The following is a 72,089-nucleotide window of genomic DNA, read 5'->3' as shown; positions in this document are numbered from 1 at the left end:
CCTCTTCCTCCGCCTCCTCCTTCGCCTCTTCCTGCCTCCTCCCGGCTTCCGCCGCCGATCCAGCCGCTTCCCAACCCCGGGGCGAAGCGTCTCCTTATTTCCGTTTTCTCGCCACTACCGCCTCCTGACACGGTGATCCGGGCGGGCCCCGCAGGAATTTTATCCCCTCACCGGCCTCACATTAGTATCGCATGTCCACTATCCAGAACCTCCAATCTTTCGGTAAGAGCGGGTCGCCCCACCGCCCCTCCCGTCCCCCCACGTCCCCTGCGCGCCTCTCGGCCGGTAGGCCACCGCTGCCCGCCCTCGCCGGGGCCGCTCGCCGGACCCCCGCCCCAAAAGGCCCCCGGCCGCCCTCCCCGCACCCCGAGTGGGGCTTTGTCTCGGTGCCCGGAAGATGGCGACCGGGCCCCTGGCGACCCCCTCTCCGAGGGCGGCCCCCGGAGCCCCGGCCGCGGGCCTTGTGCCGCCCCCTGCCCGCTCCTGGACCCTCCTGCTGCTCGCTTCTGCTCCCTGCCACCTCTGCGATCCTGTTCCGCCCCCAGACTTGCCCTGCTGATCGCCGGGGGGGACGCCGGCTCGGGCTGGGGCATCGGCGTCCATTAGCGGTCGGGATGGTTCGTGGCTGCTCTCGGGCGCATTTAGTAAAAGATGCTGCGGATCAGGCCTCTGATCTGTTACAGGGCAGTGGGCCAGTCTTCTCTACTTGCGTAGTAATACGTAAAATTACTCTTGATATACATATATAGATCTTTTTTCGAGGCAGAGTTAGGGTTAAATTATTGGGGTGGCATTTGTGAATGTTTCTGTTGTCATCAGAATGTAATCGAGATGACGCACATTTTTATAGTGGCTCTAAAATTAAGGTCTTAAAATCTCTTTTCTCTCATTAGAGGATTATGTTCAACGATAACATCTAAAACAACGTTTTTCTGTTCCGGTATCAGTGGACATACCTGTTTAAAATCTCTTTTTGTGAAAGTACCTTGTAGGTTTTATTAATACTCTACCCTTATCACTCCCCCACATCCGCACCTGCAGAAAGAAAGCAGAAGCACTAGAACCTTCTTTGCTGAGTTTCTAGATTGTAGCGTAGCTGTATCTGGAAATTACTGACTAAAAGATATTTTCCTGCTTTGGATTTTTTTGTATCCCTTTGCAGACCCCTTTGCTGATGCAACTAAGGGTGACGACTTACTCCCGGCAGGGACTGAGGATTACATTCATATAAGAATCCAGCAACGGAACGGCAGAAAGACACTGACTACTGTTCAGGGCATTGCAGATGATTATGACAAGAAGAAACTTGTGAAAGCTTTCAAAAAGGTAAAGGTGTTAGGGAGAAGAGATTAAAATATAGTTATTGACACACACGTCTAAATAGGATTACGGTTCACACCTTTTACTTCACGTTAAAGTGGGTTAAAATGATTGGACCCAAGGAAACTGTGTTCATACTCTTAATTAACATCCAGATAATCTTAGGGTGAAAGTAAAATATCATTGTATTTGACTCAGTTATGCTGAATCTACTTCTTCAGAAATTTGCCTGTAATGGTACTGTGATTGAACATCCTGAATACGGAGAGGTTATTCAGCTTCAAGGTGACCAAAGAAAAAACATTTGCCAGTTTCTCTTGGAGGTGAGTGATTGGGTGCTTTATGTACAACCTTGAGATTGCTTCTAAAATTGTATTTAAGGGCAATGTGAATTATTACCTACTTAGTAAAAAAATCTTGTGAATGAAGCACATTAGTTGTACTTATTTGGGCAGGAGTACCAGTTTATTTTGTCATTAGAATGACCTGATCATTCCTTTGTCCATTTAGGATGTTTTGTGGAATGTCAGGATATTCAAATATGTGTTGAGTTTTTGTTATTAACAGTTTATGCCACAGATACAGTGTTGCAGTAACCTATTAACAATGATTCTTTTTAATGACTGCTCTGTCTTCTTAGGAATGAATTTATGTGTTACCCAGAGTGATTCTGCTAAATTAAATTTTATTTTGCAGGTTGGCATTGTCAAGGAGGAACAGCTTAAGGTTCATGGATTCTAAAATGAACCTAAATACGTGGAGAATTTCTTGAATAATTTTGTTCTCTAAACCAAGTTTGGCTGCCTTGTGAAATGATTCTCTGCAGTAAACGGACTTTTCATTTATTTAATCATTCAAACTTTCATTCACATCTGCATGATTACAGAAAACATGGGGTATGTAGGCTAGTAACACATAAGAAAATTGCAGTAAGATGGTAATGAAACCCCGTATTCATCTTAACATGTTTCCAATGGAAAATATTTTGTTTTGAGTGTTTATTTGTTTATTGTTCAGTTTATTACTTTTCACTTGATTAAATTTTTTTGTTGTATTAAACCATGTATGTTGCAGCTTAACAATAAAAAAAAAAATCTATGAATCCTTTTGTGAGCAGTTAGGCTCCCAAATCTAAGCAAGTAATATACACATATAGTTTGTTTTTCATAATTGTCTCATTCTGTGTATTCTTTCCAGTTGATTTCAGATGCTGTGAAGAGCTAGAGGAGAACCTTTGTTATATATGTAATTTTGTTCTTTACTTACTTAAAAATGAGTAGAAACAGTATAAACTCAGAGCCAAGAATTTGCCAGAATGTACTGTTAAATTTTTGAAAAGAAAATGAAGCATAGTTTAAACTTACGTATTGGCACAGAGAATTATTTTATTTATTTTTATTGGTTATGTTAGTGGGGAGCCAACACAAGTCTATCCCTAAGTGACAGACAGTAAGTAAAGTAGGTTCCTGACATAAAATAAATTTAGTCACAGGCAGTGCCCTGCAAGTGTGGGTGGAAGGCATTGGGGTTAGGGTTAGGGTTAACTTCCTAGAGTGCTAGAAAGTGACAGAGTTGGGGTGCCAGCCAAGGGCTTCCAGCCAGAAAAGCCATGTTCTTTCACTAAGTCACGGTTTGGTATTCACCAGAGGAAGTAAGAGCCAAGGGCAGTGGTGCATGGGTGTTGAGGGTAGGGTGAGAAATAAAAGAATTCACAGTTCTTAATTACGAGATTTCTGCAGCTCATCCTCTTCTGTTCCAGACTTCTGCTTTTTATTGAGCTGTGATTATCTGCTCAGTTACACAAGCTGTATCATTAAAACCATTTAGCCAAGGCAGAGAAATACATCTACAGTAGTCACCTCTTTATCCAAAGGGGATACATTCCAAGACCCCCAATGGATGTCTGAAACTGCAGATAGTATCAAACCCTATATATATTATGTTTCTTCCTATACTAAGCGGCAGATAGCATATACAGTGTGGATACGCTGGAGAAAGGGATGAATCACGTCTCGCCCAGATGGAGCAGAATGGTGCAAGATTCCATCTCCTCACGCTACCCAGAATAGTGCCCAATATAAAACCTATGAATTATCCCTAGAATTTTCCATCTAATATTTTTGTTTTGGACCATGGGTAACTGAAACTGCAGAAAGTGAAATCTTGGATAAGAAGCGATCTATTGTGTAGATGTGTGCTTTTTAGCTTAATGCAGTGGGATAATGGTGTGAAAAACGTCACTGCATTCTGTACCGGCTTAACCTTTCCTCCTGCTTTGATGGTGCTGCTTTTGGAAAAACAAAATTAGCCCCCACAGAGTTTACCGCTGAAGGATACTTAAGTAATAGGTTTTGTTACATTCTCACCCCATCATACCTCTAATCAAGAAAGACTGGGAATATTGAGAAGTGAGTACACCAGAATATAGTGCCAAATTTGGTAAGCTGATTTCTGGAAAACAGCAGTATAATACGACCAAGAAGATCAAGCGGCATGGGAGAGTTTTCCAACTTAATTGAGAAATCCTCACTTTCTACCTGTAACATCTTGTAATGATTCCACCTCACATTGAGAGGTGCTGTGGAAATCGTTATGAAAATGATAAAGCAGAAATTTACATTAACACGCACATTCAAGTGTTCATCTATGGAGATCTGAGGTAATGCCCAGAAAAGAATTGACTGTTGAGATTGATTGAACAAGAGGTGGACAGGACAAGGGAAACCTCGTTAGATGGAAAGAAAAAGGCCCCTCCTCTTGGCCCCCACAGATAAGCTCTTGGCCATCACTTTATGTGTCAGGCCACTCCCACTAGATAGGATCAAAAGCCTTGAGTAATACTTCACTCTGGATTTTGTGAGGAGCACCTCTTTCTGATCCCTCAATCTGAGCCCCAGATACCTGATAGGACTTGTCACCTGTAGGGCAGTCCCCATCTGATCCCTCAATCTGTGAGCCCCAGATACCTGATTGGACTTGTCACCTGTAGGGCAGTCCCCATCCTTGGAGCGAGAACAGTATCGTGCACCCTTGTCTTTGAGCAGTGCAATGGAAATAGCTACAGATTGCAATTTTACTGAAACCAGTCAAAGTCAAATCCCCTGTCTGGGAGCCTCAGAGATACCTAAGGACATAGCTTAAAGTTCTTGTCCACTTCAGGGACTGCAACACTCTTGTCTGCAAAAAGGACTAGTTGGCATTGTGTAACAGGAGGGAGAATATGCCCTACAAATGCAGTTAAAATAACCAGCCAAACGGTATCTCCTTGTGTCTCCTGTGTGGGGAGACTGTGATCTGCAGTTTTTTTAGTGGTCTGTACTTTGACGGTGCGAAACAAAAACTACCGAGTAGAGATTGTCCCTAGACCTCTAGGTTCAGCTGAGGCCTTGGTGAAGCCAGTAGGAGACTAACCTTTGGTTGACTGAGGCACAGCCGAGTAAACTGCTGCTATAGCAACGATGTCCTCTGCCCTCAATCTTGTCCCCACAAGATCTGGGCCCCACACAAGGCAGAGGAAAGCCTGGGGGTGCAGCCTGCTCTTCCTGTTCAGGAGCTCAAGTAAGAGCTGTTCTCTGAACCACCCTAGAAAGGGGGCAGCTCTGATCTTATGGAAGGAATAGTTCTAGTTCCAATCAGGATGCAGTTAACCAAAATAACTTGAGACAAACAGAATGGTAACAGACTTCTGTGTGCCTCCTGTCACCAGCTGGGCTGCAGCTAAAGGAATGGGCAGTTAGAACTCAGGAAAAATCAAGCTCATTAGATTGCCCACACAAACTTGTTCCACTGGGCCTGTGAGGTTTCCCCACACCAAGCCAGAATTCCATGTGGGAAGGAAATGAGGCAGGCGTGGCCCTGCCGTATCTAAAAACAAAGAATTCTCACTTGCGGTGGACAGCAACCAGCTGGCCTCGCTTGACAGGCGATAGCCAGGCAACGCTGTGCTTGTCTGGGATCAAGGGGCCAAGTGCATCAGCCAGAATTAAGCAGGAACAAAACCATGTAAGGCGCCTTCAGCATTGACAGCTCCTTTCACAAGGTTATGCGGGCCTTTAACTCCCTTTTCATCTGGATAGTGGAAGCTTGGAAAAAGAAAGGTCATAAACCAGAGGAATGGCTATTTCTTCACTCCTGGAAAACCATTCAGGGTAGAACTACTGCCAGTAGAGGAGGGAATACCAAGCTGTCCTTGGATGTTCCTAATCCAGCCATTGTTGTGTCAGATGACATGCGGCCTGTGGGGATTCTCTGGCCTATATGGGGAACTTAAAGGGCAATTTAAACTCAGCATTGGCAGTGAGGATGCCAGTGTGAAGGGGATGGCTCACCCATTAGCTCATAAGTCTGATTTTGAACCTAGCAGGAGAAACAATAGATCTGCCCATGAACTGAGGGCATGATCTGAATCGTGGTGCCTTCATCTCAAACCAGTGAACAACCTACAAACTACTTTTCATGCAGAAAGCAATTACATAGAGATAAGCACCATTCATTCAATGCACAAAGGGGACTGAAGTTCAAATCCCCTGATGGGAATTTAAGTGATCTTGACCCCCAAGCTGAGCTACTGCTGCAGCCCTCTGCTCTATCCTGAAGGGTCTCTGAGCCTATAGAATGGTCCAGAAGGAAACTAGCTGTAACCCCCAGGTTTGTCTCCATGTGTCTTTCATCCATTATCAGGACCCCAGGCCCACCTCCTCAGTCACTGGGCAAGGAACAACATAAAGGAGAGCGGAGATAAAATCAGAAAGTACTTTAATCCATGTCGATCATGACAAATTCCATGGGGAAAACATCACCAAGGATTTAGAGAGCAGTATACTTCCTTGAAGTAGGAAAAAGGCCCATCTACTCCCTGGTCACAAACATCCACACTGAGTGCCTAACTGCCATTAACTTGCTAAAAACTCAGGAAACATTAGCCTGATATTCAGATTAAACTATGAGAATCAGTAGCAACCTACTCGATAAACTAAGATTGTTGAAATGAAACAACATTGGGTATATATGGGATGATTCTTCAAGTAAGAACTAGAAAGGGTGGGAAGAGGGAGGGGATGATTAGAGCAAGTATGTAGTCCTTTAACACCCCCTTGTGGCCATTTTAAAAACTTGATTGCTCTTGGCAGTTCTCAGTAAATTACAGGAGGTTTAGGTTGTTGCAGGCATCATTAAAGCACTAGCTGACAGGTTTAATTTTGTCATCCCTCAAATGTTATGCAGAAATTGATCTAGCCAATGCCTTATTACTGCGATCCATAGAAATCTATTGCAATTTGCTTTTACCTGAGAGAGAGAAGAAAATGCTTTCATGGTCTTGCCCTGTGGATGTATAAAGCCATCTCACCTACTATCTAGCACAGTGTTATTAGAAGGAATTTAATTCAAGTGTAAACAGAGACATCTGTTTATGGCCTCTAGAGAATGGATGATTAAGTTAGAAAACAATCGAGGCTCCTGCTAAATTGTCACCTGTTGAGGAACACAATCTGGAGTTTTACACACACACACACACACACACACACACACACACACACCCCGTAAATGCATGGCGCTCTCAATTTAAACCTCTGTCTTAGACCAATACACAGGTAAGTGTGCCTTTTTGGCTACTGGAGTCACACCCACTTAGAGGATCACTTGAACATTAGCAACTTTTGCCTGGGAAAAGCAGTGACTGGACTCCCTTAAAGACCTAACGTCCACAATGATGCCACTGCATTAGGCCTAAACAACCCAGAACAGGACTCACTTGGCAGATTAATCATTAGTAATATACTTAGTTGGAGAGCCTCTGGCAGATCTCACCTTCACAAGTGAGGGAAGCCTAACGGAAGCTCAGTGGCAACCTGGGAATTGTACTTTAGGGATTTGATTCTACATGAATCAAGGACAGCATCACAAGATGGGCATCTGACCAGGGAATCCCCCCAGGGAGATACTGGGAGGTATTACATCAGAAAATGTATTATCTCTAACGATAAATCCTTTGACCCTTCCACATTTTTACCAAGCATTGTCCCTCATTTTCTCACTTCCCTTGCAATAAAAGTAAAAATGGCTAACCTCTTTTTAGCATTTGTAACACAGAGTTCTGAATAACTTACATATATCGGCTCATGCAGTTCTCAAAGACTTCATGACCCAGCACAGCTCCCTTGGCTTACCATCATAATTACCTCCTTGCAAATACCCTCATCTCCTTTGATCTTGCCTCCTTCCTTTATACTCATTTGTCAAAACCGCAACCCTTGTTAAACTCAACCACTGGCTCAATACCTGCACGGGACAGCTGATGGCTGCTGAAGGAAAACAATCGTTGTTTTCCCTCTCCCTTCACCCCCATCCTCCATCATACACAGCTGAAGGCTTTGCCTCATCCATCGTTGACATATTTGAAATTGCTTCATTTTTCCATCTCTAAATCTTCTCATCTAGGCAACTGTGCACACTGTCTTCTTTCCTGCTTATAATGGATGAAGGGTACTTGCTCCCATTAAAACCAACCCCTCAAATTTGTATCCTGAGCATGGTCCCCTCTTCTCCATGAATTATCACTGTAATTACCCTCCTTTTTCTGAATCATCAATTTTTTTCCTCCCTACTGAATCCTTTTCATCACATAGAAATATCCCCTAATATTTCCCATCTTTCAAATACAGGCATACCTCGGAGACATTGTGGTTCTTTCCAGCCCACTACAATAAAGTGAATATTGTAATAAAGAGAGTACCACCATGCAGCCACTATGAAAAACAATATGGAGGTTCCTGAAAGAACTAAAAATAGAGTTGACATATGATCCAGCGATCCCACTCCTGGGCTATATCCAGACGAAACTAATTCAAAAAGATGCATGCACCCCAATGTTCATAGCAGCACTATTTACAATAGCCAAGACATGGAAACAACCTAAATGTCCATCGGCAAATTAACAGATAAAGAAGATCCGGTATATATACACAATGGAATATTACTCAGCCATAAAAAAGAATGAAATAATGCCATCTGCAGCAATGTGGATGGACCTAGAGATTATCATACCAAGTGAAGTCAGAAAGACAAACACCATATGATATCACTTATATGTGGAATCTAAAATATGACACAAAATATGACAGAGATATGTTATGAACATATCTATGAAACAGAAACAGACTCACAGACATAGAGAACAGACTTGTGGTTGCCAAGAGGGAGGGGAGGTGGAGGAGGAATGGAGTGGGAGTTTGGGATTAGCAGATGTAAACTATTATATACAGGATGGATAAACAACAAGGTCCTACTGTAAAGCACAGGGAACTATATTCAATATCCTGTGATAAACCATAATGGAAAAGAATATAAAAAAGAATATATATGTATAACTGAATCACTTTGCTGTACAGTAGCAATTAACACAACATTGTAAATCAACTATACTTCAATAAAGTTAAAAAAACACTAGAATCTTAACAAATATTTAAAAAAAGAGAGTACCATGAACTTTTTGGTTTTCCAATATGTAGAAAAGTTATACCTACACTATACTGTAGTCTATTAGGAGTGCAATAGTATTATGCCTAAAAAACTATGTATATACCTTATTTTAAAATACTTTATTGCTAAAAAGTGTTAACCATCAACTAAGCCTTCAGTGAGTCATAATCTTTTTCCAATAGTAACATCAATCACTGATCACAGATCACCATAACATATATAATAATAATGAAAAAGTTTGAAATATTGTGAGAACTACCAAACAGTGACACAGAGACACAAAGTGAGCAAATGCTGTTGGAAAAATGGCTCCAATAGACTCTCACCAAAGTGAGTACAGAGGGAACACACCTCAACACAACAAAGGTCATTCATGGCAAATCCACAGCTAACATCATACTCAACAGTGAAAAGCTGAAATCTTTTCCTTTAGAATTAGTAACAAGACAAGGATGCCCACTCTTACCACTTCTGTTCAACATAGTATTAGAAGTCCTAGCCACAGCAATCAGACAAGAGAAAAATAAATAAAAGGCATCAAAATTGGAGAGGAAGAAGTAAAACTGCTACTGTTTGCAGATGACATGATACTATATATAGAAAACATTAAAGATGCCATCAAAAAACTATTAGAACTAATAAGTGAATTCAGTAATGTCGTAGAATACAAAATTAATATATGGAAATCTGTTAATTTCTATATACCAATAACATACTATCAGAAAGTGAAATCAAGAAAACAATCCTATTTACAATCATGTCAAAAAGAATAAAATACCTGAAAATAAATTTAACCAAGGAGGTGAAAGACCTATGCTCTGAAAACTGTAAGACACTGATGAAAGAAATTGAAGATGACACAATAAATGGAAAGGTATACTGTGCTCGTGGAGCAGAAGAATTAATATTGTTAAAATGTCCATACTACGCAAAGCAATCTACAGATTCAGTGCAAGCCCTATCAGAATACCCATGGCATTTTTCAGGAACTCAACTAAATTATCCTATAATTTATATAGAACCACAAAAGACACTGATTAGCCAAAGCAATCCTGAGAAAGAAGAACAAAAATGGAGGCATCATAATCCCTGACTTCAAACTATACTACAAAGCTATACTAATCAAAGCAGTAAGATACAGACACATCGATCAAGGGAACAGAATAGAGAGCCCAGAAATAAACCCCCACACATATAGTCAGTCAACGACAAAGGAGGCAAGAATATACAATGGGGGAAAGACAGTCTCTTCAATAAGTGGTGTTGGGAAAACTGGACAGCTACAAGTAAAAGAATGAAACTAGATTTTTTTTTAAATTTTATTTATTTATTTATTTATTTATTTTTTTGGCTGTGTTGTGTCTTTGTTGCTGTGCATGGGCTTTCTCTAGTTGCGTCGAGCAGGGGCTACTCTTCGTTGCAGTGCACAGGCTTCTCGTTGGGGTGGCTTTTCTTGTTGCAGAGCACGGGCTCTAGGCACGCAGGCTCAGTAGTTGTGGCATGCAGGCTCAGTAGTTGTGACTTGTGGGCTCTAGAGCGCAGGCTCAGTAGTTGTGGCACACGGGCTTAGCTGCTTCGCGGCATGTGGGATCTTCCCGGACCAGGGCTCAAACCCGTGTCCCCTGTATTGGCAGGCAGATTCTTAACAACTGCGCCACCAGGGAAGCCCAAACTAGACCATTTTTGCACATCATACACAAAACTAAATTTAAATGAATTAAAGAATTAAATGTAAGACCTGAAATTATAAAAAATCCTAAAAGAAAACATAGGTGGTAAGCTCTTTGACTTTTGTCTTGGTGTGGAATTTTTGAATCTGTTCCCAAAAGTGAAGGCAACAAAAGCAAAAATAAACAACTGGGACTACACTAAACTAAAAAGCTTCTGCACAGAAAAGAAAACCATCTACAAAATCAAAAGGCAACCTACTGAATGGGAGAAGATATTTGCAAATCCTATATCCAATAAAGGGTTAATATCCAAAATATATTAAGAATTCAAACAACTTAATATCAAAAACAAACAAACAATCCAATTTTAAAACTGGGCAGAGTATTGAGACATTTTTCCAAAGGCACAGAGATGGTCAACAGGCACATGCAAAGATGTTCAACATCACTAATTATCAGGGAAATGCAAATCAAAACCACAGGGCTTCCCTGGTGGCACAGTGGATGAGCGTCCACCTGCTGATGCAGGGGACACAGGTTCGTGCCCCACTCCGGGAAGATCCCACATGCAGCGGAGAGGCTAGTGCGTGAGCCATGGCCGCTACGCCTGTGCGTCCGGAGCCTGTGCTCCGCAACGGGAGAGGCCACAACAGTGAGAGGCCCGCGTACCGCAAAAAAAAAAAAAAAAAAAAAACACAACGAGATATCACCTCACACCTGTTAGAATAGAAAGAGTGTGGAGAAAAGGGAACCCTCATACACTGTTAGTGGGCATGTAAATTGGTGCAGCCACTACGCAAAACAATATGGAGGTTCCTCAAAAAAAATTAAAAATAGAGCTACCGTACAATCCAGCAATTCCATTCCTGGGTATTTATCCAAAGAAAATGAAAACACAATTTGAAAAGACATATGCATACCTATGTTCATTGCAACATAGTTTACTACAGCCAAGATATTTCCATATCCTGTCCATATTGATGGACAACCTAAGTGTCCATCAATAGATGAATGGATAAAGAAGAGGTGATATGTATATATACAATGGCACCCTCCTCAAGCTGGATTATCTTCACTGCATCTGTCACTCTCCTCAACCAGTGTATTTGGAGATATCAGGTGTTAACGTAGTTCTTTGAAGATAGTGCTTCTTTTTCACTTTCTAATTCCCTTTGTTGCTTCTCTTTGTTATAGTGTGGCAGGGATATCTTTTGTAAATTTACTAAGTTGAAAAAAAAATAGTAGCTGCAGTACCAGCACATGGCCAATAGCTAATGCTACTGACCTGCTTAAAGCCAGCCCTTATATTTCCTACATAGTCATCTAGTTTGTTTGCTTGCATTTGAGTTTGTTTTAGAGAAAAGACCTAAAAATGAGAAGAGAAGGGGAGGTTCTACGATACTGGCTAAACTCTCAAGTGCTCCAGGCACTCAGGAAAAGAACATAATAAAAAATTTAGTTTAAAGGGAGAAGACTCAAATCAATAGAATTAGAAATGAAAAAGGAGAAGTAACAACTGACACTGCAGAAATACAAAAGATCATGAGAGATTACTACAAGCAACTCTATGCCAATAAAATGGACAACCTGGAAGAAATGGACAAATTCTTAGAAATGCACAACCTGCCAAGACTGAATCAGGAAGAAATAGAAAATATGAACAGACCAATCACAAGCACTGAAATTGAAACTGTGATTTAAAATCTTCCAACAAACAAAAGCCCAGGACCAGATGGCTTCACAGGCGAATTCCATCAAACATTTAGAGAAGAGCTAACACCTATCCTTCGCAAACTCTTCCAAAACATAGCAGAGGGAGGAACAATCCCAAATTCATTCTACGAGGCCACCATCACCTTGATACCAAAACCAGACAAGGATGTCACAAAGACAGAAAACTACAGGCCAATATCACTGATGAACATAGATGCAAAAATCCTCAACAAAATACTAGCAAACAGAATCCAACAGCACATTAAAAGGATCATACACCATGATCAAGTGGGGTTTATTCCAGGAATGCAAGGATTCTTCAATATATGCAAAACAATCAATGTGATAAACCATATTAACAAATTGAAGGAGAAAAACCATATGATAATCTCAATAGATGCAGAGAAAGCTTTTGACAAAATTCAACACCCATTTATGATAAAAACCCTGCAGAAAGGCATAGAGGGAACTTTCCTCAACATAATAAAGGCCATATATGACAAACCCACAGCCAACATCGTCCTCAATGGTGAAAAACTCAAAGCATTTCCACTAAGATCAGGAACAAGACAAGGTTGCCCACTCTCACCACTCTTATTCAACATAGTTATGGAAGTTTGAGCCACAGCAATCAGAGAAGAAAAGGAAATAAAAGGAATCCAAATAGGAAGAGAAGAAGCAAAGCTGTCACTGTTTGCAGATCACATGATACTATACATAGAGAATCCTAAAGATGCTACCAGAAAACTACTAGAGCTAATCAATGAATTTGGTAAAGTTGCAGGATACAAAATTAATGCACAGAAATCTCTGGCATTCCTATACACTAATGATGAAATATCTGAAAGTGAAATCAAGAAAACACTCCCATTTACCATTGCAACAAAAAGAATAAAATATCTAGGAATAAACCTACCTAAGGAGACAAAAGACCTGTATGCAGAAAATTATAAAACACTGATGAAATAAATTAAAGATGATACAAATAGATGGAGAGATATACCATGTTCTTGGATTGGAAGAATCAACATTGTGAAAATGACTCTACTACCCAAAGCAATCTACAGATTCAACGCAATCCCTATCAAACTACCCCTGGCATTTTTCACAGAACTAGAACAAAAAATTTCACAATTTGTATGGAAACACAAAAGACCCCGAATAACCAAAACAATCTTGAGAACGAAAAATGGAGCTGGAGGAATCAGGCTCCCTGACTTCAGACTATACTACAAAGCTACAGTAATCAAGACAGTATGGTACTGGCACAAAAACAGAAAGATAGATCAATGGAACAGGATAGAAAGCTCAGAGATAAACCCACGCACATATGGTCACCTTATCTTTGATAAAGGAGGCAGGAATGTACAGTGGAGAAAGGACAGCCCCTTCAATAAGTGGTGCTGGGAAAACTGGACCGGTACATGTAAAAGTATGAGATTAGATCACTCCCTTACACCATTATACAAAAATAAGCTCAAAATGGATTAAAGACCTAAATGTAAGGCCAGAAACTATCAAACTCTTAGAGGAAAACATAGGCAGAACACTCTATGACATAAATCACAGCAAGATCCTTTTTGACCCACCTCCTAGAGAAATGGAAATAAAAACAAAAATAAACAAATGGGACCTAATGAAACTACAAAGCTTTTGCACAGCAAAGGAAACCATAAACAAGACCAAAAGACAACCCTCAGAATGGGAGAATATATTTGCAAATCAAGCAACTGACAAAGGATTAATTTCCAAAATTTACAAGCAGCTCAATAACAAAAAAACAAACAACCCAATCCAAAAATGGGCAGAAGATCTAAATAGACATTTCTCCAAAGAAGATATACAGACTGCCAACAAACACATGAAAGAATGCTCAACGTCATTAATCATTAGAGAAATGCAAATCAAAACTACAATGAGATATCATCTCACACCAGTCAGAATGGCCATCATCAAAAAATCTAGAAACAATAAATGCTGGAGAGGGTGTGGAGAAAAGGGAACACTCTTGCACTGCTGGTGGGAATGTGAATTGGTACAGCCACTATGGAGAACAGTATGGAGGTTCCTTAAAAGCTACAAATAGAACTACCATATGACCCAGCAATCCCACTACTGGGCATATACCCTGAGAAAACCATAATTCAAAAAGAGTCATGTACCAAAATGTTCATTGCAGCTCTATTTACAATAGCCCGGAGATGGAAACAACCTAAGTGCCCATCATTGGATGAATGGATAAAGAAGGTGTGGCACATATATACAATGGAATATTACTCAGCCATAAAAAGAAACGAAATTGAGCTATTTGTAATGAGGTGGATAGACCTAGAGTCTGTCATACAGAGTGAAGTAAGTCAGAAAGGGAAAGACAAATACCGTATGCTAACAAATATATATGGAATTTAAGGAAAAAAATGTCATGAAGAACCTAGGGGTAAGACAGGAATAAAGACACAGACCTACTAGAGAATGGACTTGAGGATTTGGGGAGGGGGAAGGGTGAGCTGTGACAAAGCGAGAGAGGAGCATGGACATAGATACACTACCAAACGTAAGGTAGATAGCTAGTGGGAAGCAGCCGCATAGCACAGGGAGATCAGCTCGGTGCTTTGTGACCGCCTGGAGGGGTGGGATATGGAGGGTGGGAGGGAGGGAGACGCAAGAGGGAAGAGATATGGGAACATATGTATATGTATAACTGATTCACTTTGTTATAAAGCAGAAACTAACACACCATTGTAAAGCAATTATACCCCAATAAAGATGTTAAAAAAAAAAGAAAAAAAAAAGAAAAAAAAAAGAAAAAGTGGTACACACATATAAAGGAATGTCATTGAGCCTTAGAAAAGAAGGAAATCATGACATTTGTGACATCATGGATGAACCTGGAGACATCACCCTAAGTGAAATAAGCCAGACACAGAATGACAATTACTACATGACACTACCCATATAAGGCATCTGAAATAGTCAAACTTATGGAATCAGAGAACAGAATGATGATTGCCAGGGCCAGGGGAGGTATTAGTAAAAACATACAAAGTTTTAGTTATGCAAGATGAATAAACCCTAGAGTCTACTACATAGCACATCACCTATAGTTAATAATACTATGTGGTACAGTTAAAATTTGTTAAGAGAGTAGATTTTATATTATGTGTTCTTATAATCCACCCTCAAATAATAATAAATAAAGAGGGTGGGAGGAAATTTTGGTGATGAATATGTTTATGGAATAGATTGTGGTGAGAGTTTCATGATGTATATCTCCAAACTCATCAAGTTGTATACATAAAATATGTACAGCTTTTTGTATGTCAATCATACCTCATGAAAGGAGTTTAAAAAGAGATTCTTTTTTAAAGACAATACAAAACAGCAAAATATCTGATTTTAAATAATTTTACCTTATTATATATTGAAATAATATTTTGGTTTATTGGGTCAATAAGATATATTATTAAAAGAATGTCAACTGTTAAAAAAAAATGCAGAAAAATGTCCCTCTGGGGACTTATTCCAGAGGTCCAGGACCCCAGGAGGATGAAGCATTTGCTACCCTGTTGTGGCGCACAGGCTTAGTTGCCCCGGGGCATGTGGGATCTTTGTTCCCTGACCAGGGATTGAACCCACGTCCCCTGCATTGGAAGGCAGATTCTTTACCACTGTACCACCAGGGAAGTCCCTTTTGACAGTTTTTTGTTTTTCCTTTTTTAACATCCTTATTGGAGTATAATTGCTTTACAATGTTGTGTTAGTTTCTGCTGTATAACAAAGTGATTCAGCTATATGTATACATATATCCGCATATCCCCTCCCTCTTGTGTCTCCCTCCCACCCTCCCTATCCCACCCCTCTAGGTGGTCACCAAGCACCAAGCTGATCTCCCTGTGCTATGTGGCTGCTTCCCACTACCTATCTATTTTACATTTGGTAGTGTATATATGCCACTCTCTCACTTCATCCCAGCTTACCCTTCCCCTCCCCGTGTCCTCAAGTCCATTCTCTAAGTCTGCGTCTTTATTCCTGCCCTTTTGACAATTTTAAGAAGGTGATTTGGCCATGGGCCCATGAGCCCCATAAGTACCCCAAATTTGTCGATCTAGCCATTTCTTATACCCATGAGATCCCTGAGGGAGCCGTGTACATAAGGAACAAGGGATATGTAGGACACAAAATTACTGCTTGGTCACTATGCACCTTGTGCCTGCACCTCGCTCTGCAGGTCTTCAGGGAGTCTTGCTCTTAGTTCCTGGCCCCAGTTTCCTTCTCCCAAGTCCAGCTTGTGAATGAAGAACAGAGGGACACATGAGACGGAGAGATGGCCAGGTTACCCCCAAGACCAGGTTTCCCTGAGTGGTTGAGAGGAGACCACTGCAGAGAGAGGCTGTGCTCAAAGGCACCAACTTTTACCAGCCATGCTTGTTCCCATGGAATGTCACCCTCCACCCCAACCACCAAAAAAATCTCATTGTTAGACTAGAGCTGACTCACCCTGAAATACATGCACTGAAGCTTCAGGGCCCTCACCTGAAGAGGCCTCCTCCAGGTTCCCGAGCCCAGATTTGCATTCATATGTTTTATTTTTCCTTTCTTAAAGAATGTCTCTATAACTGTATAAGCAACAGGTCCCTGCAGATCGGGGATGTTCCTGCTCTCAGAAATTTGAGTTGGGAAACTGGGAAATAATCAAGCAGTGAGTAGCAGGCACTGGGGCTTTCTGAAGGGAGTCATGCTAGAAGTCCTGAGGGGAGCAGGAGCAGTGGGCAAGCCAAAGCTTTGCCTAAGCTGGAATGATGAGGCCTCAGTAGGTGGGGAGGGCTACAATGAAGGTGAAAGTGCCTCCCAGGTGGCACTTGGGGTGGGGGAGTAAATGAGTAAATGAGATGATGTGTATAAAGGTCTGAGCATGTGCTCTACAGAGTCAATGCTTGCTAAACTTTATTATTATCACTATTACTATGATTATTATTATTTGCATTGTTACCATGTTACTGCGAAGATCTGCAACGTCCATTTGCTGAGGTCCCTGGAGCTTCCGTGGACCCAGTTTCAGTCACTTCTAAGGCCTGGCACAACTAAGGTTTCTTTTGCTAATTTCCATGAAAGTCTGTCTCCTTGTATTCTTGTGATAAACTCCCATCTTGCAGTGGATAAGGTCTAACTCTGGCAGGCACCATCTCACTGGCACCTCTGGCAAAGTAAGGCAGGTGACCTAAGCCCCATTTCACAGGTGAGGAGACTGTGGCTCCAGGAGCTTCTGGGCCTCACAGAAAGTTCCAGAGCCAGAGTGTGATGAGGCCAACACTTGACCTAGATAGAAGGTGCTTCTTCTGATCGTCCAGTGACCTCTCTGAGCAGTTAGGTCAGCTTGGCAGTGGCTGTAAAAACCACCCAGCGGTTTGGACAGTCATCTCCGTGGCACCTTCCTTGCTTGGGTTCCATGTACATATCAAAGTGCCTTTACTTCTTTCTTAATTTTGTTTCCCAAGTAAGTAGCCCCTCCCATTGGTCCTCTTATTCAGTCGGCTTTAGGTGGTTTGTGAGAGTGTGGGCAGCATGGACCAGTCCACCCTGGCTCTGCTCTGGATGGAAATCCAAAGCCGCAGAACTGAGTGCACCCCCTCCACTCCACGCCCACACCCACAGCAGGTCATCAGGCTAAGTGCTCCTTGACACCCATCAGAGTCAGGTCTGTCCCCAAGAAACCTTTTCCACCTGGTCTTTTAAAAATGGCTGCTTGAGGGGCCCAGGATGGGGAGACTGCAAGGCTTGGGGACCAATCTGATTATTAACCTGAGAAACCACTCTGCATTTGCTACCCCAGACTCTCCCCACACTGGTTCTCTGTGTTTTCATTACCATATCCTTCAACATCTTTTTATCCCCTTTTCAAGAGAAAAAGAAAGGTGTCCCACAAAATTGCCAGGGGAACTGATTACACACAAGCCCGGGAGGGAGGTTCACTGTTACCAGGAGTCCTTGTGCTGCCCTTTCGAAGGCTCACCTGCACTAACGACCCAAGAGGAAACAGGCAGCCCCATCTACAGTAGAGTTTCACCTTTAATTAAACTTTAATTCATTCATGCCTTGTCCCTGGGGCCACATGCTGCTGGGAATCAGCGCCAAGTAACCTAGACTCAGGCCAGGGCCTCAGAGAAAACGCAGAGGCATCACTGAGTAAAACTAGCTTTTCCTGACTATTAAATCCAATGATCTACTCAGGGGGTCAAAGGAATCCCCTGGAGTTGCCTATGGGCAAAGAAGACAGATGCTTTTATAAACGCCCCCACACCACCACACACACACTTGAACAAATTGTGATTATACAGTTATCCATTTAAATTCATCTCATTTCCGGTGGCAGCCGCTGTTAATACTTTGCATCTATACAGTTTTCCTTCAAAGTGGGATTATACCGGGGCTTCCCTGGTGGCGCAGTGGTTGAGAGTCCGCCTGCCGATGCAGGGGACATGGGTTTGTGCCCCGGTCCGGGAAGATCCCACGTGCCGTGGAGCGGCTGGGCCCGTGAGCCATGACCGCTGAGCCTGTGCATCCGGAGCCTGTGCTCCGCAACGGGAGAGGCCACAACAATGAGAGGCCCGCATACAGCAAAAAAAAAAAAAAAAAAAAAGTGGGATTATACCATACGTATTGTCTTGTAATCTGATTTTTTTTAACTTCATAATATATCATGAGCATTTTCCCATGCCATTAGACATTGATTTGACTAGTTACAGTCACACTGTATTTTCCATAGATGCTAGCACCAGCATATTATAATCCCATCCCACATGCTCTTCCTGCAATGTGACATTGACACGCCTCCATCGAGAGGTGGCATTTTTGTTTCCTTCCTTTCAGCCCAGCCAGACTTTTGTAACTATCACAATAAGTAGAATGTGGCATAGGCGATGTCGTGTGACTTCCACAGCAGGTCATAAAAGGCAAGATGGCTTCTGCCTGGCTCTCCTTTCTTTTCAATCTTGGAACCAAGCCACCACATGGTGAGAAGTCCAAGCTACATGGAAAGGCCACATGTGATTGTTCCAGCAGACACACCCAGTTGGGTCTCTAGCTGATTATCAGTGTCTGCCCATATGAAAGCAAACAAGCCTTCAGATCATGCCAGCCTTTAAGTTCTCCAGCTGAGGCCCCAGATAACACAGAGCAGAGATAAGCCATCTCCACTCTGTCTACAGAAACCATGAGTGATAATAAAGGATATGGTTAGATAACTAAACAGTGTTGCATTGCATGAATATATAATAATTCCCCTTTCTTGGGCTCCAGATTGTCTCCATTTTTTTGTTATTATAAATAACACTGAAATGGGCCTCCAGATAGCTGATTCTTTGCCTAATTAATCAACTATATCTTAAGAATAAATTTAAAGAAGTGCAATATCTAGGTCAAAGGCTATGATCATTTTACCAGGAAGCAATGATTGAGTCAATTTACATCCCCACCAGTAGTGTATGAGAGAATGTGAAAGCATCCAGTGTGTTATTCTTAGTCACCATCCTCTGGCAACTTCACATTTCTTTTCCTCAAACTGTCATCATCACCTCTGTTGACCACCTTTTCAAGTATACAGCTCTGGGGTTCAGAAACAAATTAGTGGATGCCATGTTGGGAGTTACTCAAGGCCAGGAGTGGATGGGAGCTGCTGGTGGTGTGACCATGGAGCCCAGCAGAATTGCTGAGAACAAGGGGTCCTAGGGGCTGCCAAGGCTGATCACACTACAGACCAGAGGCTTCTCCTGCCCTGATGAAGCATGAATTGTACAGCGGAATTAGTCTCAGCCTGAGGCAAGAGGGCTGACCTTTTATACCCCATGTCAGTCACTCATTGACTGTGGGCTGCCCTGGGTGGACTGGGGGTGTGTAATATTCCAGGCCAGACGGCTCCTGGTTGCCAGAGCAACTCTCTGAAGCGAGCAGTTGTGAATAATTAATCACCAGCACTCCCAGCGGCTGGGGTTGGGTCCACTGGCCTTGTGGAGGCATCTGGGTGGGACACCAACAGCGTCCACTACAGAGAGCATGATGTTGATTACATTTTTTCATTATGTAAACTGTAATGCCTATCTATGCATTGGATAGCAGCTTTTATTCAATTAGTTATTTAATTATTCAATTAGTTAAATAATATGACCAAAGAGCAAAATAATATCAATATTAATAATAAGATGGGGAGATGAATTAAAACTATCTTTAAGCCTTTTGTAGGACCTTGGTGATTCTTTTAGGGAAAATAATAAGAAAATTAAGTCCACATTGTAAGCTGAGTCTTTCTCAGCAATGCCCAGGGTAGTGAGCAAACTTAAGGGAATGAGGCTGAATACTGTAAATTGTGCTCGGTAGCTGGAGAGTGCCACATCTACCAGGAAATCTTTGCTTCCTAAAAATGGAAAGTCAGGACAATTATGGCCATTAATCATGTGTAACTGAAAGCTTGTAAGAGAGCAAAATGGGAGTTGAAAACTCCAAATCTAATTTGTCAGTAATGGACAAAAATTATGTCCATTGGGACATCCATTGCAGATAAACAATGAGCAGTATTGGTCCAAATCTTATGCTTTCTTCAATTTAAATTGACTTTGCTCATTAGGAACTGCAGCTTCACTGACTGCAAAAATTTTACAAGCATTAAGGAGATGTCAAACCAACTCAAAGCCTTGGGAGCTCAGAGTGAGCAGTCCTACTGTAGTCAGAGCCGGGGATTAGAGGTCTGCACTACTATAAGAAACGGCCTGGCTTGGTTTTTGTGTTGAGGAACTGAAACAAACACACAACCATTTCACCCTACACACACAGAACTTACTGTCTACTTTAACATGACTTTACTATTCCATCGTATGCATTAGTATAACTGCCATGCCAGGAGACTCCTGCTCAGGAAAATAATGTGAAAGTTCATTACATGACCCTCCCAAAAGACACATCAATGCCTCTATAGGAAGCATCAACAGACAGCTTACTCCCTAAGATTCTTCGAATCCCTCACCTCAAATTCCTTACCTTGCTGTTGCCACCAATTCTAAACCACTAGTCATGATCTTTACCCAATCCTGATCAAGCATCACACTGAAAGACCCGCTTTGATAAAACTTTCAATTCTCAATAATATCCAGCTTTGCCTTTGCCCCCTTGAAGACACAGCCAAAGTTCTGTTGCAGTGGTGCTGGTGTTCTCCCTTCCAGGGTGAGCAATCAATTTAGCATTGTCTTATCAATAGGTTGCATTGGTGATATTTGGGGAGCTTGCATTTGACAGTGTTTAATCGCTGTAGCTTTTCTCAGGCATAAATCTTAGTTCTTGCTTCTCTCTCATCCTCTGTCTCTTACTCTCATATCTTTCCCTGCCCTTAATATTGTGGTGTTTTCCATTTTACTCTAAGCTCCCTTGAAGAAAACAACAAGGAGATAAATAAATTTTAAGAGTAGGCAAAAGACAGAGAAAGAAAAATATCATATGATATCACTCACATGTAGAATTTAATTTTTAAAAAATGGTATAAATGAACTTATTTACAAAACAGATATCCCCAATCCAACTACTTCTGTCTACCTCTACTGCTGCCACCCTGATCCAAGCCACTATCATCTCCCACCTGAACAATGATAATAACCTCCTAACCATCTCCCAGCCTCCACTCTTGTCTCCCTACAGTCAAATCTTCATAAAGTCATCAGTGTGAGTCCTGAAAAACTGAGATCATGACATTCCTCTGTCCAAACCCAGTTCACTAAGAGTGCAAGTTCTGCAAAGCCCTACAAAGCCCTTCAGGAAGTGTGCACACCTGCATACACACACATACACACATACCTCCTCGACCCTCACATTTCAAGTAGGCCTTCCCTGACCACCCTACATTAAATTGCAATCTGTGCCCCCATCCCACTTACCTTACTCTACTATCTTGGAAAACATTTGTCACTTTCCATAGCACATGTAATATTACTTTAAAATTTGCTTATTCATTGTGAATACTGCTCATCACCGGCTTCCTCTTGCTTAAATGAAAATTTCACATGGGCAAGGATCTTTGTTCTGTTCACTCTTGGATCCTAAGAACCTAGAACAGTGCCTGACACACCGTAGGCCCTCACTAAATATTTGTTGAATGAATATGCATTTTTTTCTTGCTAGGATGAAACATTAGCAAATTTTGACCATTAGGTCACAAAGGGAATGTTGACAAATTTCAAAAAGCAGAAATTATAATGATCAAAATGTAATATAATTTCAAATTAATAACTAAATAATGCTTTAAAAATCCTTCTACTTTGATATTTTAAAATATTTTGACTTCTTTCTTTTCTTCTTCCCTTCTCTCTCCCTAGCTCAACTTGCCCTGTAGCCTCCCAACAAACTTGTGATTCCCCAGGGACACTCCGTGTTTTGTTCTACCAACAGCCACTCACACCCTAATACAGAGCACAGCTTGTTCATTAGATCATTGGCTCAGTGACAGAGAAAACTGAAGAGGAGGTGAGGCACGGTGTTCTGCGTAGGGACAGTGAGTACTTTGTTCCGATCTAAGATATGATGTGCCCCGCAGCAGGGAGTCAGGCAAAGAGCCCACACCTGGAGACTGGACTGGGCTTTTCACACTGGCTATGAGCACTGGTCCATCTCTGTGTAAGATGGTTATATGGTCCATAGGTCTCCAAGAGCAGTTGTGGCCATGGGACTTCTGATGCTCATCATGTTCTCTTTCATTTTACTTTACTGAATACACTTTTAAAATTGAAGCATACATTCAGAAAAATGTATAAATCATAAGTGAATAGCTCTGCTATGGACTGAATTGTATCTTCCCCCACTAAAGATTCATGTCTCGAAGCCCTAATCTCCAATGTGACTGTATTTGGACATAGGGCCTGTGAGTTGCCATATGATCCGTATGGATCATATATATATATTAGAGTTGCCATATGATCCAGCAATCCCACTCCTGGGCATATACCCAGAGGAAACCGTAATTCAAAAAGATACATGCAGCCACGGGTTCGAGCCCTGGTCCAGGAAGATCCCACATGCCGCAGAACAACTAAGCCCGTGCACCACAACTACTGAACCTGCGCTCTAGAGCCCACGAGCCACAACTACTGAGCCCACATGCTACAACTACTGAAGCCTGTGTGCCTAGAGCCCATGCTCCGCAACAAGAGAAGCCACTGCAATGAGAAGCCCGCACACTGCAATGAAGAGTAGCCCCCGCTCACCACAACTAGAGAAAGCCTGCACACAGCAATGAAGACCCAACACAGCCAAAAATAAATAAATTAAATAAATAAATTTTAAAAGAAAAGATACATGCTCCCCAAAGTTCATTGCAGCATTGTTTACAATAACCAAGACATGGAAGCAACCTAAATGTCCATCGACAGAGGAATGGATAAAGAAGATGTGGTACAGATATACAATGGAATACTACTGAGCCATTAAAAAGAATGAAATAATGCCATTTGCAGCAACATGGAAGGACCCACTGTATAGCACAGGGAACACTGCTCAATACTCTGTAATAACCTAAATGGGAAAATAATTTGAAAAAGAATAGATACTTGTATATGTGTAACTGAATCACTTTGCTGTACACCTGAAACTAACACAACATTGTTAATCAACTATACTCCATAATAAAATAAAAATTAAAAAAAAAGAAAGAGTCCCAGAGCGCACACACACACACACACACACACACACACACACACACATTAGGATCAGCAATAGAGAAACAACTGCAAATATGGAAGACTTTTCTAAAGGATGAATCAATGATGTAAAACTTTATATGAATAAATAATTTATTTAATAAATAAATCTCTTCTGAGAGAAGAAAGGATTCCAGATCCTCAACTTCCTGATGTGTTCCTTCCTAGTATAAATTTGTCTGAGAAGAAGCTTGCAATCTTCCATTTATCCTTCTCCTAATTTACCAAGAAAGTCTCATCTCTCACATATCCCAAAGCCTCCAAAGGGAATTATCCTGGGGCACAAGCACCTCTGGGGCATCCAAAAACTGGACAAGTAAAGAATGAATTGCTCCTAGGGGAGACCCTGGCCCTGCCTTTTCTGTATAGTGATGTGGTTGTAAAGGAATAGGTATTGCATATTTATTTGAATTTTAAAATGCAGCTTTGGGACTTCCCTGGTGGCGCAGTGGTTAAGAATCCACCTGCCAATGCAAGGGACACAGGTTAGATCCCTGGTCCGGGAAGATCCCACATGCCGCGGAGCAACTAAGCCCGTGCACCACAGCTACTGTGCCTGTGCTCTAGAGCCCGCGAGCCACAACTACTGAAGCCCGCGCGCCTAGAGCCCGTGCTCTGCAACAAGAGAAGCCACTGCAATGAGAAGCCCACGCACCGCAACGAAGAGTAGCTCCTGCTTGCCACAGCCAAAAATAAAATAAGTAAATAAATAAATTTATTTTAAAATTAATTAATTAATTAAAAAGCAGCTTCTTCTGAGTAAAAGTAAGACTGATTTGGTGGATAGGTTTAACCATGAGGACTGGCATTGCCAATTAGATTGTATGGCAGACAATCCCATAAATTGAATAAGATAAATCTGCAACAACGTTTTGATAAAAATATATTTAAGGCTCATATATAATATGTGTACATTGGGAGATTCCATCCTTTGCAGTTACTTAATCTTAAGATGAAAAAGAGTAGGTGTTAACTTAAAAATGTGTGAAGGGTACATAGTTTTACAATACTTTTTAGGCACAAGAACTAGAATAAAACTACAGTAGAAGTCTGGTGATGTGGGCACCAGCTAAAGAAAATAGAGATTTTTAATAATCTCTTGGGGATGGAGGTCGTGGTGGGGTGGACATGGGGTGGGAGAGGTTGATTTATCCTAATGGGAGATGGTGGAACCTGAAATCTCAGACTCCACAGTTATTGGGGATGGGGGGAGGGAAGGATAATGGCAGATGAGGAATCTTCATGCTATTCCTTTGAAATCTCACTTTTCTCTCTTGAGAGTGTCTTTTTTCTATCTTTCCTTTTCTTTCTCTTTGGGTCTCTACCCACCACCCTTGTCCTTCTCTGTTTCTTTCTGTCTTAACCCTATCCTTCCCTCTTCAGATTTGCTTCTCTTCCTATTGACCTCCCACACCACCTCCACACTTGTTTCATCCCAGCAACTGAATTAGTAACAATACTGAATAAATGATTATGTTCTACTGTTAATTGCATGTGCTAGTGTTTCAGGTTTTCAAATCTTACTTCCGAAAATTGTGTGAGATGTACTTTATTTCTCTCTTTCAAAAATGTAATTCATTTACCACTTACTTCTGAAAGATTCCTGCTTGCTTTATTCCCTGTGGATCAGAAACTCTTGACAGGTAGAAGAAAGCTTCCCATCCTTGTCTTAAGTATATCAAACGATATGCTTCTCCCTTGGAGACAATTCTTTCCATTCTCATAGAGACCTGTGAACGCAGCAGTTCCTGTGGAGTTCCTCCTAAGTGCATGGCAAGCTTCAGGCCTCTCATCCCTTCTTCCCACATACTTTCCCTTCTTTCTTCCACCTTCTATGGATGTCACTAGAGACTTTTTATTTTATTTCTGGTTTTTGCACTTCCTGATTCTCCCCTCATAGTTTCTGCTGTCCAACCATCACTTCCCAAGGCTCTTACTGCCATGGTCTCCCCGCTCCAGCACGGCTACTCAGATAGACCACGCAGTTGGCCTGGAGGGTCAGGGAGGTTTCTGACCCTTGGGGGCAATTCCCTTCCTCTTCACATAGCTGTTCGGTGAGTTGTTCAATCTGTAAAAAGTCGAGCCCATTCAGTTATGTTTCCAGAACCTCACTATGAAGAGTTACAGAATGTCATTGCCTACTGTTCTTTTACACTTTTAATAATCTATTGCATGGACCCAAGTAGGTTGGAAGCTGGTTATATATATATATATAATTTGTTTATTTATTTTTGGTTGCGTTGGGTCTTCGTTGCTGCACGAGGGCTTTCTCTAGTTGCAGCGAGTGGGGGCTACTCTTCGTTGTGGTGCACAGGCTTGTCATTGCGGTGGCTTCTCTTGTTGTGGAGCAGGGGCTCTAGGCACGTGGGCTTCAGTAGTTGTGGCGTGAAGGCTAAGCAGTTGTGGCTCGTGGGCTCTAGTGTGCAAGCTCAGAAGTTGTGGCGCACGGGCTTAGTTGCTCCACAGCATGTGGGATCTTCCCAGATCAGGGATCAAACCCATGTCCCCTGCATTGGCAGATGGATTCTTAATCACTACGCCACCAGGGAAGTCCTGGTGGCTGGTTTTCATCTCAGTTCTGCAAATACCAGTGAGGCTCTGGGCCAGTTGCTTAATTTCACTGAGCCCCAGCTGGAAAGATAATTTCTAAGGTCACTTCCCGCTCCAGAATCTATGATTTCATCAAGTCCTTTGGTTAGTTGGCATCACAAAAAAATAAAGAGCATCTTGCCAGTGAGCCCTTGTATGCCTCACTCCTCCTCTGTATAGTTCCTAAACATAGCCCAGCGGTGACACAAGGTAAGCAGTCAAGACAACTTGATGCTTGAATGAATGAATAAATGAACACAAAGGAGATTTTAACAGACTATCTGGAGCCTGTTTTGTCATGGATGTGGCAAATGACGCGATGGTCACAGAGTTATAAGGACTGGGCTTCTCACTATTTACAGTAGCCAGGTCAGGGAAGCAACCTAAATGCCCATCGACAGATGAATGGATAAAGAAGATGTGGTACATATATACAATGGAATATCACTCAGCCATAAAAAGGAATGCAATTGGGTCATTTGTAGAGACGTGGATGGACCTAGAGACTGTCATACAGAGTGAAGTAAGTCAGAAAGAGAAAAACAAATATCTTATATTAACGCATATATGTGGAATCTAGAAAAATGGTACAGATGAACCGGTTTGCAAGGCAGAAATAGAGACACAGATGTAGAGAACAAATGTATGGACACCAAGGGAGAAAAGCAGGGGGCCGCGGGGGTGGGGGGTGATGGTGGTGGGATGAATTGGAAGATTGGGGTTGACATATATACACTAATATGTATAAAATAGATAGCTAATAAGAACCTGCTGTATAAAAATTCAAAAAAAATGTATAGCAAAAACAAAACAAAAAAAAAAGGACTGGGCTTCTCTCAGTCCTGTTTACAGGACTATTTACAATTAAACAGGGTGGCCTTTGAGATGTTACTCTTTCCCACTCCATCTCTCCCTCAGCCTCCTCCACCTGTTGGACATCATGCTTAGGAATGAATCCTTAGAGCCCTGGGGAAAGTGTTTAACAAGACTGGATGAAACACCTTGTACTTAATAACAAGTTAGGCTGCCCCCAAATTGCATCTTGCCTTTACCAATATTTGTAATTGACTTTTAGGTAAACCTGCAGCTAAAATTACCATTAGCTCTGGGAGAGGAATCTGTTATCAAGTGTAAGGACAGAACATTTGGCTTGAAGTCAACATCTTTCCCTTCTAAAATTGGCAAGAGATATAAGAAAATTAAAATCTGAGGCCCATGCCTCTAAGAAAGAAAGAGAAGTTGTCATTATTGCAAATTTGTTGATTTTTAATTTAATGACATAATTATTTCTTCAAAAATGTTATTAAAGCCATGGTATGAATTACTATTGATAATGTCAAGGAATTAGGACATTCTATTAATTTTATGCAAAAGTCATTTCACTGCATTAAGATAAAATTTACTTTATTGGACCATGTCCACTACATACCTCAGCAGATTTTCTTTTTGCCCAAACTCCTTTTAAACTAATATTCATTTTAGGGCTTCCCTGGTGGCACAGTGGTTAAGAATCCGTCTGCCAATGCAGGGGACACAGGTTAGATCCCTGGTCTGGGAAGATCCCACATGCCGCGGAGCAACTAAGCCCGTGCACCACAACTACTGAACCTATGCTCTAGAGCCTGCGAGCCACAACTACTGAAGCCCAAGTGCCACAACTACTGAAGCCTGTGTGCCTAGAGCCTGTGCTCCACAACAAGAGAAGCCACCACAATGAGAAGCCTGCGCACCGCAAAGAAAAGTAGCCCCCGCTCGCCGCAACTAGAGAAAGCCTGCGTGTAAGACCCAACACAGCCAAAAATACAAATAAGTAAATAAAAATTTTTAAATGTCTAATTAAAAAAATATATTCACTTTAATAAAAACAATATAATTAAATTGTATTTGGAACAATGCACAAGGAAAAAACGTTGGAGGCTTTTGCTGAGGGGAGCCAGGTCGGAAAGGACAGGAAAGAAGACAGACTTTTTACTGTACCATTTGAATTTTGAAACATGTGAAAATACTTTTTATTGTAAAAAATTAATAATAGAATAACAGGCACATTAGTTAAAAATAAATAGTGTTAAAAGACAGGTCTCTGCCTCACCTATCTCCACCCCCACCCTTGCCCTGTCCTTCTTCAGAAGCATCTACTTTCAGCTCTTTCAGCTGCTTCTTCTCGTACTTAGTCTCACATTTCTAAGTAGTATGCTCTTATTGCCTCTTTTAGATCTATCCATTTTAGAGCGTGTCCGTTAATTACCAATTACGGTATTTGAGAGTTTCGTGCTCTTATATGTCATGACCACCTGCTTCCTCTTCTTCATCTTAATATGGTTAAATCATAGCTTTTTTGGTTGAACAAACAGCCAATGTAAGTATTATTCACTGGTGAGCCAAGTTGTTCTATGATTTGCTTCCTTCCCTTTACAGTTTTCTATTTTTCCCCAGTTTTTATTTGCTTAATTTTCTACATTTTTTCAAGTGATCCAAAAGATCTGTTACATGTCTAACAATAATTTTTCCAAATGCCCAAACACATCAAATTTCCCCTAGAATTTTTTTTTTTATTGTGCCTATCTTGAAGATTACCAACGCTGGTTATCAGCTGCAGTACCCAAGGTGATTCACTCTCTTCCTAAGAGCCTCCTTTGTTCACACTAACTTTTCACGGAGACTCTGTTACCAACACAATCCTACTTGGAGAAAAGTAAATTAAATTGTTTCCTCAAGAGACACACCCACCTTTCCAGGGGCTGCCAAAACACCCTGAATGTTTTCCCCTTGAACTCCCTCTCCTGCTTCACAAGATACGTGGGGCTCAAGGTGCAAACATGCTTCATTCACAGCAGAACACATTTTGACCTAACAAGCTGGCTTCACCAGAAGATTAGTATTTGTTTTGGTGCCTAGTATCATAGTGGATGCAAAGTATCAGACATTCCCTGATGGCAAAGACTTTGCAGTCAGGCTCATTAGCACAGCTGTGAAACAAAAATAACAGTTCCTAAGTGCTACAAAACTGTATTTTCCCCTTTCCATCTCTGATTGATATTTCGTTTACAACTAAAACATAGGGAATCTTTGTCAAATTCTCTTTTTGTTCTTTTCTTCTCTTTACTCTCTTACCCTGTATGACAGATATAATGTTAACATCTTACTGCATGATCCAAGTATTTTCATAAGTTTTTGAAACTCATTTTGCCTCCAAAGTTTACTCTCTGCTTGACCTTTAACAATTTAGTTAATCATGTTGCACTTCAGTTTCTTCACATGTAATTGGGAAATAATAATAAAACTTATAAATTTGTTGGGAACATTAAACAAGAAAGGTCAATGTGAAGAATTTAGCTTACTTCCTGACACTTTGTAAATAGTCAATAAATATTAGCTATTGTTTGTATATTGGAATTATTTTTTACTATCATCACCATTTTACTTGGTCACAGAAGGGAATCTTAATGCATAATTTCACCATCTTCTAGTATTCAGTGTTATTATTAAGAGGTCTGATACCAATCTGATTTCTATTCCTTTGTAAGTGAACTGTTTGTTCTCTTTCTCCTTCTCTCTCTCTCCATCTCTCTCTCCAATCTTCTCTCCATCATCAATGTTTTGAAAACAACATGTCTTCTTTGCCTTTTTTTTCATCCATTGTACTAGGCACTCAATTTAGCACTTTCAATCTGGACATTATCTTTTTCCAATTCTGGGGTGTTTTTCTTGTATTACTTCTTTGATAATCTCTCCCCCTCCATTTTCTCTGCTGTATTTCTGGAACTTGTTATTGGATGCTGTACTTCCAGAATTGATCCTCTTTTTCTTATAATTTCTCTTTCCTTATCTTTATCTTTTTATAATAGATCCTAACGTATTTCTTCATACTTATTTTCCAAACAGTCAACTGGACTCTTCCCTTCATCTGTCATGTTTTAAATGCCCAACAGAAGTTTTCATGTACTCTAAATAGTTCCCCTTCCATCGTGTTTCCTGCTTGCTTAATGGATACGGTATCTTCAAGTCTCTCTGAGAAGTTTAGTGATTCTGGGGTTTGTTTTTTATCTTTTCTTCTGCTACTTGCATTGTCTTATTTGTTCTATGAGTTCCTTTTTTCTGTTCAGTTTTTGTTTTTCCTGTTGTTTTTGTTTTCTCTCTATATATAATGCATGTTAGTGGCTTTGCCCTGTCTTGGCTATTGGTTCATATTTAAGATTCAACATTCAGCCTGATGAGATCTTCAGTCACCACCAGGCACCAAATTAATCATATAAGCCATACTCCTAGAATCCAGACTGTTTCTAGGAGAACCTCAAAACACCCATCTATAACCTCCTGTGATGAAGCCGTAAAAGGCTCTGGTCATAAGAAATGGAATGAATCAGCCTGAACCTTTTTAGATGGCTCCTTCAGACAAAGTTCTTTCTACAAAACATCCTCAAACACTCCTTTATGACCTCCAAGTCAAGCCCATGTCATACCTTAGAGGAGAAATATGTTCACTATTAGCTATCTTTTCTTGAATTTCTCCACATCCTAGGGCAGTTTTCCTTCCTAAGTAGACATCACAATTTACTCCAATTTTTTATTTAAAAAATCATTGTTCTCCAAACTCAAGAATAGTAAAGCAAGTGAAGACATGCTTTCTGCAAAGAAAAAGCAATGAAACCAAATCAGAAGAATTGCAGAAGCATGGATCAGGTGCAGGGCAGGAAGGTGAGAGCTGAAACTCTCAGGAAGGTGACATTAGTAGACAGGGTCTTGACCTGACACTCAGATACCCCAGCTGGAGGGGCCCCAAAAGGAAAAAGTGCAAGGCATTGTTCTGATGGGAAACAGGCACCAGCAACAGTATGTCGGTAATTCTGCAGGAGAAATAAGTAAACCAAGAAAAACTTTAAATATTAACAGTCAAAAAAAAGACAGAAATATTAAATTCTTGAAAAAATCTGAAAATTTTTCAGAACAATATTCCCATTTTTTATAAGAAACAATTAAAATGCAGTTGTCATTGGAGAGAGGCTTACTTTCCATCATATATCCTTTTGCGAGACTTCTGTGTGAGCAACAAGGGTGTCTATTTATTTAAACTGGCTGACGGAGACCCCACCACTGAGCAAGAGCTGAGGGTCTTGGTGCTGTGGGGCTGAACAAGCTGGTATGTCCAGGTAGCAGAATGTAGAAATAGCTCAGCTGAGCAGCATCAGGGGCAGGATGAGCAGGAGAGGTCAGCCCCACAGGGCACAGACCCAGTGCATGTCACAGCATAGAACTTCCTCCTTGGGGCTCCCTGGGCCAGGATGAACCACATCTGGGTGCAGTGACCGCTCCCTTGGCTGCAGTTGGCTCATGCTGTAGGAGCAACCCTTGATTTCATTGCAGAGTGGCCGGTGTGGGAAGTAGAAATTGAAGGGGTAGCAGGAAGCCCCACTGGACACTGGTTACGTTGTGCAACACACTTCTAGGTAAAGTAGGTGCAGCAGTTTTCACACGAGGACTGACAGTCATCTTTGCAGAGAGGCAGGTCCAGATCTGCTCTCTGTGCCCAGTGTGGTCCAGCTGCTGGAGCCAGGGCCCCAGGTTGAGGAAGCATTCATAGAGGCAGGTGTCCTGGATGAAGGGGTGTTTGCCATCTCTCCATAGTGGTTCCAGTGAGTCTGTTGAGGCAGGACGTGTCTTTGTGGGCTTCCTGGAGCAGCCAGCATTTGCCTTCCAGGAACTGCACTGTTCGTGCAGCTTGTCCTTGGAGCCTGGACTTCCCTTCTGGTGCTTTGGCGTCCATAGGAAACCAAGCCGGACCCTGCAGGGCCTTCCTAGGGACATACCCCCGCACTGTGTCCCCCACCTCTTATTGAGGATTTGAGTCTGTATCCACTGAGAAATGGATGGCACAGAAGTGTCTATTAAGGATGGGGTTGACACAGTGAGATTTGTGTTTTGAAAAGAGGAGGCTGGTAGCAATGGGAAAATGGATCATAAAGGGAGAAATCGAGACCATTGTCCAAATCCAGGAGAGAGAGAATGGTAGCTTAGACCAGTGGTTCTCAAACTGGGAAATCTCACCCCTCAGAAGACACTTGGCAATGTCTGCAGACATTTTTGGTTGGTCCACTGTGTGTGGAGGGATGTTACTGGCATTTTGTGACTGACCATCAAGGATGCTCCTTAATCATGATATACGGGATTGCCCCCAGAGCAAAGGATTATCTGGCCTGAAATACAACTAGTGCCTAGACCGAGAAACCCTTGCTCAGACTGTGGTGGTGGTGGAGATGGAGTACATATTGGAGAGATAATTAGAGGTTAAAATCAGCAGTAATTAGTGACTGATTATGAGGAAGGAGGGAAAGATCACCAAAGATAACCCTCAGGTTTCTGGCTTGCCCACCTGGATGAGTGGGGGTGCCATCCACTGAAATTAAAAATGTTGGAGGAGGTGATGGTCCGGTGGGGGAGGATAAGGAGCTCAGCTTGAAGCCTAGTAAACTTAGATTTCTAAACCTAGAAACTTAGATGCTTCTAAGACATCCGAAGAAGTCAAACAGGCAAGTCTCTAAGTCTACAGCTCAAGGGGGCAAGCCTGAGCAGGAGACATGCATTGGAGAGGCTTCTGTGAATAGAACAGAAGCTGTGGGCATGGATGAGATTACCTAGGAAGAGAGTACAGAGTGAGGAGTAAAGAGGGCCCAAGACTACATCTTGAGAAACTCCTGGCAGAGGAGCACAAACCAGCAAAAAGCATCTAGCGAGGTGGGGAGAAAACCAGGGCATGTCACATCCCATAAGCTTCAAAAGAGCCTGTTTCCCCCACACCTTCTCCAGCATGGAGCATCATAGATCCTTTGTGGTGGTGGTTGTTATATTCACTAGTTTGTTGTATCTTTTAGATTCCACAAAGAAGTGATATCATACAGTATTTGCCTTTTTCTGTCTGACTTATTTCACTTAGCACAATGTCCTCCAAGTTCATCCATGTTGCTGCAAATGGCAAAATTATTTTTTATATATATATATATATAGACATATACACAAACACACACACACACACACGTATCACAGTTTCTTTATCCATTCATCTGTTGGTGGACACTTAGGTTGCTTCCATATCTTGGCTATTATAAATAGTGCTGCTATGGGCTTCCCTGGTGGCGCAGTGGTTGAGAGTCCGCCTGCCGATGCAGGGGACACGGGTTCGTGCCCCGATCCGGGAAGATCCCACATGCCACGGAATGGCTGGGCCCGTGAGCCATGGCCGCTGAGCCTGCGCGTCCGCAGCCTGTGCTCCGCAACGATAGAGGCCACAACAGTGAGAGGCCCGCGTACCCCCCAAAAATATATATATATATATAGTGCTGCTATGAACATCGGGGTGCATGTATCTTTTCCAATGTGTTTTTATTTTTTTCAGGTATATACCCAGGGGTATAATTTCTGGGTCATATGGTAGTTCCATTTTTAGTTTTTTAAGGAACCTCCATACTGTTTTCCACAGTGGCTGCACCAATTTTCATTCCCACCAACAGTGTAGGAGGGTTCCCCTTTCTCCACATCCTCGCCAACATTTGTTATTTGTGTTCTTTTTGATGATAGCCATTCACAGATATTTTTAAGCTTTGCTAAACTGATCAGTTAAAAAAACCTAATTTATTTAGTTATTTATTTTTATTTATTTATTTTGGTTGCACTGGGTCTTAGTTTCAGCATGCGGGATTTTTAGTTGCAGTGTGTGGACTTCTTAGCTGCGGCATGCATGTGGGATCTAGTTCCCTGACCAGGGATCAAACCCAGGCCCCCTGCATCGGGAGCGCAGAGTCTTTCCCACTGGACTACCAGGGAAGTCCCCCAAAAAATCTTATTTAAAGATATTAAAGTTTTAATTGGCAACTTTTGGGTAAGTAATGAGATTAAACATCTTTGCCATGTTTATAGGCCATTTATTCTTTTTAAATTGGCCAGTGCTTGTCATTTGTCCACTTCTCTACTTTAGATATTCATATATTTCCGTAGATTTGTAGGACTTCATTATATATCATGATTTTTTACTCTTTGCTATCACATTCTTAAATATTTCCCCACAGTTGATCCCATTTTTTAGGGGTGGTGTCTTTTTCAAGGCAGTTGTTTTACATTTTTATGGATGCAAGTTTGTTTACTTTATCTCCCTGCTTTAATCTAATGCTAGAAGAGGCTGTTCCTTCCCAAGGATCATAAAAATATCCTCCTCTATTTTCTTAGTATATTAAATCCTTTTTTCTATTCAAAATTTTAATCTACATAAAATCTATTTTTATGTCTGATGAGTGACTGGGATTTGTTCAAAAATATGAAAAGTAGAGGTTTCAAAACTAATTATTGGATAATATGTTCTTTCAATTTCCTCTTTTTTTTTTGGCAGTACACGGGCCTCTCACTGTTGTGGCCTCTCCTGTTGCGGAGCACAGGCTCCGGACGCTCAGGCTCAGCGGCCATGGCTCACGGGCTTAGCCACTCCACGGCATGTGGGATCTTCCCGGACCGGGGCACGAACCCGTGTCCCCTGCATCGGCAGGCGGACTCTCAAACACTGCGCCACCAGGGAAGCCCTCAATTTCCTCTTGATGCTATACTAGATCCCATACCCATTAACTAGTCTGATACTGAACTATCTCTTATGTTCTTTAGCTCTCTTGGTATATTCCTGTGCCCAAACCAGGCTGTTTTAATTACTATAGCTTTATAGTATGGTTTGATGCCTGGTAAGGCAAATCTGTATTATTTTAAAATCAGGAAAAACCATAAACATTTGCGTATGTATGTATACGTATGTATCTGTGTTTGTTCCTGCATGTGGAGGGTTGATGGGGAAGTGTGTGTGTGTGTGTGTGTGTGTGTGTTCTTATACATGGAAGGTTGAGGGAGAAGTGCCTTTGAATGACTAGGACTAGTTGGGGAGCCGCAAAGAAGTGTGAGACAATGCCTGGAACAGAGAGTTTCAGAGAAGTTTGGAAAAATAAAAGTAGATTTGGGGTCTCAAAGGAGGTGGGTGCTCACAATTCCAGGGCCTGTAGATTGAGGAGAGCATTCAAAGTATGAACTGTACCAACTGAATTTCAAGGCCCTTTAGGCCTAGGAAACTCTTCTCAGCTCCTGGGAAACCAGTAGGGATGTTAAGGTCAACCATTCATCCCTTAGAGCCAGTGTTACTGACCCCAGGTCTAGGTGCAGCGTCAGCAGCTGTTTGTGGGTTTATGGTCCCCTGGGTGCAGAGAGTCCCTCATCTTTCAATCCTATGCCTTGTGTTTCACTGACCCACAGCTTTCAATGAAAAGAAGTCTTACAATTTAGCAAGTACATACTGAATGCCCCACTGTAGACTCTGTACAAATTTCCTGCAAGGGTCCATGTCCATCAGATTCGGGGTAAGTGACTGGTGCTCTTGCATGCCTGTGTGTGTGAGTATGTGCACGCACATACACACACCCAGACCTCTCTGGTCTCAGAGGTCTCAAAACAGGGGCATTGTTCTCTGAAGGCCCTCTTGCCTCATGAAGGGTTTGGCCCTACCTGCACAGGACAGAAAACTAGTGGTGCACAGGGCCTGGCTCCCAAGGACATAGTTGGGGCCTCAGCAATTCCTTCCAGATAGTCAGGAACCACAAAGAGGGATGATCCAACAGAAGCCTGCTTATGGGACTTCCCTGGTGGTCCAGCAGTTAAGACTCCATGCTCCCAATGCAGGGGGCCCGGGTTTGATCCCTGATCAGGGAACTAGATCCCACATGCCACAACTAAGATCCCGCATGCCGCAACTAAAGATCCTGCATGCTGCAACTAAAAAGATCCCGCAGGTCACAAAGAAGATCCTGCATGCCCCAACTAAGACCCAGCGCAGCTAAATAAATAAATAAATGTTTAAAAAAAAAAAAAAAAAAAAAGCCTGCTTATGCCTCTAGCTGGGATCATTCCAAGAGTCCTTGGGGGTCACTCAGAGGGGCCAGAAGGCTACCTGCTGCTGCATTAAAAACAGACTCCTGGGGCATTTGAATGGCTGCATTTTTGTCATCTTTCCTATTTGGCCTCTTCCAGGCAGTGCTTGCCCTGAATTTTGGCCTAATGACACATATATAAAATGCAGTGGGGGAGAGCACTGCCCAGTAACCAGTGAGAATGTCCCTGGGCATAGCCAAGGTGGTTCTGCTAAACTATTTGAGAGGGAACGTATTACTTTGCTCTCCTGGTCCAAGTGACCTAGGGACAAGTCTGCTTACCTGCCTCACCCCCAACATTACAGGTATTTACTGGTCTCGACTTCACAGAAAGGTGGGGCACAGGGCCCACCTGTGCATACCCACGGAGTGCCCAGTCTCTGCCCTGCCCTTCCCCCACTTCCCCTCCACTTAGGCTTGGGGTAACAGTGGTGGAAACTAAAAGACAGATCAAAAGGCTCTTGGCCTCGACATCGAAGAAGGCGGCAGGCAGAAGACATCGCCCCCGCCCCACCTTCCCTAGGTAGGCTCGGGCGGGATCGCGGGTGGAGAGCCAAGGTCTCGCAGCGCCTGCCGCCCCTCCCCACCCCCACTTCGGGTGGTGATGAACTAGAAGAGGTCAGGTGAAGAGGTGCTTCGCCTGGACCGGCGCAGGGGTCGGGCCCCGGACGCGGCAGCCCCGCCCCCGTCCCGCCTCGCCCCGCCTCCACAGGAGCCTCCTGCGCTCTGGCCGCCAGCTGGCACTGCGGCAGCGCCAGTCGCCTTCCTCGGGTCGTCTGTGCACAGGTAAGGACAGAGGTCCCCGTGTCCGAGCCGCCGCGGAAGGAACGGGAAGCTTCGTGAGGCTGAGATCTGGGAGGGAAGGAAACGGAATCGGATTCCGCAGGGGGCTGGAGGGAGGGACCGAAGGACGCGAGCCCCACATCCTCGGGCGGTGGGGAGGTGGTCCTCGCCGTGCCGGGAGAGGTGGACACGTCTTTACCAAGCGCTTCCTCGGGTCCGGAGATGGGCTGGGCGTTTGGATGCCTTGGCTGTGTGGAGACGCAGCCCAGCGTGAGGCCTCCAATATCCTGGGGCGCTGGATGCCGGGGGCCCCGACATCCTCTTGCAATGGTCGCCAGCCAGCAGCCACAGATAACCGTCCTGGATCTTGAAAGGGCGACCTCGGGCTCGCGGGCCGCGAACACACACACACAAGCCTCCCTTGCTGGTGTGCTTTGAAGAACAGCCCTTCCTCAGACTATGAATGTTCATAATAGGTGGAGGATTTGTTCTGCCCCGGGAGGTGTGTACAGGTGGGAAAATCTGCAGGAGAAGCTTGACTTCTTAGAAATCTTTTTGAGTTTAAAATTCAGCAAACCCGTTCTTCTTCCTTTCCTTGCATGGGGGGTGGGTGGGGGGTGGGGGGAGTTGACCTTAGAATGTAAGCCCAGTTTTGGGTCTGTCTTGGAAGTTCTAGGTTCATCTGTCCCCCGGAAGGTTTTCCTTCGGTAGAAGTGAAGTGGCTTTGTATTTTAACACGGTGCAAGTTTTTGGAACTTCGTAAGTCAGGGGCCACGAAAGCTCTGTCATTCTGTGTTCTCTCACCTGCAGCTGGAAGGAGAGATGTTCACGGTACTGACCCGCCAACCTTGTGAGCAAGCAGGTTAGTATCGCTCAGCAGGCAGCAAATGTGATTTTGTCACATCACCCGAGAATCCCAGCTTCAGCCCACAGCTCTTCATCCATGTCCCCAAGCAAATGACGGTTTAACCTCTTTGGTGTGAGACAGTGCTCACCGGGCTTTCACCACCGGCATTCCACAGATAAAAGTAATTCTTTACGTCAAAGCAACACAAAACAAGGACTAACATGCTTGTTTCGCGTAAATGGTTTTTCCGGTTTGCATAATCCATTAATTTGGCCCTTGTCGTTTCCCTTACCCAGCTGTGTGTAAGGTCTGCTTTAGAATATTGTTGATTTTGTGATGAATTGTAAAGCGCTTGGAGCTTGCCTCTCTTTCCATCCAAGTGTTGTTTCTGGCAAGGCGCCTACAGCATCCCCCCTGCCCCCACCCCTGTCATGGGTCAGCGTTGTTACCGCTGATACTGCAGGCACATGTGTAGAATGCTCACACACACACTCACACACACACACTTCCAAGCTTGCCCTTCCTGCCTGCCTCTGGAGCACATTTTGGAGTTGCTCATGTGGAAACCCAGAAGGGTCTGGCCTCTCCACTTTCGGGAGGCACCTGGTAATTACAGTGTTTGTCCAGCCCTAATGACAGCACAGCTCTAGGCTGCATTCCCTAAATGAACGAGACCTGGTCTAGTCCATTTTGCTTTGTGATAGGCTTTTCTGCTGGGGCAAGGGTTTGCTTAAGGTAATCATAGCTTTTTACCTGAAAACTGCTGAAGCACAGAGGACTTAGGAGGCCAGCCTTCTGGCTGTGGTCGGGAGACTGCTTATATATCACCCCTACTCCCGCCCCGTGGACAGATGTTCTTTAGTGGTGCCCCTAAATTGGGTATTCAAAACACTTTGAAATTTTAACACAATATACTGTAAGGTCACACATACAGACTAACTTGTTACATTCCTTCCAAAGGACAAATTTAACATGGCAGATTAAACCTCTACCTTGTCTTGTTAGGGGAAGAAAAAAAAATCCCTTAAACTATAACTGACACTGGCATATGTATTGTTTAAAAGTTGATGCAAAAATTTGCCTCTGTGGATAAACCGGTTTCTGTCTGGGTCATATCCTTTGACCTGGAATCACAGAAAGGTGATCCAGGACCCCTTTAGGGGTTCTTAAGGTTAACTCCACAGTGGCTGGCCTCCCTCCAGGTGCTATGACAAACGATTCTGCAATGAGTAACTTGGTGTACAAGTCATTTAACACACTCGGGGCTAGTTCTGTGGAATAAATTCCCAAAAGTGGGATTTTGAGGCAGATGGTATACACATTTGCAATTTTGATAAATACTGACAAGTCCCCCTCCAGTTCACTCCCAGTGACAAGGTAGGAGAATTAAGGTGTTACATGACCACCTTTGACATCAGGAAGTGTCTGTGGCAGCATCTATACTGCAGGGGAATCAGATGAGGTGGTAAGAGTTGGCTGTTCTGAGCTATTGAGACCCACTGCATGACTGGCCTCCCCAAGTAGTGAGCATGATGATGAGATTGGATATTGAGGCTGAATCTAACTCTATATGGTAGTATATACATGCTCTTTCTTTTTTTCTTCCAAGAAAATGTCTCCTAGAAATAATGAAGGAGTAGTAAAGCATAGGTTATGATGATCTAAAAGTATCTGTTCTGGAATAGGACAGGATCTACCCCATTGCTATTCAGTTGAACTTTCTGTGATGGTAGAAATGTTCTGTAGCTACACCGCCCAATGTGGTAGCCACTTCAGGTTACTAAACACTTGGAATGTGGCTAGTGAAACTGAGGAACTGAGTTTTTAAATTTTATTTCATTTTAATTAATTTACATTTAAGTACACAATTAGTGAGAGAAATATTTGGATTCTCTGAATTCAGTGATCTTCCTGTTATGCTAGTGTTTATCATATTTCAGCCATTTGAGTGTCACCACTTATATTTATGCTATAATAGTTCTACCAAGACTATTATTTAGTCAATATTTTAATTAAATGTCTTTTTATCTTTTTAAAAAATTAGGTATAATTTATATACAGTGAAATGGATAGATCTTGTGTCCCTAAATTAGGTATTCTTGCCTTCTGAAAGGAGTATGTTTTTAGAACAGGGACAATTTATAAGAATCTTTTTTTTTTTTAAAGGGAAATTGTACCTAAGGAGCTGGTTTGCTTTGATTTTCAGTTTTTTCCAAAGAACTTTGGAAAATTTGATAAATTTTGAAAAACGCACACACCCATATACCCCACAATCCTATTAAGATGTAAGAGCATTTCCATTACCCCAGAAAGTGCCCACGTGTTCCTTCCCAGTGGATCCTTGCCCCAAACCCCCATGCAATCACTGTTCTGATTTCTGTCACCTGCCTGTTTTAGAACTTAACATAAATGGAATCATTTCAGAAAGTTTCTTTCTTTTCTTTTATTTTTTTTAATAAGTATATTTGCTACTTTATGAAATTTTCACTAGCCCACTGATTTTTTAAGACCCAAGTAAATATTTGCTCATGATCATCTAGTTAAGAAATATTAGTTTAAATTTAATAAGTAGAAATAGCCCATTATGATATATTATATATTACTATATAATGCATATAATTATATAATTACCTTTATTCAGAGGCTATATATTTAGTTGAAGACTATTCATATGCTACATTTTTTCTTTTGCTTTTAAATGTATAGATATAGTTTACATAGATAGATATAGTTATGATTAAAATACAAATACCAGAGATTATATGACCACTTTGGGAGGGAACACGTGGATTGGGGTCTAGTTACTCTTTGTTTGTGAAGATGTAGGGGAGACCCTATGCCTTTACTATAGACACAGGAAAAATGACTGAGGTTGAATTCTTACTGGGAACCCACATATCTTAGGAATTCAAACGCGTTACTATTTGCTTGACGATAAGTCATCATGTACTGAACTTTATAATCATTGATTACATCTAAAATACAATATGAATTTCTTTTTATTTATCTGAGATTATTTTCAAATGAAATGTTATATCACCTGCTTTAATAGAAAACCCATAGTTTTCAAATCTACATTGAAACAAATGTTATTGTAAATCATCTCAGGGATGACCAGTAATATGCATAACACACTTTGGGAAATACCATAGAACTAAATCATGCATAGCCTCCCTGCAAACACTGGTTTAGTCCACTCTTTGGAGGAAAGATAAATGGGTATTGAGCCCAGTTGCTGCTCTAAAAGTATTGGTCTCACTAAAGCCAGAGGAAGTGACTTATGCATGCGGTTAAGCACCCAGTCCACAGATTCTACAAAGAAGGCCAGGACCTTGTTCCCAATTCCCCCTCATGTGTCTTCTGGGTCTCCCCATTTTAGGCCTCAAGGCCCTCTCCCGAATTTCAGCCATCATCACCTTGGTGGTCTTGCTTTTGAGCATTGTGGTGCTTGTAGCTGTCACACTCATCCAGATTCACCAGAAAGAGGTTCTCCTTCCAGGACTGAAGGTAGGTGTGAAGGGGTTGGCATTGAAGGGAAGAAATGGGCTCTGACATCAATGATTCGAAACTCATGAGTTAGAAGAGAAGAAAATTATTGCCCCTTACCTCTAGCTAGAGCCAGGGAAAGGTGGGGTAAGAACCCAGGGAGAAAGACTGGACATGCTGGGTTTGTGATGTTTGAGGTGAAAGATTGATAGTGGTGACACCTTCTCCTAGGACTGTGAGGTCTTGCTTTGACTCCTGACTGTTAGAACCAAAGCTAGACTCTGTAGCCAAGAATTATAGATGGCTACCAAAGATTTACCAGCTTGTCAGTTCCTCCAGATGACACAAACTTGCTCATGAGTGAAGACCAGGAGACCCAGGCTCTTCTTCTGGCCTAGCCTGGGTAAACAAAATCAAGGACCTGAAAGGACTTCTTGAGCTGTGTTGTGCTACCTCTGTTGAGTCTAGAAGTATGCCATGATCCCTCTGACTCTTCCCCCACCAAAATTACTCAGGACCTTATGCTAAGTTCCAGAAGCCTCTCTCAGCTCTTGATAAGTCCATCCCCAAATGGATGTTCTCTGGTAGGCTGAGAATTGTGTGTATCCCTTCTGCCTTGGCTATTAAAGGTGATAGGAGGTGATCCCATGAGAGACTGTCAAATGAAAGGTGAAGAGAGTCAGTGAGTCCTTCAACCTTTTTGGGTAGAAGTCAGCAAACTTTCTCTGTAAAGGGCCAAACAGTACACATTTTAGGCTTTCAGAGCCGTTTATAGTTTCTGTTGCATATCTTCTTTTGTTTTTGTCTTCTTATGACTCTTTAAAAATATGAAAACCTCTCTTAGTTGGACAAGGGCCATAGGAGCCATGTTATTTGAATCTCATTTAGTATCTATCCTTGACCTTAGAGTCCTTTCTACATCTTCCTGCTGTTAGGGAGTGTTCAATGGCTATATCTGAAATAGAGGTTTTTAAAAGGTAAAAAAGAAACTAATATTGCCTTGGCTGCGTGGGTGAGTTTGCTCTACCATCCTGAGTTCACTTTTCTAAAGGATTAAAGTAAAATCTTTTTATTTATTTATTTTTGTTTTTTTTTGCCTTCACCATGCAGCTTGTGGGATCTTAATTCTCTCACCAGGGATCCAACCTGGGGCCCAGGCAGTGAGAGCGCCAAGTCCTAATCACTGGGACACCAGGAAATTTCCTAAAACAATTTTTTAAAATTTATTTATTGTTTTTGGCCGCGTTGGGTCTTCATCGCTGCGTGCAGGCTTTCTCTAGTTGTGGCGAGTGGGGCTACTCTTCATTGCAGTGCCGGGCTTCTCATTGCGGTGGCTTCCCCTGTTGTGGAGCACAGGCTCTAGGCACGTGGGCTTCAGCAGTTGCAACTCTCAGGCTTAGTAGTTGTGGCTCACAGGCTCTGGAGTACAGTCTCAGTAGCTGTGGCACATGGGCTTAGTTGCTCCACGGCATGTGGAATCTTCCTGGACCAGGGATCGAACCCATGTCCCCTGCATTGGCAGACGGATTCTTAACCACTGTGCCACCAGGGAAGTCCCTAAAATCTTTTTTAGATAATGGAATTTGGTTCTTTTATAGGTATTTTACTTAAGAATCTCAGCCCCCCATGAATAGCATGAATAAAAATGAAAAATAAAAAGCCTTATGCAGCTGTCTAATGGTGAGAGGAAAACAAATTATCTGGTTGTCCAAAGACATTAGCTAAGGCCTAGAGAATCTGTTTTCCCAAGTTCCAGACACTGCCTTCTCCTATAAACTATATAAAATCAGGATTGCAACTAGGGGAAATACCATCCCCTTACACTTTGTAAATTGCTATTCGGTTGAGTGAGCATTTTTCCCTGAATTATCGCACTGAACTCTTCTGCCAACTATGGAAGGTGGACAAGCACTGTCACCACCATTTTGCAAGTAAGGAAACATAGGTTTGACCAGTGGATGGCAGGACCAGAACTGAAACCCAGACCCTCTTGTTACCACGGCTCTCTTCACTTACTTCCCGCTGTTCCTTGATCCTAAGTTCTGAACAGGGAACCCAGGAGGAGATATTGGCCTCTGCTGGGAAAACACGTCCTCCTTTGCACAGGAGGGAAGGAGGGAGGATGGATGCAGAGACAGGAAGGTGCTGAATTGGAGAAGGGACGTGCCTTCCAATTGGGGGGAAGGCTGATTCCACTCTTAGACCCCAGTAACCATTCTTAGACCCCAGTACCACCCTTAGATCCCATAAGTCAAACAAACCAGCTCTAGCTGCGTTCCAGGTATATCTCTCCGTGGGACAAGGGAATGTGCCCACCAAGAGTCGTGCTTCCCTTCTAGAACATGTTGTGGTGCCTGAGACCCCAGAATCCAGGGTCTGTGTGGGCCTCCTGCTGCGGGCAGACCTCACCACTGGTCTGAGGGGTGGTAAAGGGGCAGCTGCTTGCAGGGAGAGTAGACAGAGCATGGGTGTGGGGTCTGAGCTAGCCCACCCTCTACAGTCAACACACAGGTGCATGAGGCTGTTTACTCTATGGATTTGCCTGGGGATGGGAAGAGGACAGGTGGGGGTGGGGCAGAGCAGAAGTCTTCATTTATAAAATTTTCCCTCAGGCCCTTTAAAAGTGAGGGATGAGGGGGCTTCCCTGGTGGCGCAGTGGTTGAGAGTCCGCCTGCTGATGCAGGGGACACGGGTTCGTGACCCAGTCCGGGAGGATCCCACATGCCGCGGGTTGGCTGGGCTCGTGAGCCAGGGCTGCTGAGCCTGCGCGTCCCGAGCCTGTGCTCCACAACGGGAGAGGCCACAGCAGTGAGAGGCCCGCGTACCGGGGGAAAAAAAAAAAAAGTGAGGGATGAGCTGGTTAAGGCAGTTGTTTTGGGAGATGAGAGGTAAATTCAAACTGGAGGGATATGGAGGAATTAGAAGACTTGAAGAGTAAACTGAATACAGAAAAGTGGGTCCCTGAGCAGTATGGAGGGCAATGTTGAAGGAGGAGACCACACATGCTTAGTTCTGTGTCACAGGGGTTCCCCTAGTCAAAGATGCCCATGCAAGATGGTCATCTGGGGGTGACCCCAGGAAAAACTGTGGGGGGATGGGAAGTGAGACAGAAGGGAAGGCAGCCAATGGAGGGGCTATTACCCAGCAGGTTACCACTGTGGGCAGCTGGAGCTGTTCTGCTAGGGATTTCTGGGAGCCAGTGCAGAACTCTCACCTCAGGGGTGTCTTCTGCCATGGGCATATAGAACATCTGCCTCACAGTCATCCTACTCAAGGGCGTATTTACACACCAGCTTCCATTAGTCATTGGTTGAGGGCTGCTCCCTGGGGAACATTAGCTCTCTAGTATTTCTGGCATATTATGGGCTCAGGTAGGTTCAGCCAATGGAGACAGCCTTCAGGCAGGTAGAAAGTGCATGGTTGGACATCACAGTGGTAAGGTCTGAGGGCTTGTGGGCAGGGAACCCTCAGTGACCGTTCCCTGTAGATAATTATTATTCCCATTTTGAAGATGAGAAAACAGGAACAGAAAGGGCAAATAGCTTCCCACAGTTACACAGATTGGAAATAGCAGACTTGGCACAGAAGGAAGAAAAGAGAGCAGAGAACATTGGCCTTAGGCAAGGGTTTGGAAGGGCCAGCAGACATACCCTCACGAATTAGCAGACGGTTCAGAGAGGGGGTTTTTAATCTCTTCAGAATCTCGCTGTCAGGCCCCAGTTGTAGGGGACAGGAAGTTGTATAACACAGGAATATTGGCTCAGAAGGCCCATTCTGCTTCACTGAGTGGGTTAGTTATAAGAAAAGACAGATGTCCTGGGCCGGTTGAAGCAGGAGCAGAATGACAGCTTGGAAGGGGGCATTCCACATGCAGCTTTTCTCAGGCTGTCCAGAGACCCTTCCTTTTGTTTTGCAGTGTGTGCTAGGGGCAGGAAGGGCGGTGTGGAGGTGGAGACCAGTGAATATAAAGGCTTTTTCATTGTTTATGTTTTCATACCTTGAGCCTTGTTTTGCCTTTTTGTGTGCTGTTGACAGTTGGTTTTGAGGAGCCAGCTCCACAGTGGCCTATCTGAGGGGCTCTGGAATATTCAAGACCCACATGAAAAGTCATGATATCTGGCTATTAAATCCAACGTTGGCCTACCTAACCTTGGTTCATCTGAGTGTAAAAGCGGAACTATTAAAACTTAGCCAACGGTGGAAATATCCCCAGTCCCTTTTTCACTGTCACTGGTCTGACCTGCTCTATCAGCTTGAAGAGTAAACATGATGACGTTGCCTTTATGTTTCACTCATTACCCCCCATCTCAACCCCGCTGCTTTATTATCACTAAGTCCAATATCTTCCTCTTGAGGTTTCGCCCTCCTAACTGCATCACAGTTGTTTAGAAGCCCTGGAGCTTCTCAGACCCATCTGATCAATACCCCACTGCCACTGCCGCTCGCAGCCACATGGTGCCACTGTCGAAGAGGGGCCTGCAGGGTCCCAGGTTTCAGGGACACTGCTTTTCTGCCAGTCAGAGCCCCACCTTGGGTCACATGACTCTCCAAAGCACAACAACTGGGCCAGGCTGTGTTAAAACCATTTCCTTCTAACCCTCATCCATTCTCAGTCATCAGCCTGGATATCTGGTGCCCTGTGGCCCACCTTGGTTTACCTCTTGGAGTACAAGAGTTGCGTAATTTGTTTTTTCCTTTCCAGAAGGCCCTGGCTCCTTATTCAAATTGGTGATTCTCCTCTCCAGCCAGATCTGCACACCACTTAACCAAGAGTTTGCTTCTGAGGGTCTTTTGTCTGAACAAAGAAAGTCTGCCGTACCATATCAGGCACCTTCTTATTAATCAGTCACCCTGTTAAGACTTGTTTTCCTTGGAACTCAGTGAAAGCACAGGGGCAATGAGTACAGGTTTAAGAGTCAGTTAGACCCCGGCTTGATCCCAAGTCTGTGACCTTGGCTAATTATTTAACCCCTGTGAGCCTCAGTTTCCCTATCTGTCAAGTGGGGATGATGATAACACCTGCCTTATAAATGCAAAACTTAAAGCCCTTTGTGCAGTGCCTGGCATATTATAAGTGTTCGCCAAATGTTTATTACTACCATTATTCTCATTATTATAGTAAGAGTAATAATGATGATGATGATAATAAAAATAATAATAAACACATCTAAGAAAGATGATCTTATGACCTTTGCTTTTGCTTTTGTTAGAAGCTCACAAAGTTCTTGAGTTTTGGATAATGGGGTTCATATGTTTCCTTTTGGTTCACCCACCGACTGTATCTTCAGTTCCACATTCAGACCATGTTTGTTTGTTTGTTTTTCTGACACTGCATTAAACAGAAGGTGACTTAACGCTTTTCATCCAAACATCACCCACCTAGCTGAACTGAATGAAATTCATTCTCCCCTTCCCCCTCCCTCCATGGAACCGCAGTGAGTTGCACTGATCTAGGCAAATGAGCTCTGAAAACTGATTAAAGACCAATCTTTTCACTTTTGAAAATGCCAGTGAACAATGGTGGGGTGGGGGTGGATCGTCTTAGTGCAAAGTAGCACTGGGCCTCAAGGCTGTCCCTGTCACCACATCAGCAGGCGCCCAAGGGGCCGCCATTTCTCCTGCAAATCTCAGAGCAAAGTCTCTGGCTGCTGCCCATTCTGGTGAAAACTGAATGCCATTTTCCCGGACTTACAAATGAGGATGGACATTCTTCATTCTCTCAGATCTTGGCCCAGCAGCCTCGAGCATTCTTCATGAAGGGTTGGGATAAAGATTTGGGGACAGACAGGCACCCTCTGGAGTAGCTGCCCTCTTATGCTCTCTCTCCTCTTATCAGTGCCAGGCATGGAGGGGCTGGTGAGCAGGTCAGCAGCAGAGGGAAGGAAAGAAAGCAGACTGATACAGAGGCTCAGACCTCTGGAGTGCCTGGTTTCCTTCAGTTTCAACCTGTGCTTTAATCTCACGGGGAGCCTCTGCCTGGAATAGATTGTGAACAATGCCTCCTCTGTTTGCCATGGGGGGTGTCATGTCAGGATCCCAGGCAACACACATCAGATTGAAGAGCTGAGGTGAAGAGGCTATTCAAGTTCAAATACCAATGTACACAGAATGTTCTATCTTAATAGAATGGAGAAGCTGGAGTAACATTTTTTTATTTGCTCCTATTTCAAATGAAGCAAGCATTCGTGATAGAAAGTTTAGAATCAGGGGATTGGTTAAATCAACTACTGTACATCTCATAGTGAATGGGATGAATGGCTTAAAAATCATGTCCCTACTTTTACTGGTAGGGAAAGATGTTCATGATATACTTTTTTATTTATTTATTTACTTATTTATTTATTGGCCACGCTGCACGGCATGCGGGATCTTAGTTCCCCAACCATGGATCGAACCCGTGCCCCCTGCAGTGGAAACGCGGAGCCTTAACCACTGGACCACCAGGGAAGTCCCCCATGATATACTTTTTAAGTAAGAAAAGAGCATTGGAGAAGATTATGTGTACTGTAATCCTGTGTTGATTTAAAAACATATGTCTAAACACATATGTGTATATGTAGTTGTATGCACAGAAGACCGTTGGAAAAGATATATAACAAGGTGTTAAAACAGTAGTTGGATTTGAGGGGTGTTATTCACTTTTTTTCCTCTTTTTCTTGCTTTGCAATTTTATTTATTTTGCTTCACTGATTTTTCTATATAGCCTGTATTTATTGAGCAGCCACTAAGCATCAGGCAAATGGTCTCCTATTTACTTCTGAAAGGAAGTTGCCTGAAGACAAGGGAACCCAGAGAGGTTAGGTCTCTTACGCAAATCAGAAAAGTAGGAATCCATCTGATGTGACCTGCCTCCAGAACCCAACGTCATCTTCCCCTCTGGGACAGGCTAGGCTAACTCAATGGTGGGGGAATTGGGGAAAAGATGCCACCCAGAAGCCTCTGATGCCCTGGGCTGATTCCAAGCCGAACCAGATAGTGACCTAGGTCAGCGTAACTCATTCCAATGCCCCTAGGCTGCTAATGAATGCTCCTTCCTAGGCAGGCCTGGTCCAGGGCCTGGGCTGGGTCACACCTTCAACTGAAGCTCCCTGGTACCTGCCTCAAGCTGCAAGAGATGGCTGGCAATACCCTCCTGTCCATTTGTTCACACACGTCACCTAAGTGGGATAATATGTCAACATTCGTTTGTATTTTAGTTTTTTCCTCCTTAAGCAGGAATACTTTCATTCTGAAGGCCAATGCAGATATCAGTGTGTCACTCCCCTGTGAGAACTTCCTACCTATGGTTTCCTTTTGGTTGTTTATCCCAGGCTGATAGGCCTGGAAGTTTGGAGAATAGAGGGCAGCAGGTGACTGACTATTCATTGTACTCCTGAGACCAAGGTGGCTTCTGACCATGCGCCACCCCCCCCCCCCGACCCCTGCAGAGTCTGGATGAGGAGGAATCAGGAGACTGTCTGTGCATGCAAGATCTTTGGGGTACTCATCTTCAACCTTGGCTGCATACTGGAATCACCAAAGGAGCTTTAAAAACTGTTGGTGCCTGGGTCCACTGACAGAGATTCTGATTTAATGGGTCTCAGCTGCAGCCTTGGCATTGGGAGTTTCAAAAGCTCCCCAAGTGATTCTAATGTGAGGCCAAGGCTGAGAACTGCAGCCTAGAACACCGGACCCATCTCCCCCCAACCCCTCCATCCAGAGTCCATGGAGACAAAGTTGGTTTAGAGAAAATTGTTTTTTTCTTTTTGGTCAGCTCCCACCTAAATGAAGCAGTGTGGGTTAAGCTCTTGGGAGGACTCAGGGGTCTCGGTGGCCCCCTGGGAAAAGGGGTCCTCAGATGCCTGTCTCTGACTCTCCCTCCCCGCCTTTTATTCAGTATGGAATCGTGCTCGATGCCGGGTCTTCCAGAACCACAGTCTACGTGTATCAGTGGCCAGCAGAGAAGGAGAATAATACTGGAGTAGTCAGTCAAACCTTCAAATGTAGCGTGAAAGGTAAGGCCCAAGGGAAGAAAGGGAATGTCCTAATGTCCTTCAGGGGCCTGCAGGAGTCCTGAGATGCTGCCCAGAGGCAAGGACTGAGCACTGGGCTGGGTGTCAGGGAAATATGAGACCTTGAGATGGTGCTGCTACTCATCAGTACAGTGACCTCAGGCCAGTCCCTTCCCTTCTCTGGGTTTCAGATTTCTCATCTGTAAAATGGGGGGGGGGGGGGGGGGGGGGGGGGCGGGGTGTCAAGAACTGTGAATGGTGTGAGATTCTACCCTGCCGCACTTTCATGGATGCTGGTGGAAGACCCAAGACTCCTGGGTCAGAAACAAAGGAGAGTTTATTACTCACAGAAACAGCTGTAGCCCGAGTATCAGCATTTTCTTGTGCTGGTTCTGAGCCCCAGTTTGCACAAAATGATGTAAAAAGGGCCAGATGGTACCTGCTCGCACAGTGGGTTATGTTACAGAAGAGGAACCCTGAGATTAGGGAATCTGAAACATTTATAATGGGTACCTGCCTTTTGCTCTGGAGGGAAACACTATATCTTCTGAGCCTGTTCATTATGCAAATATCCTTGAAAAAATAGTCCAGAACAAAGGCAGTCAGTGCCTCTGCTCATAATGCATAAACATGAGAAACTCAAGGAAAACTGTATTCCAATAGGAAAATTATATTCCAGTTGGCTGTATATGATGGGGAGGTGGGTAGGAAGAGATAGACAGAGATGGACAATCTGTAAACCAGTAGGCGTTTGTGGCTCTGTTCCAGTAAAGCTTTCTTTATGGACCCTGAAAGTTTGAATTTCAAATAATTCTCAAATGCCACAAAATATATTAAAAAAAGGTTTTCCCCACCATTTAAAAATAATGTAAGAATATCTTAGCTCACAGGCTGTATAATAGAAGGTGGTGAACTGTATATGGCCAGTGAGCTCCTGACCCCTGACACAGAACAGCATCAACATCTTTAACGACCCTCCACGCACTCCCTGCCTCCTCCACAACATATTCGGAATGTTAGATTGATGGTTTACTTGTTCTTCTTTAGTTTTGTCCTTATGCATTTAGTTTTTCCTGGTTTTGAAAATGGAATCAAGCACATATTTATTTAATTAGAAGCAAACATTTATTCTGTAATTTGCTTTGTTCACTACCACTGGGTTTTTAAGATTCATCTATGCTGCAATGAGTAGCAATATCTGGTTCATTTTTAGCTGTTGATGAATATTTGTGTTTCCCTGGTAACTAATAAGTATCTTTTTATATATTTATGACTCTTTCTATTTCTGTGAAATGCCTGTTCATGTCTTTTGCTCATTTTTCTACCAAATTGCTTGAATTTTTCCTTTTGAGTCCTAGGAATTCTTTATCTATATTCTGAATATGAATGCTTTGCTAGTATTATTATCATATTGTTGCTAATATCCTCTCACAGTTTATGGTTTGTCTTTTTAATTTCTTCATGATATCTTCTGAGAAGTTCTTAATTTTTATGTAGGTACAATTATCAATCTTCTCCCTTTAGGTTTGCACTTTGTACGTTTTATTTAAGAAATCCTTCCCTATCCTGAGGTCATAAAGATATTCTTCTATCAAAAGTTTTGGACTTCCCTGGTGGTCCAGTGGTTAAGACTCCACGCTTCCACTGCAGGGAGCATGGGTTCAATCCCTGGTCAGGGAACTAAGATCCTACATGCTGCATGGAGCAGCCAAAAAAAAAAAAAAAGTTTTATAATTTTGCCTTTTACAATTAAGCCTTTAGTCCACATAGTCAAGCCCAGTTAGTGAGTGTGTATGTATGCACCACCCTCTTTAGAGCATTATGATCTTTGACTTGGCCTGGATCTTCCCAACCAGTATGTCCTGAATGGGTTCCAGGGATACCCTCAGCCTATAGGACAAGTTATAGACTCTGAACCAGTCCTCCCAACCCAAGCAACCTCCTTCATTTCCCTCAATGAGCTGCCCAAATAGAATACTTTCTTGCAAGTGATGGCATGGAAAAAGTTGGGAAGCAGAATTAGCCTTTCCCATAGGGAGACAAAGAGTCTTCTCTGTATAACCAGGGTGCATTCTGATCATCTGCCCTTCCATGGAGGGCACCAGGAGCTTGCCTTCCCTGGGACATAGGTGTCAGAGTTAAGATGTCCAGACAGAGTCTGGGATGCAAGGGAGTGATTAACGATCCGCACCCATGGAAGGAAGGCGGAAGAAGGAGGATTGGACAGAAAGAGAAGTCAGATTGCAGCCCAGGCCTGACAGAGCTCCAGCCAATTAGAGATGTCCTGCATTGGGTATGAATGGCCTGAAATGGCTGGGCTGTGGTCCCCCCATCACTGTCAGTTATTGGATGTTGCCATCCTGGGAAGAAGATGTTGAGCAAGGCAGCTCTCTGAAGCTGAGGCAAACCCCAAAGGAGCTAACCGCTGAGACACTAAGCCTTTCTTTGAAGAGGCATCTGCACGACACCTCTCTGGGCTCCTCACAACAGGGGACTTCCATGTTTTCTGAGTACTGCTTGCATTGTTACCCACAATTCATAAGCGGCAGCACCGTCGCTCAAACTTCAGCCAGAGATCCCATCTCTGTTCTCCTAACTTCTGAGCCATTTCTTCACCCCCAAGCATGAAAGAGGATGCTTTCTTTAGGAAAGAGAGACCAGTCACTCCAAGTGGAGAGGATAGTGTACGACAGTGATTAAGGCGTCACCCTATCCCTACTGTGGGAACTCTAGAAAATTATCTAACCTCTCTGAGTCTTGACTCACTTATCTCTAAACTAAAAAGCATAATAATAGTAATACCCACCCCACAGGTATTATTTGAAGATTAAATGACATAATATATATATAAAGCAGGTAGCAAATCCCTGGCATACAGTAGGCATTCAATAAGTGTTAGTTATTATTAATTATGGGGCACCACACTTTAGAGTTCCTAGTGGATATTCTTGCTAAAAGGTTATTCTAACATAGTTGTAAGATCTGCCTCTATACCCGGGAGGGCAATTCAGCCAAGTCAGTCCTGATGGCCTCAGGCTGTAGAAAGAGGTGGCACTTTCATGGGGAGAGACCCAGGCAGTCTCTCAGGGGTAGGGGCCCTTGGCCCACCCTGGATGTGATTTAGGGGAGGGGCAGGATCATGGAGCCCACACCACATCCATAAATGGATCTTCCCTTTGATCACGGTAGCCTCAGGGATCCATATATACTCACAATGACCAGAAGACCACAAATTATAGCTCAAATTACAGAGTTAAAGTTTGGCAAGTGTCATCCCCTGAAAGACAGGCAGCTTCGCCAAGCATAATTTGGGTTTCTAGTTTCTAAGTTGCAAATTTCCCCAGGTCTCCCCTGCCTTGGCCAGTTTGAGGGGTTGGTGAATGCTTTTTTGCCCTACAGTGTTTCCCGAATGCCCAGGGCCTCAGAAATTTCTTTCTCAGGGGGTCCCTGGTGAGTATCCAGTCCTCAGGTGCTGTTTTCCGTGAGTTCACTGGGTGCTGCTTTAGCTGCTGGTCCCCATGCTGGTGCCTATTGCTCTGGCTGCTTGTTTTAAAGCCATTCCCTCAGGGTCACTTGTTCCTTGCCTGCCCCTCATCTCTTCTGCAGGAGGCACTGCTCAGGGTACCTGCTGCCTTCTCTCACAGGCGGCATTCATGTTTTCCCTTTAAACCAGCAGTTAAAAATTCTTTAAACTCCACTAGAGCCTAAACTTAACCATCTCCTCCACTGAAATACCTTAAAGAGTTGCTCTAGGGACCAGGCCACTACAGTGTTGGAAAGCATCCCTTGCCCATGTCTTTTGCTTTTGTCCGACCTCAAGTAAGTCTTGTGCCAGCTGTCCAACCCTCTCTTCCCAGATTGGAATAGCAGTTATAGCTCTTTTCTTGGGGTTGTGAATCCCAGTATCCCATGAACCTATGAATCCAATCTCCTTTTCCCTCTGGGAGGCTTAAGGAACCTTATGCAAATAGGCCCCCGAGGGACATGCTCAAATACCCCACATTTCCACATTCTAGCAAGGCTCCTAACCAGTTCCTATCCAGAGACTAGCTCTGGCAGAATATATTTTGTTTGCTCTAGATTGGACTACACAATCCCCTTACTATAGTATTGTGAGCTGATGTGAAAATCTCATTGATTGATTGATTGATTGATTCCTGTACTTAATAAATATTTATTGGGTGCCTGCTGTCTGCCAGTAAGTGTTCTTGACACTGGGAATTCTAAAATAACCAAAATATACAAAGTCTCTGCTGTTACAGAACTTACAGTCTAATGAAGGAGACAGAATAAATAAATGGGTATATGATATCAGGGAGAAGTGCTGTGAGGAGAAACTAAGCCAGCTAGGTGGATAGAGAGTGATCATTCTATTTCATGGGAGAGCAAAGAAGGTGATAGCTAAGCAGAGGCCAAATTGAGATGAGAGAGTGAGCCGTGCACCTGTCTGAGGGAAGAATGTGCTGAGCAGAGGGCGTGGCAAAAGAAAATGCCAAGGGTGACAGCTGCTCAGCATTTTCTAGGAAGAGCAAAGGGGCCGATGTGGCTGGAGCAGAACGAGTAAGAGAAACAAAAGTGAGAAATAAGGCCAAAGCTGTCACCGAGGCCAGCTCATAGAGGACCCTGAGATGCAGTAAGGGGTTTGACATTTACTCAAATGAATTTTCTTCAAAGTATATTGGGAAGCCATTAGGAGATTCTGATCAGGGAACTAACACGATACGACATAATTTTAACGGGTCACTCTGTCAATGTAGAATACGTAGTCAAGAGACTTAAGATTAGAAGCAGGAAAACCAGGGCTATTAGAGCAGTGCAAGTGGGAGGTGACGTTTTGGTGTTCTGGCCTAGACTGGTGCTTCTCAACATGGGGCGATGTTGCCCCCCAGGGAACATTTATCAATGTCTGGGACATTTTTTGGTTTTCATAACTGGGGCTGGCCGTGCTGCTGGCATCTAATAGTAGAGAACAAGGATGCTGCTAACCATTACATAACTCACAGGACAGCCCACAAAACAAAGAATAACCCAGCCCAAAACTTCAGTAGTGCTGAGGTTGAGAAACACTGATTGAGAATAGTTCTGGGGAAGGGAGTGAGAAGTGCTCAGATTTGAGAAGTATTTTGAAAGTAGAGCCAAAAAGATTTTATGATAGATTCAATATGCAGCATTCTGGTTGATGGTGCCTGAACATTAGTTCTGACCTGAGTAACTGCATGGATGAAGGTACCATCTCCTTAGAGTGGGCAACACTGAGGGTAGAGTAGGTTGGAGCCATGGCAGGGATTAAGGAATTTGGTTTCAAATATATTAAGTTGGAGATGCCTATAAATCATCTAAGTCAATGGACAGCAAACTTTTCCTGTAAAGAGCTAGAGGATAAATATTTTTCATTTGTTGGCTATATGATCTCTGTTGTAACCATTTAACTCTCCCACTTTAGCATGAAAGCAGCCATAGACAATATGCAGACAAATTAGCATGTATGTATTTCAAGAAAGCTTCATTTATGGACACTTGTACATGCCTAATAGGATATACCGTAAGGACAAAAAGAACTTCAAAAAATCTTAAATTGTTTTCAATAATCCTATAATTGGTGGTAGTGCTGGTATTGTCATTGTCATACTGAGACTGTTGTGTGTGGATTGTGAAATAAAGCTAATGAGTTATTAAGTTGGAGGGGCTGGGAAACAGGCTAGTAAAAGGAAGATAAAGATACAAGATCAATGAATTCAAGGAAGAACTTGAAGTTTTGAATTAGAAATACCACTAAGAATTCATGATGTGTTTTCTCTTGAAATAAAGTTTTCTCTAAGTCTGTCTTCTGGAAAGCCTTTCAGTAAGCAACCTAGCTTCCAAATTTTGAATGCTAAATACCATTACTCAATAAAAGAAACCAGGATTCCTTGGAAAAACAGCAGATTCCAGACCTGGGGCAGGAAATTTATAGGTCACTGATACATCTCATCATATCAGAAAGCAGAAAAGTTCTTAAAGGTTTCTGGGATCATGTCAAAAGGATTCAGCTGCCAAATTGAAGAGAGCGCCACTGGACAAGATAGGCCACCAATACGAATAGTAACTGCAATGAATTGAAACATATCAAATATATCTTTAGATTCATATGCCCTTAAACAAACGAACAAAATCCCTTATTGGTTAAATTAGGTAGATACTAGAGATGCAATCTATATTTTTTAAGCTGGTAAATAAAGGGAAAGAATCAAGCACTTATCCACTGCCTTCCCTATACAAACTGTATAGGGTAATCAAATAGTTAACGATGAGGAAGTTTTCCTCTTATAAAAGCATTTTAGGTAAAAAGTGAAGCAAGAATGATGGAAATAAAATATCAGCGTTTCATAAACCCTAATGGAGTAATGAATGGACCTAAGCAATGATCATTGATGCCTGTTAACTGCACAAAGAGAGAAACAACCAGATGCTTGTGCGTCTTATTGGAAATGCACATCCCTATAAACTACTCTTTCTGAAAAAGTTCAAACCTGAATCTGATTAAACCTCTGCATTCAGTTACCAATTTATAGAGAAAAACTGGGACCAAATAACATGTTAAATGAATCATGGGGCTGCAATCAGCAAATTCTAGACTGTGGGAAACTATAAGACAAATGAAATTGCAAGGAAAAAAATGTTTAATTACAAAGAAAAATTAGAAAGGGGGGGCAGAATCTATATATTAAAAGAGACTTGAGACATGCCAACCAATTATAATGGATGGAATTTATTTGGGCCCTAGTTCAAACAAACTAGATAGAAAGAGAGAGGTGGAGGGAGAGAGAGGGAGAGAAAAAATATGAATATGAAGGAAACGTGAAACTTAATTAGATATTTAATTATATTAAGGGATTATTTTTAAGATTTTTAGGTAGAATAATGAGACTATGGTTATGTTTCTTTAAAAGAATTCTTATCTTTTAATGATACATTCTGAAATATTTATAGAATGGAATGATACCATGTCTGCAGTTTGCTTCATGATGAGAGAATGTGAGAGTGCAGGTGGAGCAAGATTGATCATTGTTGAAACTGGAAGATGGGTGCATGGGTTTGTTATACTCTTCTCCCTACTTTTATTTATATTTGAAATTTCCATGATGAGAACTTTTTTTTTAAAGCAGGTCTTGGCTCATTACTTTTTTCACCTTTATAATTCTTTCCTTCCATATTTTGGGAATTGACTCATCTGTGTGACCACATGGAACTTAGCACATACACAATTTTCAGCCCCCTACAAAAACCCATTAATTTCCAGAGCTGATTTATTTTATATTTAAAAGTTGTACTGCTCTTGTTGGTTCCTGGGAAGGCTAAGAAGTGCTGACTGCTTGCTCTTCAGGCTCTGGGATCTCCAGCTATGGGGAAAACCCTCAAGATGCCCCCAAAGCCTTTGAGGACTGCATGCAAGAAGTCAAGGGGCACATTCCAGCCCACCTCCATGGATCCACCTGCATTTACCTGGGGGCCACAGCTGGGATGCGCTTGCTGAGGTAAGGGCTGGAATGGCACAGAGGAGCCCTTTGGACCAAAATAACCAGGAATGTGTTGAATTCTTTCCAAGAATGTAACTCTATTTCTGGGAATAAATCCAAAAGAAAGAAGCCCATATTCTGCCATAAATTTAGGCTTTAAAAGTTGGGAAACTTTTAGTCTTTATCTTAATACTCAGAAAGAAACAGTTCTATATTTGATTCCCTTCCCCATGGTGATTTTACTGAGAGCTTGGAAAATAAAGGAAAGTGACATGAAATCTAATCATGGGATGTACCTCTAGTTTTCTAGAAAAGTAGAAACTGTTTTTGACTCCTGGTATTTTTTTTGAGGTACGCAGCCCTCTCACTGCTGTAGCCTCTCCCGTTGCGGAGCACAGGCTCCGGATGCGCAGGCCCAGCGGCTATGGCTTATGGGCCCAGCCACTCCACGGCACGTGGGATCCTCCCGGACCGGGCAGGAACCCGCGTCCCTTGCATCGGCAGACGGACTCCCAACCACTGCGCCACCAGGGAAGCCCTGACTCCTGGTATTTGAACACCTGTGGACAACCGGCTCCACTAAATGCAACCCACTATACTACTAAGCTGTGTAGCTTCTACCCATGTACAAAATGTCACTGAGATCTGCTTTCAAATAATGGGATTTCTGCTCCTCACCCCAAAGCCTTTGGCATTACATAAAAACAAACATCTCATTTCATTCAATTAAGCAGTTCCTTCTAAATTTGTAGCCATGACTTTTAGCCCAGTTGCATTGTTTTTGAATGTCCTTTCTCTTCATTTTTTTTCTCCATGATAATACTTCCTTGACCTTGAATTAAAAGAAAAATAGTTTTTTTAAAAAACCCATCAAACTTAAATCTACCTAAATTAAAGGGTAGATGCTGCCCTAAACTCTGAAAATAAGGCTTTCTCCCCAAAAGATGACACTCATTCTGCTTCAAAGCCACTTTGTCTGTGATCCCAGGAATGTAAAATTACATGTATTTTCTTCATGTGGGCATGAAGAAAATACAAAGGAACAACAGAGTCACTTTAAGATGAGCATCAAAAAAAATCATGAAGCATTCTCAGTTGGACTGAGCCCTTTCCTTGTAGTTTTCCTCTCCTTTTTTCTATTCCTGTGTCTTGGTTGACCAAGTAGAATGCGGAAAGAAGTCAGATTTCTTTGCTTACTCTTGGAATCTGCAGTGTGTTTTCAAAATAATTGAGTTTACCTGAAATAGAAATGTCATAGAAATTCCCTTCTTCTGCCTTTTCTTTCTTATGGAAACAAAGAACCCAACTTTCTTGGTTGCTTTTTTCTCCCAGTCCTCTCCACGAGAAATCATTCAAAGGCTCTGTAATTTATAGCCCATGACAAAAACCATGGAATACAAAAGTTTGCCAGTTGGGGAAAAAGTGAATGTCGCATTTGAATAAATTAAATATTAATGCCTCCTTGTGAAACTTTCTGATGGTGATCCATTTCTTCTGAGGAACTAGTTGATATTTTAATTGCTAGAAAAGTCAAATATTAAAAAAACAATAATTTGAGAATCTCTGGGATGGGAATTAATAAAACTAGGAAAATTCTTAATTATTTTCCAAGCAGTGATAATTTGCTACTGAACTGGAATGGACTTCTGTTTGTAGCATTTCTCTTTCTTCTTCTTCAGCCAAGAGTGAGCCAGTGCCCCTGGCTTTCTTAACCCACTGATGAAAGGGAAAAGAGTCTCCCAAGTGAGATTTCTTTCATAAAATGGCAGCAGATGAACGATATTATTACTCTACATCACGGGTGATATGAACACTATGTTACCACTCCTCCATGGGTCAGCACACTAATGAATTTCAATTCAATGACAGCCATGGTGGCCATCATATCCCCTCATGATGAAGCCCTCCCAAAGAGCAAAGCTGGGACAGCTGAAAACTCATCCCTCTTCCTTTCCCCCTCCCTCCTAAGCTCCCCTTCCTTCTGGCCTGATGAGGGCTTCTTTATATGGTGCCCCAAGAGATTACTTATGCCACTCCTATGCCTTCACCGATCTCCTTTCCTCTGCTGATCTGAGACAGAGCAATGGTGACTGAGTAGGAGGCTCTTTTCATTAGCTGGTTGCTAGAGAGAGGGATAGGAACAGGTAGGGGAGGAGAGAACAAGTGGTATTTTTACTGGTAGCTGTTTTCCTGCTTGGCAGTTTGACAGGTAACAGGTGCATCCTGCCTTGCCTGGGAGGCTTCAACTTGTACAGGGGGTTGCCATGTCTTATATACATCTGGAAAACTGTCCCTGCCTGAAGGGGGTGGAGGGGTTATTTTAAGATCGTTGTCTGGGCACTCAGCCTTTTGTGTTCTGTGCCTTGCATAGGTTGCAAAACGAAACAGCAGCTAATGAAGTCCTTGCGAGCATCCAAAACTACTTCGAGTCTCAGCCCTTTGATTTTAGGGATGCTCAAATCATTTCTGGGCAAGAGGAAGGGATTTATGGATGGATTACAGCCAACTATTTAATGGGAAATTTCCTGGAGGTGTGTGAAAACAAATGCATGGTTTTTAATCTTGCTGTTTATCCTGTCCCCTGTGCTTGGTAACTTAAGCTGAGGTACATGCCAACAGGGCCACCTGTCCTGCATTGTTTCTATCATGTAATGAATTAGGGAAACATCTATGATACAACAGCTAAGAAAAGACATGTATAGCTAGGACAAAGCCGTGGATCCTAAACAGGACCAAATGCATGGGGGAGGGGGAATATCATCATTTTACTAGCTAATAAGAAATTAGAGGCAGGGAAGGATCTAAATCTAGCAGTGGGCTATGAGTCTTTTGAAGGACACCTGGAAAATGACCCTTCCAAGAAGCCCCACAGCCATCTGGAATTTACAGAGCCCTCAGGCAGCTTTCTTCCCAACTCATTCTGTGTCCTCAGGTCTCCTCACATTCCAGTCTCCATACTCCCTGTTCCTTTGGTGCAGAGGACACCATACTATGTTCAGCCTAAGACCTATTTTCTTCCCCCTTGAATACATTTTTAATTAAATTAAATTAAATTAGTTAATATTTTGGAAAATTCACATAAAAATCCACATTTCTAGCTTCTCCTGCCCAAAAGTTGGAGGAGTTGGTCACAGCAGACTCACATTCCTGCATGGCAACAACCAACTGGAACAGAGTATAGCTCATGCATTCCCCAGTTTGCCCCAGGCCCCACCATTCCCTACTGTCTACACCTCATTCCCTATTGTCTACTCACTCATTTATGTTGCCTGTGCAGTCCTTGCAAGCATTTGAGTTCACCACCCCTGAAATAAAGGAGACATCTGGCCCTGAATGCTTCCTATGTCATATTTCTTAGCAATAAGAGATGGGTCTTGGGTGAAGAACCCTAGCCAATCAGAGATGGTACCTTTGGTCTTTTTTCTCGTTTCCTTTTCCTACTGTGTAGAAGAGCCTGTGGCATATGTGGGTGCATCCGAACGGAAAGGAGACCACAGGTGCCCTGGATTTAGGCGGTGCCTCCACCCAAATATCCTTCGCGGTAGAAGAGAACGTGGGGCTGAACACCAGTGACATCGTGAAGGTGTCCCTGTATGGCTATGAGTACACACTCTACACGCATAGCTTCCAGTGTTATGGCCGGAATGAGGCTGAGAAGAGGTTTCTGGCAATTCTCCTTCAGGTACCTGAGCCAGGGGGCAACGGGTATTCCCTCGGGGGTCTTAGCTGAGAGGAAGATGCCTTGCCTTCTGGGGTCTGTCCTTTCCACTCCAATTAGAAGATGGATGGAAACAGCAGCATTTTCCTGTTTACTTGTGGGCGTCCAAGCGCTCTCTCTCTCTCTCTCTCTCTCTCTCTCTCTCTCTCTTTCTCTCTCTCTCTGATGTGTTGACCATTTCCAGTGTATCTGAGTCAGAAGTCCAGGGAAATTCCAGAGCTCCAGATGTTTTATAAATGATTCAGGACTTGGGATCCCTTTATGGACACAAGCTGTTTTAAACCAGTAGCTAAATAAACCTGAGAATGTTGAGACTCCCCTGAGTGCAGACAAAATAATAAAAGTGGTCATATGGGAAATGCTTGCTGACAGGGGAGAGGGCAGAGCCCTCCCCAGGCTCAGGCTTCTTTTACATGAGCCTATATTAGGCAGATTTCATGCCCTTTATATGTTGGGGTCTTAGAGCAGCCGAATTCCATCACATCAGTCAGTAATTCATATGGTAAATGTTCCATGGCACAGATGGCTACTTCAGGCATCAACTAGAAGGCTGTCACTAATATGAACTTGACATTAGTACTGTATGTGTCAGCAAGGGCACTAGCACCATGGATGTGACCTGAGATCCCAAACTCCAGTGCTAAGGGGACATCAATCTCAGCCATGGCTGAGAAGGGAAGATGAAGATGAAGGGAACACGAAGGGAAGGAGGCTTGATCACCTAGAGGGGCATGGGGCCAACCGGAGGCCACAGATCCTGGCTTCTGATGGGGCTCAGGGGAAGGAGACAAGAGCTGGGTCAACCTATGAACATAGTGGACACAGCATCAGTAGCTTAAGCCCCACCACTGCAACCTACTTTGGTCATTGAAGAAGGAAGCAGTATTCCCCAGCCATTAGCCTGTAGAAAATTGGGCTGGTTTACAAAAGTGTCATCAGCAGAAGTCACATCTTCAGATCCCCATATTTACTGAGTAGCCATGCAAGGTAGGTGGTGAGAATTCACCCTCCAGGTCTGGCCCTCTTCCCAAAACTTCTCTTTCAGCCTCACAGGAAAGGCTGGAGCGCCACTACACATGCATGCCACATGTATTGTTGGGAGAGCCTGAGCACTCCTGGGAAGGACAGAGCGGGGACCCTGCAGGCAGCCCTGAGCTACACTTCCATGGCTCAGAAGACTCAGTGCCCACTCCAGACCCTCATATCCACCCTACACTCAGCCAAACCAAACCCCACATGGAGCTTAACCAACCCTCGTTAACTGGGGCTCCTCTTTTCTCTCTCTCCTTTTATTTTTAGCAATACTTATTGCCCCTTCCTCCAGCTCTGGCCCTGGTGGGGGTGGAGGGTGGAGCAGGGGCTCCTCTGAACTTTAGACAGGAAAAGGGAAGCAGGTGAAATCACCCTTTTTCCAGAATGAGTGGAGGTTTGAGAAGCTAACCTCTTAAATTTGACTGACACTGAGGAAGAGTGTGTGTGTGTATGTGTCTTTATGCACACACGCCTACAATGTTTATTAAAGAATGTCTATGTACCCAACAGTCTACAGTAGAGAAGTGAATACTCCACCTGGATGAGGTCTCATTTGGGTTTGAGAATGCAGGTCTCAAGGTGTGAGCCCAGGACTGGGGGCAGAGGTGGGAGACCCCAGCCCCTCACTACAGATAGTCAGGTCACAGGGACAGGGTGTGTCTACAACTTGCCTGATAACATCTGGATGCCTGAGAGGGTGGCTCTGCACTGTAAGCCTTCTGACTCAGGTGAGGGGAAGAATCCAGGTGTGATGAGGATCACCCACAAATGCATGTCCCGACTTGCCTGACCAATACTTTCATGTCCGAAAGATGTGTTGCCAAGCCCCAACTTAGAAGGTTCCCAAAGATTACTGCATCATGAACTGCTGAGTAAATGCCACCAGTCCAGGACTCGTTTCCCAGTCTGTAATATAAGGGGCTACAGAGTGTGGTGAGAGTGACACCTAGATATATACTTTGCAAATTATTTTCTTAAAAAGGAGTCTCTAGTCACCCCAGGCTCAAGTCTCACTCTGAGAGCATGTTAGACGTTAGGGACATGAATTCACTTTCTCTTCCTCTTTAAGTAAGACGTAAGTATTACTTAAAGTAACACTTAAAGTAATACTTAAGTATTTATTTATTTTTGGCTGCGTTGAGTCTTCACTGCTGCATGCTGGATTTCTCTAGCTGTGGCGAGCGGGGGCAACTCTTCGTTATGGTGCGTGGGCTTCTCACTAAAGTGGCCTCTGTTTGTTGTGGAGCATGGGCTCTAGGCACGCGGGCTTCAGTAGTTGTGGCACGAGGACTCAGTAGTTGTGGCTCGCGGGCTCTAGAGCTCAGACTCAGTACTTGTGCCTCATGGGCTTAGTTGCTCCGCGGCATGTGGGATCTTCCCGGACCAGGGCTTGAACCCGTGTCCCCTGCATTGGCAGGTGGATTCTTTTTTTTTTTTTTTGCGGTACGCGGGCCCCTCACTGCTGTGGCCTCTCCCATTGCGGAGCACAGGCTCCGGACACGCAGGCTCAGCGGCCATGGCTCACAGGCCCAGCCGCTCCGCGGCATGTGGATCGTCCCAGACCGGGGCACGAACCCGCGTCCCCTGCATCGGCAGGCGGACTCTCAACTACTGTGCCACCAGGGAAGCCCTGGCAGGTGGATTCTTAACCACTGTGCCACCAGGGAAGTCCTCTTCTGTTTTTAAAGTAACACATGTTCAGTGAAAAAAAAAATTAGAAAATACAGACATAAAAAATATAAATAATAAACAAAACCTGGAATTAGCCACCATCAACACAGTATTGCATTTTCTTCCAGTTTTTTTTTTCATGCAGGAATATGTATAGTATTTACAAATTTGGCTTCATATGGTTTACATATAATTTTATATCCAGCTTTTTTTTAATCTAACAATATATTGTGAGCAGTTTCCTGTGTTGTTAAACATCTTTTGAAGTTAATACTTTTATAGGTGCATAATACTCCAAATACCATTATATAAAAAGAAAAACTATATTGGTCATCTTATTATAAAAGAAAGTACATGACCCTTTCATGCCAGTGCCCTGAAAACACTAAATTCAGGGAAGATTTATTGAATGTTGAGGGCCTAAGCAACTTGGCACACTGGCAAATTATATTTAAGGAATGCCATAACAAATAATTCACACTCCAAAAAGAGAAGTGAAATAATCTTTACTGAGCTTCTTCTGCCAGAAATAATTTATATTATCTTGCTTCTTCTCCAAGCCAAGCCAGAAATGATTTAATTATTTTAAAAGTATAAGGCAGATTTGGAGGGAGAAACTAAATAATCATTTGGTTGATTTGATTTTTTTCTTTTAACGAATATTTCAGCCATAGAGTGACCATGGCATGATACGTTACAAATTAGACATAAGACCTTTTGAACACCATAGATTTTTTCACACCATTAAGGCAGAAGGGGGCCTGTTTGCTGCCTCCACAGAGTCATATGAAGATCTTTCTGCAGAACACTCATGTCAGTTATACTGGATGAGTGTTGGACTTCTGTAGGATTCTGTGTAGAATCCTACCACTGCCTTTTGTTAAATGATTACATTATTTTGATATGTACCTCAGTTTCCTCAGCAGTAAAATGAAAGAGTTGGGCTAAGTGTTTTCTGGGTCAAGATTTTACTGTAGGGGGTAAAATATGCCTTAGTAGCTTTGAAATTAGAGTTTGAATCCAATTTCTTGGAAAAGAGAGTCCATAAATAGAACCAAACACATTTTGGAATTCAGCATTTGATAAAGGGAACATTTTTGACCATAGATAAAAATTGGATAATCATCTGCAAAAAGTAAAATCAAATCCCAATCTTAATGCCAAATTAATTACAAATGGATCGAAGATTTCTGTGTAATGCGATATTTATTACAGCATGGTTTTGTAAAGGCAAATGATTGGAAACTACCTAAGTTTTCCTCTAGAGGGGACTCCCTAAATAAATTATAGTTTATTTGTACAGTAGAGTGCTATGCAGCTACTAAAAACCCACTCTTACACTTACAATGAAAGGAAAATCTCAAAGATATGTTTTTAAGTAAGAAAAGCAAGGGGCAGAACAGTGTGTATACAGTACTGCCATTTATGATTTAAAAATTTTAGGGACTTCCCTGGTGGTGCAGTGGATAAGAATCCACCTGCCAATACAGGGTACATGGGTTCGAGCCCTGGTCCGGGAAGATCCCACATGCCGTGGAGCAACTAAGCCCATGAGGCACAACTACTGAGCCTGAGCTCTAGAGCCCGCGAGCCACAACTACTGAGCCCTCGTGCCACAACTACTGAAGCCTGCGTGCCTAGAGCCCGTGCTCAGCAACAAGAGTGAAGTCACCGCAATGAGAAGCCCACGCACCACAATGAAGAGTAGCCCCCACTCGCCACAACTAGAGAAAGCCTGCACGCAGCAACGAAGACCCAATGCAGCCAAAAATAAATAAATAACTTTATTAAAAACAAAAGTTTTTTTTTAATTTTTAAATTTTAAAAAGAAAGAGAGGAGAAAAGAAAATATATTTGCACATGCATACAAGAAGTATACACAGAATCTCTGGTAGAATACACAAAACTGGCAATAGTGGTTACTTCCAGGGAGGGAATAAGGGTAGGGAAAGTGGATGGGAGGGAGCCTTAATTTTCATAATATATTTATTTGTACCTTTTGAATTATTTTTTTAGGTGGATAGATAACATTCTCTTCAAAATGGTCAATGAATCTAAACATATCTTGTGTTCTCATCAAAATGGAGTTCATAAAACCTGCTTCACAGGGCTGTGGTAAGGGCTGGAGCAGACAGTGTAAGCAAGAGCCTAGTGTTGTGCCTGGTGCAGGGTGATCATCCCCCCACCCTGACTTGAGTTATCTAGACAACCTGGGAGTTCCCTTCTACATTGACGCAGAATGGCCTTTTTTCCGTTTCTCTCTCGGCATTGGTGGGGGACAACAGTAAGGATTTGCACTGAGGATTTGTACTTGGGCCTCCACAAAACAGTGATATCTAACACCTCACTCTTGTACCTACAGAATTATACCACTGAAACCACATTTGCCAACCCCTGTTACCCTCGGAATTACACCACCACCTTCACTGAGGCATATGTGTTTGGCAGCCTGTGTACAGAGGACCTGAGACCTGAAAGTTATGATCCCAACAACATCATCACTTTTGAAGGAACCGGGGACCCATCACTGTGTAGGGAAAAGGTGGCTTCCCTATTTAACTTCAGTGCTTGCCATGACCGAGAAGTCTGTGCCTTCAATGGCGTATATCAGCCAAAAGTTAAAAGGTCATTTCTGGTAAGGGCAAAACTATGGAAAGATTCCTTTTTTTCCCCATTGAATTTTTCTTTCTCACCTTTCTGTTTTTTCCTCTGCTGAGCTGTTTCCCACTTTCTTATTCAGTACCCTGAAACCTCCATATTATATCCCATTCTGAAACCTCCATATTATATCCCATTCTGAGAACTTATTTCCTTCTGCACGACTTCCTTACAGGCTTTTGCAGGATTCTACTACACAGCCAGTGCTTTCAACCTTTCGGGTAGTTTTTCCCTGCACACCTTCAACTCAAGCACCTGGAATTTCTGCTCACAGAATTGGGGTAAGGTCAGTATTTAAAGAGAAAGGATCCATATTGGTACGAAACAGTACAGCAGAGTAGATTCCATTTGTGTGCATGTGTATGTATATTCTGAATTTGACTTTTATGCTGTCCTCCTTTCACCATATCCATAAGATGGGGATAGTAAGGGACCCCACCTCATAGCTGCGTTGTGGATTAATGTTCTAACCATGGGCACAATGGTTATAACAGTGTTTGGCACGTCATAAGCACTCTATAAACTTAGACTGTTCTTCTGTGATGTTGTATAGGGATCTGGTGGGGGGGGAATATAGGAGATATGGTGTATATGTACAATGGAATATCACTCAGCCATAAAGAATAATGAAATTTTGCCATTTGCAACAACATGAGTGGACCTGGAGGGTATTATGCTTAGTGAAATAAGTCAGACGGAGGAAGACAAATACTGTACGTTATCACGTATATGTGGAATAACATAAAAAATAAATAAAACAAATGAACATAAAACAGGGATATTTTTATCATTGTATTTATTTTATAGTAATTTTAATTATTAAATTCTGGGTGATAAGATTCTTTAAAATATGACAGCTGACCTAAGCTGTTCTGAAATGGTTTTTTTTTTTTTTTTTGGCTGCATTGGGTCTTCATTGCTGCGTGCGGGCTTTCTCTAGTTGCGGCGAGCGGGGGCTACTCTTCGTTGCAGTGTGCAGGCTTCTCATTGCAGTGGCTTCTCTTGTTGTGGAGCATGGGCTCTAGGCGTGTGGGCTTCAGTAACTGTGGCGCACAGACTCAGTAGTTGTGGCTCACGGGCTCTAGAGCGCAGGCTCAATAGTTGTGGCACACGGGCTTAGTTGCTCCACGGCATGTGGGATCTTCCCGGACCAGGGGTCGAACCCATGACCCCTGCATTGGCAGGCAGATTCTTAACCACTGCACCACCAGGGAAGTCCCTGAAATGTGTGTTTTAAAACCTGCCTCCTCCCTGTTTTGAACCTGCCTTCAGCTCCCACTGCTGCTCCCCCGGTTTGATGAGGAGTACGCTCGCTCCTACTGCTTCTCAGCCCATTATATCTACCACTTGCTTGTAAATGGATACAAATTCACCGAGAACACCTGGCCCCAAATACATTTTAAAAAAGAGGTAAGTCAAAGCACAAACTGTTTCCTCCTCTTTCTCTCAAAACAGATGCTTGTGTGTATGTGTGTGAACGAAATGTAGAAGGTAAGTGGGACTTGGGGTTTAACTTGCTAAATGGAGCCAATGAGACTTGATCCCTGGTGAGCTTATGAGAAGAGATGATGGAGAATTCAGAGGAAGTGGTCATCAGAAACCTTCCACATGAGTTAAGGATTGGATGCCAAGAACCGTGGACTCTGAGCTCCGTGGTGGCAGCACTTGTTTTATCATCCTCATATTCCTAGCATTCAGCACAGGGCCGAGAACATGGAAGGTGCTTAGTAAATGTTGTTGAGTGAATACATAAATATGTTAAGGAACAGAGACTTTTCATCCTGACAAGAAGCTTCAAATGTAACAATTTTGTTAAGAGAATAGTAACTAATTGCTCTCCATTTTACACAAATGTCAGAGTGAGATCTATGCTTCAGAGAATAGGGATTAAATAAGCAGCATTAAATAAGAATTTGATCTTAGAATGAGTCTGAGGTCACTGTATTCACTCTCAAGTGTCCAGAATGGTCCAGTGCTGGAATGACAGCTCTTACGAGGTGACTATTTGGTGAGGGGCCTCTGTACCTTGCTTTCATGACACAGCCTTGCTGATATTTTCATCCAGCACTCTGTTCCCCAGATTCTGGGAGGGTTTTCTCATTTCAAGAATAGCAGATGTAAAGCCTGAAGTATGTCTGGAGTCAGTCTGTTCGATGTTAGCTTCGGCAATAATTAGATTAAAGCAAGCAATATCCAGCATTAGGCCTGTGACTGTTTACTTTTACATAGATAAAACTGAGTCATCTATAAAAATTAAGGATGTCTGGAGATGTTTAAGGACTGTTGGTGGCATGTACTCTCCAAGCTTTGTTTCTAATTAATCTAATTACCAGGAAAGTAAATTATGAGAATGGGGAATGATTTTCCATTAAATACCAATTTGGGGAGATACAGAATTCTAGGTTTCAAGTTCCTTTCCTTTATTTATAAAGAATTTAATACTCAGTCAAATTAGTATTCAAATGTGAGGGTATAAATAGACTTCAGAAGATTTGCCATGCAAAGATTTACATCCAAAATATTTTTGGAGGAAGTGATCAAATAAGAAGAGAAATAAATCCAGATGTATAAAAATATAGGAAGTAAGAATAAATGATTTTGTGGCTTAAAATTTATATTAAAAACGAGAAAAGAAAACTAACACCAAAGAAAAGTAAAAGAGAAGAATGCATTTATAACAATCCAGAATTCTAGTATAGCTAATATCCAATGTGATGGGGGTATGGTTGAGGGTCATAGGATACAGGGACATAAGAGTGGCCTGAAACACTCATCATGTAAAGTGGAACATATTTATATCATTTTTAAGGCAATAAATGTAAAAAATAAACATAGGGAAATAGCACTTATTGAAAATTTAAAACTAAGGTATTAGAAAGCAGTCCAAATATATCAATAATCACAATAATCATAAATGGACTAAACCTACCAGTTAAAAGGCACTGTCAGATTGGATTTTTTCAAATGAAGTGTATGTTGTTTATAAGAGAAACCGTCTTTAAGGACATGAAACGTTTTTTGGGTTTTTTAAAAATTTTATTGAAGTATAGTTGATTTACAATGTTGTGTTAATTTCTGCTGTACAGCAAAATGAGTGTTATACATATATATATATTCTCTTTCGTATTTGTTTCCATTATGGTTTATCACAGGATATTGAATATAGTTCCCTGTGCTATACAGTAGGACCTTGTTGTTCAGCCATCCTATATATAATAGTTTTCATCTGCTAATCCCAAACTCCCAATCCATCCCTCCCCCACCTCCCTCTCCCTTGGCAACCACAAATCTCTTCTCTATGTCTGTGAGTCTGTTTCTGTTTTGTTCATTTTCAAAGGACATGGAAAGTTTGAAAGTTAAAAAAAAATTTTTTAACTATCAGGCAAATACTACACAAAAGAAAATTGGTGTAGCTTTTTAATATCTGACAAAATAGTCTAAGATAAAGAGCATCATTTGAGATAGAGAGGATAGAAGATTGCAAATTTGAAACATTTATACATCTAATAAAATAGCTGAAAAACATGTAAACAAAAATTGATGGAACTACCAGATGAAACTGACGAAGTCTGCTTCCCACTTAAACTGACCTTTTCTTTTTTTTTATGGTTTTTTTTTTTTTGGATATTTATTTGGCTGCACCAGGTCTTAATTGCGGCACGCGGGACCTTCATTGCTGTGTGCGGGATCTTAGTTGCAGTGTGTGGGATCTTTAGTTGCGACATGTGGGATCTTTTTTTTGGTTTTGGCACGTGGGATCTTTTTTTTAGTTGCGGCACGCGGGCTCTTAGTTGCGGCATGCAGGATCTAGTCCCCTGACCAGGGATTGAACCAGGGCCGCCTGTATTCAGGGTGGAGCCTTAATCACTGGACCACCAGGGAAGTCCCCTGACCATTTTTTCTTAGAAACTGGTCCTGGGTTCAGTAAAACATGCATCACCCTCTTTCTTTAGCTATAGACACTTCTGTACCCGATGACAGAGAAACCTTCACTGTTATTAACTGTGCCCTCTTCACGCTTGGCTGTGACGAGGCCATGAGGATTAGTTCTTCCAGCTGTTTTCTGTGCAGTGTGGGAGATTGGGCCCTCAAGCCTTTGTGGCCACAGTGACCTGGGTTCTAGCCCAGTCTCTGCAGTGTCTGAAATTAGGCAAGTCCTTTGACCTCCTTAGGCCACAGTTTCCTGGGGGTGTCTCAGGAGGGTGACCATGGTGTGCCCTGGGGATGTAATCCGTGCCTCAAGCCCAGCCCTGAGAACTGAGCCATCTCCTCTACTCCACAGGTGGGGAACAGCAGCATAGCCTGGTCTCTTGGCTACATGCTCAGCCTGACCAACCAGATCCCAGCCGAAAGCCCCCTGATTCGCCTGCCCATCAAGCCGTCTGCCTTTATGGGCACCCTCACCTTCTTCACAGCAGTGGCCTTGCTGTGTCTGACATATCTTGTGTACCTGTGTGTGTCATCCAGGAACCAGAGGCGCTCCCAGCATGCCTTGGACAACACAGTGGACTCTGAGTGAGCCTCACAATGTGGCTCCTGGAGCCTGAGGGCTGCCCATAATCAGCCTGGGGGGCACCAAACAATGCAAGCAAAATGTCCATCTTCAGGAAACACAGCTAAAGTCCAATGCCTGTGTGCCTCTCAGATACTGATTTATGCCAAAGCACCTCTTGGGGAGTCTCTCAACTGTTCTGTGTACATTGCTCCTCTAGAGACCCCACCACCCACTAGCTGACCTATTGGGGAACAGAGGAGAGACAGGCCATCAAGGTCAGGCTCTTTCATCCAAGTGCCCCAGAGGAAGAGTAAGTTGAGAATATGACAGTTTAATGTTGAAGAATATGCCAGTTTAACGTTGAAGAATCGACCTCAGGGCTCAGTTTGCATTTTCCCTCCTTCAAAAATGCCATATTTCTCCCAGAGAGTTTGGAAGCTGTCAGGTGTCTAGTAAAGCATCTGGCCCCGTCAGATATCTCATTTTATGGCTTCCTCTCATTGGTCCTTAACTAAGACTTTCCTTAACAACCCCCAAAACATTGAGCTCCCTCAGACTGGGAGAACATTGTATCTGGGGGAAAAGCCTCCTTTACCCCAAGGACAGTGGCCCCAGCCAAGCTTGTCATGTAGGCAGAACCTGAAGGACAGAGACACGCACAATGTCTACCAGAAAATGACAAGCCGTTCCTGAAGTGGGATTCCCACTCAGGGCTCTGCTCGTTAGATCGCCACCTGTGTGTGTACCATCCTCCTTGCCTCCCCTTCCCATTGCTGTGTCCCCCTGTAAAACGTTTATTCCTAGCAAGGCTATCATGTTCCAGATCATTCTGCCTTTGCTAGGCTTTTGCTTATGGTTGGCTTTCCATCGTTAGCACCATATGCATTTCACCCACCATTCCGACAGGTGCACCTGATGTTGTCACAAGACATGCTCTTCTATGATTTGCTTACCAATTATCAGTACTTTCCTAGATGGTAGGCCTCTGCATAGTAGCCACAGTTCTTGACTTTGGGAAAAGAAAAGAAAGCTACGGGGACATTTAACTCCAAAGTGGGATGGGAAAGAACTCTAGCAAGTCCAATGGCTACAAATTAAAAATAAACATTCTTTCAGATTATAGTTTGTTCGCTGAATACAGAATAAATGACTCTTATTTTATTGTGACTTGCAGTGTGTGTGTTTGTTACCTTGCATATGGTACTCTTTCTCCTAAGGGCCCAAGGTGGCATTTATGAAAGGAAGCTTTAAAAACTAAAAAAAATTTCTTAAGGAAACGTTCCTAGTGCATTAAGAAAGTCATGCATTAATATCACCTTTATTCCAGAGAGTTCAAAGTGCTTCATTTTAATAAATCTTTGTTTCCTTGAAATAACTGAGTCAAACATTTCTTTACTTTTTTTGACATTGCAAAGCTTCTGTGAGGCTACAACCTGCCACTCATACCTTGATTCCCACCCAAAATGGC

General features: G+C 42.8%; 2 protein-coding genes across 4 annotated transcripts in view; both read left to right on the top strand.

The window, feature by feature from the left end:
- EIF1B (eukaryotic translation initiation factor 1B) overlaps positions 1-2,683 on the top strand; it is a 2,755-nt gene extending 72 nt beyond the window's left edge. Inside the window, exons 1-4 of the mRNA XM_027097154.1 lie at positions 1-222; positions 1,163-1,326; positions 1,542-1,643; positions 2,017-2,683. The exon at positions 1-222 is cut by the window's left edge and continues 72 nt beyond it. Coding sequence (XP_026952955.1) covers positions 192-222; positions 1,163-1,326; positions 1,542-1,643; positions 2,017-2,061 — 342 coding nt within the window. The 5' untranslated portion in view covers positions 1-191 and the 3' untranslated portion in view covers positions 2,062-2,683. The remainder of the gene's footprint in view (positions 223-1,162; positions 1,327-1,541; positions 1,644-2,016) is intronic.
- A 34,386-nt stretch (positions 2,684-37,069) lies between these two features.
- Positions 37,070-71,788, top strand: ENTPD3 (ectonucleoside triphosphate diphosphohydrolase 3). 3 transcript variants are annotated; one of them, XM_027097149.1, is made up of 11 exons: positions 37,071-37,230; positions 38,038-38,089; positions 41,454-41,581; positions 49,437-49,554; positions 56,915-57,065; positions 59,419-59,578; positions 60,496-60,729; positions 65,831-66,103; positions 66,302-66,412; positions 67,399-67,536; positions 70,409-71,788. In XM_027097149.1, the coding sequence occupies exons 2-11, from the start codon at positions 38,050-38,052 to the stop codon at positions 70,643-70,645; spliced, it is 1,590 nt and encodes a 529-aa protein (XP_026952950.1). In that variant the 5' UTR covers positions 37,071-37,230; positions 38,038-38,049; the 3' UTR covers positions 70,646-71,788. The 3 variants fall into 3 exon arrangements, with proteins under 3 accessions (XP_026952952.1, XP_026952953.1, XP_026952950.1); XM_027097151.1 differs by lacking the exon at positions 66,302-66,412 and having other exon boundaries at positions 37,070-37,230; XM_027097152.1 differs by lacking the exons at positions 66,302-66,412; positions 67,399-67,536 and having other exon boundaries at positions 37,070-37,230.
- The last annotated feature ends 301 nt before the right edge of the window (positions 71,789-72,089 follow it).

The sequence above is a fragment of the Aethalodelphis obliquidens genome, unplaced genomic scaffold (genome assembly GCF_003676395.1).
Source record: "Aethalodelphis obliquidens isolate GAN/ISIS:26980383/991018 unplaced genomic scaffold, ASM367639v1 scaffold112, whole genome shotgun sequence".
NCBI lineage: Eukaryota > Metazoa > Chordata > Mammalia > Artiodactyla > Delphinidae > Aethalodelphis > Aethalodelphis obliquidens.
This window is presented reverse-complemented; position numbering and strand designations above follow the sequence as displayed.

Coding starts and splice junctions, on each gene's coding strand:
- ENTPD3 (XM_027097149.1), top strand. CDS start 38,050: ATGTTCACGGTACTGACCCGCCAACCTTGTGAGCAAGCAG. Junction 38,090..41,453: donor CCAACCTTGTGAGCAAGCAG/GTTAGTATCGCT, acceptor TCCCCATTTTAG/GCCTCAAGGCCCTCTCCCGA. Junction 59,579..60,495: donor TAATGGGAAATTTCCTGGAG/GTGTGTGAAAAC, acceptor CCTACTGTGTAG/AAGAGCCTGTGGCATATGTG.